The 54,877-nt window shown below is 44.2% G+C and overlaps 3 protein-coding genes and 1 long non-coding RNA gene across 4 annotated transcripts; 2 read left to right on the top strand and 2 right to left on the bottom strand.

The window, feature by feature from the left end:
- Positions 1-5,310: 5,310 nt before the first annotated feature.
- LOC111258180 lies at positions 5,311-8,542 on the bottom strand. Its single transcript, XR_002678785.1, has 3 exons — positions 8,313-8,542; positions 6,484-8,173; positions 5,311-5,698 (listed from the first exon to the last, which is right to left on the bottom strand). It is a non-coding gene; the product is annotated as an uncharacterized LOC111258180 (long non-coding RNA).
- A 6,391-nt stretch (positions 8,543-14,933) lies between these two features.
- LOC101760371 (HVA22-like protein a) lies at positions 14,934-19,097 on the bottom strand. The gene is made up of 6 exons (XM_004979579.3): positions 18,814-19,097; positions 17,305-17,331; positions 17,076-17,198; positions 16,273-16,516; positions 15,355-15,875; positions 14,934-15,272 (listed from the first exon to the last, which is right to left on the bottom strand). Coding segments are annotated over exons 1-6 (972 nt in total). The 5' UTR covers positions 18,870-19,097; the 3' UTR covers positions 14,934-15,271.
- A 4,961-nt stretch (positions 19,098-24,058) lies between these two features.
- LOC101759966 (transcription factor BHLH062) lies at positions 24,059-29,048 on the top strand. Its single transcript, XM_004979578.3, has 5 exons — positions 24,059-24,264; positions 25,167-25,256; positions 26,636-26,751; positions 27,689-27,816; positions 28,253-29,048. The coding sequence occupies exons 2-5, from the start codon at positions 25,183-25,185 to the stop codon at positions 28,742-28,744; spliced, it is 810 nt and encodes a 269-aa protein (XP_004979635.1). The 5' UTR covers positions 24,059-24,264; positions 25,167-25,182; the 3' UTR covers positions 28,745-29,048.
- An 835-nt stretch (positions 29,049-29,883) lies between these two features.
- On the top strand, positions 29,884-31,077 carry LOC101759561 (xylanase inhibitor protein 2-like). The gene has a single exon (XM_004979577.4). The coding sequence runs from the start codon at positions 30,034-30,036 to the stop codon at positions 30,916-30,918; it is 885 nt and encodes a 294-aa protein (XP_004979634.1). The 5' UTR covers positions 29,884-30,033; the 3' UTR covers positions 30,919-31,077.
- Positions 31,078-54,877: the final 23,800 nt, after the last annotated feature.

Here is a 54,877-nt window from a genome sequence, read left to right as displayed (position 1 = left end):
CAGCAGCAATGTAGGATCACTAGTGATGAGCATTAAACCATATTTATATTAAGGAAATTATTACTAGCATATGTTAGGTAGCAGATACACATTTTATAATTGATAAATTTAAGGTGAATTTATGGCCAAGTTCTCTTATCATGAATTGTCTATTTGTTTTGTTGAGGATCTATGCTTAAAATGGAGGTTTAACTTAGCTTCAGCTTCAGCTATTGCTGGCATTCAAGTTTACTCTACAACCAAACTGACTCGTATCTGAGCCTATTAATAATGTAAAAGTTCTCTTCTAGTAGAAGCTCCCTGATTAACCTTAATCTACTGTGAGGTATCTTCTGGGGCATATAAGCAGAACAACTTACAAGCTGTCCTATCATACAATTTGGTTTTCCTACAATGGGGTTTCCGTTAAGCATTTGATTCATGCTGATGGTAAGGGGCAGTTAGGTGAAATATAGATGATAGGTGCTAAAAAGAAATGAATTTTCTGTATGCATGAGTTTGCTTTCTTCAGTATACTGTTGTACATGTTCACATTTTGTTGATTATGTACACTTACAGTCTTTTATGTGCTTTGCTGTATGCTGTGCTTTATTTTGTTTTGGTCCCCTTTACATGTTTATGCTTAGTTATGTTATTCTTCCTGTATCAGTCAAGTCTGCTGTCCTGCAAACATGGTGTATTGTAGTCATTTAATATTGGATGAATACAGTGTTTAAATTATTCTATATGGACTTGATATTAGATACTTTAAGTGGTGAGCAGAAATGGCAATTTTTTACGGTAACCACTGCAGAAGTCTGCGCCTGTTTCTTCTATTGAGAATGATCTTATATTCCTCTGTCAATTAAAAAAGGGATGCTGATTGCTTTGCACTATCAATGAGTGGCAGCATATTTTGTATCTAAGCTGTAGGGGTGTCTTAATAGTCTGTCTTTGTAAGACCAAAGTTTCTTGGTGGATAGATGATCTTAGTGAAGCTTTTGGTTTTTTCTTCAGGATTACTCTGTTGAAGTAACCATCTGAATTGATAGTATTTGGCTATCTTTTTTCTTCCGTCCGTGCATACCTAATACCTCTGAAATGTTTTGGTAATATGGGGAGGGATTCCTTTTTCCAAACAAATTTCTAGGGAACAAATCCTTCATGCCTACATGGCTATTGTTATAGCTTTCCTTTATTTCCAGCGGTTTGTAAGAGAATTCATAATAACAATGATTATTTTTTAGCCTTTTACATTTGTGCATCACTCTGGTTAAATATAAGATGGCTCAATTCTTTTTCGTAGTGCATTTCATGCTTATTGAAGAACCTTTGTATAATGCTTAAAAGTATATATTCTTCCTCCTCCAACAGGTAAGCTATCTAGAAGGGCACAAGTAGGATGATACCCCACTATCCTCATGAGCTTATAGGCATGGTGACTAGTCGGGTATGTGTTTAGCATATGCTTGGTGGTTGGGTAGTCTAGTTTGTGTAATGGCCAATTCAATGATACTAAAATCGATAGGAGGATGTAGCAGAAGATTAATAACTCTCTTGAGAGGACATATATCAGACATGCCTATGTAAGTCCATTCGGTGGATGTCATGCATTTGCATGGTTTTCTGTCTGCTGAATTGAAGTTAATAGATATTACTCTTTTAAATCTGACCAATTTGGATAATACCTAGCCATTTTGTTGGTTCTGTGATGTGTGTGAGTTCAGGACATTATATCTTTCTTGAATTGTGAAGGTTTGCACTTAAAATTATGTAAACATGTAGGTCCATTAAACAGTTAGGCATCTCTAATTTTTTGAGCAACGTGTAAAACATTTCTGATCAATAAGTACCACTCATTGAGTAGTGCAGTGACATGGTTTATTGGAACCTTAAGTTCATTTTGACATAAACACGACATGTAAGTAGTCAATGGCTCAATGTGGTAGCTAATTATTGTGGCTGGTTCGCATTGCTGTTCTATACACTGTGGAACACTGGAATATAGCTAGTTGAGCGCAAAATATGGCTAAACTGAAGTGAAATAAGTTCATTATTCTAGCTCCTGTGGTGAAAGTACTAGAACATTTTTTTCAGTAGTATTTCCTTTATCATTTACATCCAAGGTAAACTGTGCTAATGTAGGATACTTTATGCGCACAAAAGTAAATGTGCCAAATATAAGTAGAGGTAAAATATCTTCTGTGTTTCAAAAACAAATCAATCTGGTCAGTTTACCTTTATTATTGTTTATCTGAACTTAGTTGTTTTTTGTTCATGCTATCATATAGGAGTTTAAGTGATTTACTAGAGCTATTAGTTATTAACAATTTATATTTGACAAATTGTCAAGACCCCATTAACAAAGCTGTGGCATTTGAGTTTGATGGCACGTTTGCTCCTTTTATTATTTTCCCCCTTTTGGTAACATAAATTGTATTTTTGTGGGTTTATATGGTGATGCAGACTTCAGTTTCTATTGGTTGACTTTGATATCGAATAGCATCTTTACAATTAATCTGTCCCCCATTCTCTGAACACAGTATTAACGAAGTGGTTGGCTTTGATCTGGTCAGCTCTACTTCCAAAGTAACTTCTAGAATGCCAAGCTGATGTTCATGTTCTTTGATTGGGACAAAATATTATGGTTTTTTTTTCTCATCCCGCTAATCAAGAGGAAGTACCTTCTTTTCTAGCGATAATTTCAGTGGAGAACAAACTAAAGCATGGAACGAGTATATGGCATTGTGCTTCGCCTGGAGAACCAAGAAAAGCAGAAGCAGAAAGGACAAGCAATCAAACAAATACTGTTACTCACAAGTGCGACAAGTCTCTGAAAAAGAATCGAATCCGTCCCTACATCTGATGGAGATGTTCTTTAAATTACACGCCGTTGATTTTTTTCCACTAATTGTTTAACCACAGGTTCCTCAATTCCTTCATATGTGCTGCAGGATTCAAGTTTGGTAGAATCTTTAACGTAACCGCTCCATTAGCTGCATCTGTCTTGGTGCTTCATTGTGGTGAAGTTTTCGATGGCAAGTATCGAAACTTAAGCACTATCAATAATCTATGCAGGGGAAATCAATGGTGAGTATGTAAAAGCTTCTTGTTTACACATCTGAAAGCCAATTTAGTCACAGTTGGTATGATGTAAATCTGCCGTTTGGGCATTTTAGAAATTCTCCTCCAAAGCAAGATGAGGCATAAAGTTATCGCTAAGGAATTTGTCCTGCGCTATATTGTTCTTGATGCATCTACTTTGGTGCATAAAGTTGCTAATGTCACTGCTTTATGGTCATGATGTGTCTATATTTTGTTGGCTTGTAGTCCAATGATGTGTTTCCCCCTATTAATTTGCTCAGGTCACAACCTCGAAGGTTAGATTAGATGCAACTCCTCAGGCTGAAGGATGTGTCAATTACTCAATTATTTTGTGGATGTTGCCCTTGTCCTTGAGAAGGCAAGTCATTACCAAACGCATTGAAAGGTCCAACTGAGCCAGACTCAAATTAAGGTGCCTCAGGACTCAGGCCAGTCTTGGTGTATCCTTCACTTGCCATTTGCTGTACGAGGGAAAAGGCGATGCTGATAGGGACTTCAAAATTTTTTCACGAGCTTATTAATCCGTCAGTGTTGTCCTGTCAGGAAATGGATGATTGCAGGTTACCGAACATTACATGTTGGAAAAATGTTGCCCTTGCATTGGTCGCAATTTCAAGTTGACAGGTATCTATGCCTTTAGTTCCCTTGTGGTCCATAACTGAGTGCTCATTGCATCTAAACTGGTAAAGTGCTATATGGTGCGGCTGTGGCATTCAGGTGCCCCTTATGCTTTTGCAGTTCTTCGGCCTTTTTTTTAAAAAAAAACTTTTCTTCATAGATTGCAACTCTGTGGTGTGTACATGGACAGTTGAGTGCCTTTATCATCACTCCAGTCATTTTGAATTAACTGTTCTCCCAACTGCTAGACTAAGGTTGCATATAAACATGGATCAAGATGTGCATTTTTCCCCCTCATCGAAGCTACACTCCAATTTCTCCAGCCTTCTCCACACATGTGAGAATTACTCCTGGATACCATTCCAAATCTGTTATTCCTTGTTTCTAAGTTTCTTTCTGTTTATGTCCATCCAACATTCCTAGGAAATTATTGGTCGTTAAATATTTGACAATTTGTAACCCAAAGGGCCCCGTGGTCTCCCCTTAACGAGACATTCTTGCCCTTTCTCTTAGTATCTTATTCATCCCATAGCCTAACATATTGCGCTATTGCCCTCTACACATCCTTGAGACATGCCAGCCTATTGTATATCCATTCAGATATCTTTTAGGAGCCTACAGGCTACAGGTCCATTGCCTACCCCTTTGATATCATTGATAGCCCTTTATTAGTTGATGGTGGTTGCAACACAATCATTCCTTGATCACCAAATCCTTCAACTGAATCCTACAAAACCTCAAAAAAACTTGTAGTTGATCTTAACAAAAGGCAAAGCTTCTTAAACCATCCCACACTTTTGCAGGGGAGGTTTTGTGTGGCTGTTGCATGGCACTAGGTGGAGAGCAGGACAAACCCTTCTCCTCTTACCTTATTTTTCTTTTTGACAGCCCGCAAAAGACAAACATTTCTCAATTGCGGTTAGTTCGCGCCAAAAGAAAAAAAAAACGGCTGGCACCGACGTTGACGTGAGTTCTGTGAGAGGTACAATCTCACTTGTCTTGTCTCAATTCAAAAAAGATGAAGTGGAAAAGGAGGAGGTAATGGACGATTGTGAAGAGAGGAGGCTGTCCATGTCATGAGGATCACACCAAGCCGGCTCACCGAATTTCCCCTGTTGGAAAACGATGCCTCTTCGGCAGCAACTGCTGCGGCAACTTGGCAAATTGTGGCCAGCTGGGTGGTGGCCTTTCTCGTGCTCTTGGAATGACATATTGTTCCAGCCTCTCTACATCTGAAGATGCACTCAGCCGTGATCTTCACGATAATTCAACATATGCGACAGGTAATTTTGTTTTTGCTTTTTACAGCAGACTGGTACTGGATAGGCTGATAGAACATCAATAATTGATCAGAATGTTCCCCTTGTTAGTTCAGCATCAGAGCACAGTATAAAGTCGAGAAGAGCTTTGACATTGCACCCATCATGTGACCGTGAAGGCAACCTGGTAATAGCAGCAGTAAGATGGGGGGAAAAATGATTTTTTATCCTTTCGAGCAGATAGCAAGAAGCCAAGCTATTTCACCTCTTTTAACGTGATATAATGCAATAGGCTTCTACTGAAAAAAGAACTATAAAGTATAGTGCAACTATATTCCTACTTCCAAAGTTCCAAGACATTAGACGTCTTCAAACATATCATAACTGGAGCTACTTACAACAGTGCGAAATAAACAAAGCCACCATCTACAGGACAGCCTGCTAAAATCTGAAACCCAACACAGGCCGTGCACTCGGGCTGGGCTACACATGCCACTCACATTATTAACATCTTAAGACGATTATGTAGCGTTAAACAACTAGGTTCTTTTATCTTCGCATTCCTTGTCTTCTTCCTCACCACCGACCCACTTGACTTCTTCAGTTCTTCTGGTTTCTCACCCTACCAGGGGGACCGCCACCGAATGGGCTTGTCAATAACAGGTCAATCGTCAATGTGCTTCTCAGACTCAACCCTCACCATAAACAAAGGGATGTTGACAATTTACCTGTCAACCCTGCACAGTGATCCAAAAGTTAACAATCAATGTTCACAAAAGATACTGACTTGACATGTAAATGATTAAAGGACCACCAAGAGTAACATCATGTCTGCATTATGGTATCAGCGGGTTAATCTTCCAAACAGACATTATTGGAGGTGAGCATCAGGAAACATTGTTGCATCACTAAGTTTTCAGGAGACCATCATGAGATATTGTAGGTGTTTCATCATCAGCCAACTTGACTCTTCAGTTCAATCTAACAAAATTTACTTGTTTGATAATCATCCAGTTTGGACTGTACAGACCAGTGTGTTTAAAGTTAAAAAAATGTGATCCTACACCCCCTAAACCACAAGGAACTTGGACACATGACAAGACAAGAAAGAAAAACGCCCCAAGGAAGAGGCATCTGAAGGCTGCTTTTAGCATAAAAGATTGTTCCGGTGGAACGTTATCCAACATCAACTAGAGTAATAGAGTTCAACACTCACCAAATGGAGACATTATGAACTAACATGGATACAAAGTGTAAAAAAGGCCGGCTGAAAAGCAAAAGCACACTTAGCCAATGGCCAGCCCAGAAGGGCCAATATGCTAACCACTTATACTAACCAACAAGGCAACAACTGCTAGAGATCATTTATTGTGCAGCTACAACAATAACAAACCAGAAATAAACATTTGACTAGATCAAGACAGAGAGTAACATTGTAAAGGATTAAGAGATAATCACAAATGTGACTAAGGTATGGATCACCACAAGAACTTCAGAGTATTGTGGACAGTGTTAGGCATACCTTGCCAGGAAGCACTCTGCAGAAGAGCAATGATGCAGTCTAGCTTGCTCTGCTCATCAGCAAAGGAGCCCATCACAGTTCACGCAGCAAAGCAGCACTTAACCCTTAAAGATATGGCAAGGGTTCTTCTCATCAAGAGTAAGCAGGCAAGCAGCAGATCCCTTGCTTTATGGATTTGGCTAAAAGCCACAACAGTTCCCTCGCTCTTGCACCTTAGTCCATACTGAATTACTCAGCCATTAACTTCAGCTTAACATCCACATGCTCCTTGTGCCTTTATGCTCCTACTATGGCTTGGAAATAAGATATCAAGGCCTCATCCTTGACTTGCATGCAAACCTCCCTCTCAATGAATGTAACCAGGCAATCGTACAATAATTGCTCCCCCACTCTATTTCTTAGTTTATTCATAACAAGATCCACTGCATAAAATACCCTCTCAAAACTAGCAGTTGCTATGGGAAGAACTAGCACCAATTTAAGAAGCTTGTAAACAATGGGATGTTTGAGGCTCTTCCTTGTTTCAACAAGCATAACTGAGAGCTCAACAAAACTTTTCACTTCTCTAAACCTTTCATCCTCACGCATATCAGCAAAAAAGCGTGTGAGATGGATGGGAAGATTTGACAAATCTTTCCTTGAGAAGTCTTTGGGATAAAACTGAGCAAGTTTAAGTAACTTATCCTTGTCATAAGGATAAAATGAATTAGCTGGATCAATTGATGCCATGCCAAGAAGAAAATCTGTGTTTACCTCATCAAACCTGTCATTTAACTCTTTAAGTTGCCTATCAACGACACTTGTGAAAATTTCAACATGGTAACGGTGGAGATTCTTGACTTTTCTGAAGCACCTCTTTGATCTTAAAACTGGCTCATAAATATCATCCATGCTAGGGACTTTGATGTCATGCTTCACACTAAAACTAGTGACATCTTTTAGAAATGTTTCCCATTGGTCATCCCCCCGCAACCCGCAATTGCCCCAAAAGTTCCTTTGAGGTATCAATGAGATGAATGCCATTAACCATAAACCGATCTCTCATCTGCAAAGATCTGCTTAAGGTAAAAGTTATTCCAAGCACCTTCATCAAGAAATGTGTCATGAAAACAAACTCAAATGACTCAATGTATACCGATATCGTTCGAGCATTTCCAGCCTCGACACCTTGAGTATGATCTTTTCCGACCATGATGAGAACACTTCGGATGGTGGGTTACAGTACCGCAAACAAACAGCCAACTGCTCCTTCTGGCAAGCATCACCAAATAAGCAAGCAAGTATTGCAAAGTTTTCACCACCAAGGTCTCGCACGACACACCTAGTGGTTTCTCTAGCACAAGCACTGACGAGACCTTTCAGCATTTCCGGAGAAGTCATTAGAGGATCGTTCATAGCATTCTGCAGAACCGCCTTGTCAGCTCCTTCCAAATTTTCCGCCAGCCATTTCAAGAGCTCAGGCAAATTTCCTCCTTCGTTCAGAGAGGCTTCAATTTCTTCATGCCATCCCTGGAAAGCCAGCCCTTGCTGCAGGAAAAACCTCAGGCACCCAAGCAAACTTGACGGAGGTGCCAGGCCTGCCGGCACTGGGGTGGGAGCGGTCTTCTGCACCTTCCCAGTCCTTTCCCACAGAGACTTCCAATCCACTGTCGCCTTCTTCTTCTTCATTTCCCAAGCCTTCAACTGATCTCTGCATTCAACCAAATAAATAAATAAAATGCGTCACTCTTTCCATTCACCACCGGATCGGGCATTCGCATTTCTGTTGAACTGAATCGAACGCGCATTTCCAAGTCGAGAGAGGGAGGGTTCGGGTGTTTGGTACTGACGTGCTTTACCGAGTGGTGCTTTGCCCTGCTCGCCGCCGCCGCTTGAGCTTCTTGCCCCTGCCGTAGGCCGGCTGCGTCGGGCCGGCACTCCGCCGACGACCCGCCGACGCATGAGGGAGGGAGGCGGGTCGATTGGGGAATGGGGGGTTAGGGTTCGCAGTCGCCGGCGGCGGAGTGGCTCTGCGCCTCTGCTCGCCGAGGCTTCCCTGCGGACTGGGAGGAGCTCGAGCGGTCGAGCCAGCCTCTCCACCAACGGAGAGATCCTGTTTTGGGCCGAGGAGAAGAGAATTCAGCCCACTGACTATATATGGTCCAATACTCTAATTTTTTCTGAATATTATGGCCCAGTAGCTTTATAGCCCAATACGCTAGCACCCACCACGCTGGGAAAATGAAAAAAAAAAAAAGACAATCCATATTTGAGGTTCATTCACAATGCAAATATTTTCCATTAGCAAAAAAAATGCAAGTATTTTCCCACAGTACAAAAACTAAGCTGTTTCTTCTCTTGGAATAAAATTAGAAATTTTGTAAGATTCTTATGATAATTTAAAAGGAGATTTTGTGGTTCGAATATGGCTTTGTGGTTTAGGGATCTGTTCAGCACGCTGAGACTTTTGGGCCACTTTGTAGACACAGGAAAATGCATCATATAGCAGCAGGCAACACATCCAGACACCAGATAAGTTTTTTTTCCCTTTAGCGCAGACACCAGATAAGATTAGAACACCCTGCTACTAGTAGTAGTACCATCTCAATTCTCCCACCTAAATAAGATTCACCACCTCAAACGCAGCATCATCCCAGTTAATCACCACCATCCACATTGCAGAATTCTACACTACTTATCTACTGGTATGTCGGACAGATATGACACATGGCAGGAAGTCAGCGCAAACGGCAGATGGAAGTCTGCCAAAGCAAAAGAGTGAGCTCCGTTTCTTTAGGCTGAAGACGAAAACTGACAGCCCCTTGTGTCTCCTGATGAACCAAAAAATGCCTGCTTCCGCACTGATCTGAACCTCACAAGAAACGTTATGATCAGAACATGGGCAATTTGGGACTTGTAGAATGCTTAAGAGTTCAAGGTTTAGTGGTTTACCAGTCGAGAGGGTCCTGGTTTCAGTAACTATTTTCATCCTCGAAGATCATGAAGCTGCTAGTCCAAGAGTTCTGCCCAGAGTTCGTGCTGTGGAAGTCTGAGGATGGGTGCCAGTCACTGTTGGAGGCCTTGAGTTTCTTCTCAGGCTCCACCTCGGCGAATGTCACTCGTTTCTTTGGTGTATAAACCCTTGGTTCTTTCAGTGATTCCTGTTTTTTTGAATCTTTCAGTGCTTTCTTCAGTTCTTTAGAATCATTCAGTGACACTTTCCTCGGGTCTTTTGGTGCTGCCTTCTTCTGTTCTTCGGAATGCTTGGGTGACTTCGGATCCTTTGATGGCTCCGACTTCTTTGAATCTTTTGATGGCGTGGGTTCTTTCAAATCCGTTGATGATTTTGGTTCTTTAGAGTGCTTTGCTGGTTTTGATTCTTCCGAATCTTTTGACAATTTACCAGACTTTAAATGACTTGCCAGCCTGCAAACATAACACAAGACATCAGAACGGCGACAGCCAGGTTATAATTTGGAACAAAAGAAGGGCATTCTCAGCTTAGTTTTCTCAAAAGTAATCAATGCACAGTCCACAGGAACTACACAAATTTAAGAAAAAGCATAGATTGACTAGTAGAGCTGAACTAGTGTGACAGATATCAATGAGTTAGCTGAGCGTACTAAGAATAACCATCAAACTTTAGCCTTCAGGCAACTAATTATCCCTTTTTTTAATTTGTCCTCATTTCGGCATTATGGTATCAGTGGGTTAATCCTCCAAGCAGATATTGAAGCTGGGCATCAGAAGACGTTGTTACATCGCTAATTGTTCAGGAGACCATCATGAGATAATTCTAGGCATTTCATCGTCTGTCCATTTGACTACTCGTTCAATCGAACAAAATACAGGTGTGTTTTATAATCATCCAGCATGGAGTGTACAAACCAGTGTGTTTAAAGTTTAAACAACATGATCCTAGACCCCTAAACCACAAGGTACTTGCATACATGACAAGGCAAGAAGGAAAAACCTTCCAAGGGAGAGCATCTGATGATGCTTGTAGCATAAATATTTCCCCGTAGAACATTGTCTGACATCAACTAGAGCAATAGATTCACAGTTCAACACTCATCAAATGGAGATAATATGAATTCACATGGATACAAAGTGTATAAAAGGGATGTGTGAAAAGCACATGCACACTTAGCCAATGGCCAGCCCAGAAGGGCCAATATGCTAACTGTAACCGCAAACACTAACCTTGCTATGCTAGAGATAATTTATTGTGCAACTACAACGATAACAAACCAGAAATAAACAATTGACTACGAAACTACTGACCAAGACAGGGAGTAACATCATAAAGGATTAGGACAGAAACATGCTGTCTCTACAACAGAAAACATCAAGAGATAAATGTGACTAAGGTGTCGATCACCACAAAAACTTCAGAGTATTGTGGACAGAGTCGGGCATACCTTGCATTTAATACAAGAGCAAAAGATGCCTTGCCAGGTAGCTCTCCGCAGAAAGGGCAATGGTGTAGTCCAGCTTGCTCTGATCATCAGCAAGCAGCCCATAGCAGTTCATGCAGCAAAGCAGCACTTCACCCTTGAAGATACAGCAAGGGCTCATGAAGAATAAGCAGCAGGTCCATTGCTTTAAGGATTTGGCATCAAGCATACTAAAACTCACAACAGCTCCCTCCCCCTTGCACCTCAGCCCATACTGACTTACCCAGCCATTAGCTTCAGCTCAACATCCAGATGCTCCTTGTGACATTACGCTCCTACTATGGCTTGGAAGCAAGATATCAAGGCATCATCCTTAACTTGCATGAAAACCTCCCTCTCAATAAATGTAATCAGGCAATCATAAAATAGTTGCTCCCCCACTCTATTTCTTAGCTTATTCTCAACAAGATTCATTGCAGAAAATACCCTCTCAATGCTAGCAGTTGCTATGGGAAGAATTAGCACAAATTTAAGAAGCTTGTAAACAATAGGATGTTTGAGGCTCTTCCTTGTTTTGACAAGCATAACTGAAAGCTCAACAAAACTTTTCACTTCTCTAAACCTTTCATCATTACGCATATCAGCAATAAAGCGTGCGAGATGGATGGGAAGATTTGACAAATCTTTCCTTGAGAAGTCTTTAGGATAAAACCAAGCAAGTTTAAGTAACTTATCCTTGTCATAATGATAAAATGACTTAGCTGGATTAAGTGCTGCCACACAAAGAAGAAAATCTGTATTCACCTTATCAAACCTGCCATTATACTCATGAAATTGCCCATCAAAGACACTTGTGAAAATTTCAACACGGTAATGGTGGAGATTCTTGACTTTTCTGAAGGACCCTTTTGATCTTAAAACTGGTTCATAAATATCATCCGTGCTAGGGACTTTGATGCCATGCTTCGCACAAAAACTAGTTACCACTTTAAGAAATGTTTCCCATCCATCATTCCCACACAATTTGTACAACAGAACCTTTGACAAACCAATGGAATCAATGCCATTCACCATAAAATCATCGCTAAAAATTCGCAAACATCTGCTTAGGTTAGAAGTGTATCCCATCACATTCAACAACAAGCGTGTCATGAAAACAAACTCAAATGAATGGAAGTAAGCCAATATCTTTCGAGCATTTAAAGCCTCAATGCCTTGAGTAAAGTCGTCTCCAACCATGAGGAGAACACTTCAGATGGTGGGATATGGTGTAAATTTGTACGATACTTTTATAGTGAAATCCATAACCAGCATCATCCTTTGAACTAAAGCTCTTCTCTGGATCCAAACCTTCTAGAACTTGTTGAGCTTCAGCTACTTGAAGCATTTGAGCCTTCCTGCAGGAAATTTCAAGAACACTCACCAAAAATCCAATTTGCTCAAAGAAATCAGCACAAGCATCATTCTCCTTAAGAACAGTAACAAGTGCCAACTACAGTTCCTGGGCAAAGCAATGAACATAGTGAGCAGCAGGAGACTCATCCGTGATTAGTTTCTTTAGACCCTTCAGGTGAGCCCTCATGTTGCCTACTCCATCATACCCCTGCCTGCGGACCATAGACCAGCTCCAAGAGTGATCCCGGAGTAAGGACTCAATCGCAGCTTTAACCGTTGAAGCGTCCGGATTCTCAACACTCACAATGCCAACCAACCTGTAAACCACCCTTCCTTTCCTATCGACATACCGCAAGCACCGACTTTTTTGTTTTTTAGTCTTTTTTTTAAAGATTCTCACAAATAGACCCCTGGCGGAACTAATTCCAAAAATGGACCCTTAGCTTGGCGCCATCCACGCTGGCGCCAAGCTACAACGTCTCGGCGCCAGCCACCCTGGCGCCAAGGTCTATACATAGCGGCTGACGCGGATGCCGACGTAGATCTTGGCGCCATGGTTTGGATAGCCTTGGCGCCATGGATCTTGGCGCCGAGCTTGGCGTCGTAGATCTTGGCGCCGAGCTATCTACCCCGTCCGTCTCCACGTTTCGAACTATACAAGTACAATTATTACGAGGAGTATGCAACAAACTAAAATGTGGTTCGACTGGTTAGGAGGTGTGCTTCTTATTCTGGAGACCAGAGTTCGAACCCCATGATTGAACCTTTTTTTCTACATTTTACCATATCGACCGGAAACGCGAGATTTTACAACCGACCGGTGCCACCGTCGAGATTTTTTTTTCCGTAAAAAGTTTACCTGTACAACAGAGAAAAAAATAAAGAAAAAAAATAAAATGTAGAAAAAAAGTTCAATAGTGGGGTTCGAACTCTGGTCTACAGGATAAAAAGCCTACCTCCTAACCAGTCGAACCACATGTTAGTTTGTTGCATACTTCTCGTAATAATTATACTTGTATAGTTCGAAACGTGTAGATGGACGAACAACCGACCGGTGCCACCGTCGAGATTTTTTTTTCCGTAAAAAGTTTACCTGTACAACAGAGAAAAAAATAAAGAAAAAAAATAAAATGTAGAAAAAAAGTTCAATAGTGGGGTTCGAACTCTGGTCTACAGGATAAAAAGCCTACCTCCTAACCAGTCGAACCACATGTTAGTTTGTTGCATACTTCTCGTAATAATTATACTTGTATAGTTCGAAACGTGTAGATGGACGGGGTAGATAGCTCGGCGCCAAGATCTACGGCGCCAAGCTCGGCGCCAAGATGCATGGCGCCAAGCCCCCGCCACGTCGGCATCCGCATCAGCCGCTATGTTTAGACCTTGGCGCCAGGCTGGCGCCAAGACGTTGTAGCTTGGCGCCAGCGTGGATGGCGCCAAGCTAAGGGTCCATTTTTGGAATTGGTTCCGCCAGGAGCTTATTTGTGAGAATCTTAAAAAAAAAAAGGCTAAAAAACAAAAAAGTCGGCCGCAAGCAAACCACCAGGTGCTCATCACACCACGCATCACTAAACATCCAAGCAAGTATCGCGAAATTCTCCTCGCCAAGGTTCCGCACGACACGCCTGGTGGTTTCCCTGGCACAAGCACTGACCAGATCCTTCAGCGTGTTAGGAGAAACAATTCGAGGATCATTCAAGGCATTCTGCAGGACCGCCTTGTCAGCCCCTTCAAGTGCTCTGCCAGCCATCTCAAGAGCTCGGAAAATTCCCCTCCAGCAGTGAGGCTTCAATTTCTTCGTGCCGCCCCTGGAAAGCCAACCCTTGCTGCAGGAAAAATCTCAGGCACTGAAGCAAACTCGACGGAGGTGCCGGCACCAAACTCGACGGAGGTGCCGGCGCCGAGGTGGGAGCGGTCTTCTGCACCTTCCCAGCCCTTTCCCACATAGACTTCAAATCCACTGTCGCCTTCTTCTTCTTCATTTTCCAAGCCTTCAACTAATCTCTGCAATCTGCATTACAACCGAATAAATAAATGCATCACTCTTTCCGTTCACATTTTCGTTGAACTGGATCAAACACGCATTTCCACGTTAAGAGAGGGAGGGTTCGGGTGCTTACCTGCTTTCCTGCCTGGGGCTTCCTCTGCTCGCCGCCGCCGCTTGGGCGCCCTGCCCCCTCCCCTGCCGTGTGCCGGCTGCGTCGGGCCGGGACTCGACGGCGGTCCCCCTCGAGACAGCGGGAGACGGATGAGGGATGGAGGCGAGTGGATTGGGGGCAAAGGAGGGATAGTGTTCCCAGGTGGCGCCGCCGGCAAGGCCTCGCTCGTCCTCGTGCTCGCGGCTGCTCGCCGAGGCCGCCCGGGGAGACTCCCTCCCTGGAAGCTGGAGAGCCTTTCCTCCTCCACACCCGTGGGCCGCTGAGAGATGGCGTATTGGGCCGGAGACAAGAGGCTTCGGTCCTTCGGCCCATCACTCTATGGTCCAATACTCTTGTGGTTTTTTTTTTCTGAAAATGACCTTTAAAAGACCTTGTTTGTTTTAAAAGACCTTGTTTATTTAAAAAAAATTGCTGGCAAAATTTGCTGGAAATTTTCAAATTTCAACTAGATCTCGTGGTTCAAATACGGCATTGATTACTACCAGATCACACGATTTAAGGATCTGTTCGCATGGTAAGATTTTTGGGGCATTTCGTCGATACTGGAAAATGCATCAAATGACAGCAGGCAACACATCCAGATACCAGAAAAATTAGAACACACTGCTACCACTACCATCTCAATTCTCCTAACTAAAGTCTCGCAGCCTCAAACTTAGCAGCATCCAGTTCACCACCACCATCCATCCACATTGCAGAATTCTACACTAATCTACTGGTATACGGCGGACAAATATGTTACATGACGGGAAGTCAGCACGAATGGCAGATGGAAGTCACCAAAGGCGAGATTGAGCTCCATTTCCTCAGCTGATGATGAACAGGGTGACCTCAAAAATGCCTGTCTTGATGCATCAATCTGAGCCTCACAAGAAACGTGACGATAAGAACATGGGCAGTTTTGGGACTTATGCAATGGTTAAGATGAGTTCGGTGTTTACCAGTCGAGAGGATCCCGGTTCCAGTAACTGTTTTCGTCCTCGAAGATCATGAAGCTGCTAGTCCAGGAGTTTTGCTCAGGGTACATGCTGTGGAAGTCAGAGGATGGGCGCCAGTCACTGTTGGAGGCCTTGAGCTCCTTCTCAGGCTCCACCTCAGCAAATGTCACCCGCTTCTTCGGTGTATATTCCTTTGGATCTTTCAGAGATTCCTGTTCTTTCGAATCCTTTAGTGCTTTCTTCAGTTCTTTAGAATCCTTCAGTGATGCTTTCTTTGGATCTTTCGGTGCTGCCTTCTTCTGTTCTTTGGAATCTTTGGGTGACTTTGAATCCTTTGATGGCTTCAGCTCCTTCGAATCCTTTGATGACTTGGATTGCTTTGCATCTTTTGATGGCTTGGGTTCTTTCGAATCCTTTGATGCTTTTGATTCTTTCGACTCCTTTGCTGGTTTTGATTCTTTCAACTCCTTCGCTGGTTTTGATTCTTTTGAAGATTTACCAGATTGTTTAAATGACTTGCCAGCCTGCAATACATAACACAAGACATCAGAACAACTATAGCCAACTTGTCATTAGGAACAAAGGAAGGGCATTCTCAGATTGGTTTTCTCAAAAGTAATCAATGCATATCAATAGGGACTGCTCAACTTTAAGGAAAAACATACATTGACTAGTAGAGCTGAACTAGTATGACTGGTATTGATGAGTTAGCTGAGTACTAAGAATAACAATCAAACTTTAGCCTTAAATACAAGGTGAGCATCATCAAAATGCTGTAAACAAAAGCATAGTGATGCTGATGATGATCATCACCAACTGCAACCAGAACAAACGAGGATGCACAACTGTGTCAAATTTAAATGATTTTGCAATAATATGCAGTGAACAAAGTGGGGATACATATATAAAAGGTGCATGTACCTTGTTTGCCAGTTTCTTCAAAGCTTCAGTCCCATTTTCTTCAACGAACTTATCAAGTGCTGTGAGGAAGTCATCAGATTTCCCAAAAAGGCCCTTTTTCTGAGGGACATACCAAATGTTGACCATCTGGTTCTTTATGAAGGCAGGCCTCACATAATTTTGGTACACATAGGCTGCACCATTGAAGTATGGCAGGACAAGCCAGCAAATAAAGATCAATTTCATTGAAGACCAGAAAGGAAGCCTGTCAAAATCAAGCATGGGAAAGACATAGAATATAGTGAGGAATGTGCCATTAAGAACTTTAGTACATTTTTGCAAGCTAAAACCAAAAATTCTGAGATCAGATGCAAAAACCCATGCAACTATGACAATTCCATGGATGCTTTGAAAACCAAAATATAATACTAAATCACCAAATCCAAGAACTTGACCAGCCGTGGTAAACCTTCCCACTTCCATCACAAAACATGGATGCTTTGAAAACCAAAGAACTGAAGATACATTACTAGCCCGTTCTTATTATTTGGTTCAAAATTAAAAATAAATATGTGAAGTTTATGATATTCATCTGTACTTTAATTTTACAAACAAATCACCAAAATCTAGCTTCAAGGATTAGCAGAGTAAGATGTACAAGGACTTCATAGTGTAAATGATTTGATGCTAATATACATGTCCTGTTTATGCACTAATCCTGAGATATAGCAACAACTAATAAGCCTTACTTGGATCTCCAACTTTCACACTGAATAGTGAACTGACACAAAAAAAAACAAGATAACAATCACAACAGTACTTACCACTGAATAATTGATGCAAATGTGAGTTCAAACAGTGTTATTAATGAGTACAACACCCAATATGTGAGCCATTGTTGATCATCCACAGGAGATTTGGTTTCTATTGCCTTAACTGAAGCATACCTATAAGTTGTAATAACACTGAATTACATTTGTGTTTTAGCATTCACAAACTACTATGACAAAAGTTGATTTTCTTGATGTAAAATACAAGCTATGAGCAACTTACAAAGGATAAGCCAGTGCAACCAAAGGCCTGCAGAGAAAAACAAGACAGACTGAAGTTAAAGCATGCATTTCAATTCATAAATTGCATATGAGTGAGAGGAAAGAACTTCCAGAAAGAGGAGTGGTAAATTCACAAAAGGCCAAAGTGGCACTAGCCTGCCTGTGTTAGTAACAGGAAGCTTATTCACCACTAAGGCACAACAGGAGAACAAATGAATAACTCGCAAGAAACTTATTCACCACCAAGATTGTACGCGTTTTGTTTCCAACAAATGAGGTGAATCGTTTCATAAATAAGTGTGTGCATGTTACCGCACAGTAACAACAAGAAACGTCAAAGCGTACTGGTCCAACTGGTCCAACAGAGCAACATGAATCACAGCATCAATACTGAATGTGGCAGTGGCACTAGCTTCATGAATAAATGAAGCTCAGTGTACCTTGGTACAACACACGTCGGTTCACACTAACATTTAATAAATCCTGGTCCCAAAACGAACACCAATTTCTTTAACGAACGCATCACAGTCCCTACAAGACATAACCCATGATCCACTAAACTATTAAGAAAACAGCACCAGATTGTGCTGGGCCATTCTTCACCATGTGACCTAACTTGCTGCATGGAAAGGAATGTGAAACAGCCAAAAAGATAAGACTGGACATTTTTTATATATAAAAAATAATTAGGAAAGTGGAATTGACGAACAAACCTACAATTACAGGCACTAGCAAAACTACAAATCTAAAAGCAAGCGCTTTTATAAAGGACTGAGCCACTAAGGGAAAAGTAGATAGTGAGTAGTGACAGAACAGCTGATCTAAGCTATCTCGTGCATCACATTTCACATCCTAACTTTTCGTTCCAGCAAGGGTTTGCATTCAGAAAAGCTGTGAATCAGATCAACAGAAAGAGACGTGCTGATGTAGGCTGAGGGAAACTAAAGACTTGAAAACGAACGCTGCAAACCATAAATACACCAAGAACGTCACAGAACCCCCCTAAAGCAAGTCTTTTTACCAATAAATTCCAAAAGAAAAAAAAATCAATTTCTCCAACAAACAAAAATTGCAGGCATTTTCTACACAACGGCGCTCCGGCGAATCAGTATACACCGAAATACGAAATCGATTCAGTTGCACGAGATCAAAACTGAACCATACCAAGGACTCCTTCCTTTTGTTCTCAAACGCAAGATTTTTTTTTCCCAAAACCTGACACCGGCTGAAAACTACGCCATTGCGCTGATTTCAAGCTTCGACCGATTCAACCTCCCGCTGCAAATCTCACGAACAGCGAACGAAGAAGCATTTGCATTCCAGGCTTCAAGCAATGCCGAACAGCGAAGAATCACCCACTCTCACGCCGCTACATACATTGCATCGCTCTCCGCTGCCGGAACCGTTCCAGGGACGAACAGAGGAGTAGAACTAGGAACGCGAAAGTTGGAACCCCAAAAGAAATCGAGGGAGGTGGATAAGAGAGCACTGACAGACAGACACGACTGACCCTGCGAGGACGTCGAAGTTCTTGGCGAGGACCTTGAGCAAAGATCCGGAGCCCATCGCCGCCTCCGCCCCCGAATCGGCGCGCTCTGGAGATTGGAGAGGTGGGAATGCGGGAGGATTGCGGTGGAATCCGGAGGGTCCCGGCGTTCTTGAACCCCGCCGCTTTTTCTTCCCTTCCACACTCCCCCCTTTCGGTGCTTTTGGGGTCTCGAGGGGAGCGAAGAGAACACGGGGGAGGAAAGTGCGGTGGGGAGTGGAGTGGAGCAGACGAGACGACGGGAGACCGGCGTGGAAGTGACGAGACCGGAGCAGAGCACCGGCACGGGTACAGAGGAGGTGTTATGCATGCAGGCCCCCAGAATCATAGTTTTTTACATTGTTGTTAACTTTATTAATTTATTAGTATAACATAACACGGGCACAAATATCTATTATATAGAGTATGGATCGTGGAATAGTATTATGTGAATCCGTTAGTGTAAACTTTTTACGACCGAGGCAAAAAGAGCACGAGCACATCTACAGAGATGCTATGTTTTCTTTTCTTAGATATTTGTTCAGTAATATTTTTCAAACTTTTGGTTATATTCATCAAGCTGTTTTTCTTTATAAAATAAGTTTACTAAATCTATCTTTTATCCCAATGTTCAACTTGCTCTCATTTTCACGAGTTGCTTATTATAGAGTTATTAACTTATTATGTCTATCCAGGTTTACCATTTGGACCCTCGATTTACCCACGTTCCTTGTGTTTACTCCCTCCATTCGCTTTTAATAGCTATATTTCCAAATCTTAAAAATTCTCTTTTAATAGGTTCAACTATCCATGTATTTAATGGTTATCTCGGGTCCGATGCATGACTCTTCATTCTTCCAACCGAGATTGACTACATAGGCATCAAAAAGTCTAGGCTTGAATGAATCACTCGTTTACAAGGACTAGTTAATCACATAATTAAATGGATGATAAGTAGGAAGTTGGGTAGGATTATTTTCGTTGATCATTGTGCCATAAGGAAATAGTACTATCAAAAGAGAATGGAGGGAGTAATATGATCAGAAATAACGGCTATATGAATATAGGTACAGTAGACAATAGTTTGATGATTAATGGGCATTAGCTACTACCTTGTAATGTAAATAGGATCACAAACAAACTGACGGTGTAATATTTTCGTGTATTTTTTAAGTGATATTGTCGTGTATTTCTAACCTGTAATATGGTTTATGGTACGAAAATTTCACCAACGGGGTGGTGCTTAAATAGTTTTTTAGCTAAATTTCAAATCAAATACTCAAAAGCTGTTTGAGGCGGTGGAAAAAAAAAGTATCTTTGTCAATCTTACCTATATATTTTAAGCTGCTTAAGATGTCGCAAAAAGAGGACCATAGTGCAATATCCATGTTAGCATGTGGCGAGAACTGAAAAGGACTTGTACACGAGAGGTAACTGATAATTGCACGGCTGGGATTCCGTTTCCTTTGTCCTGGCACACTGCACAGCGCACCAGCCGCCGAGGGGCTCGAGATGCAGGGCCCACAGCTCAGCCGGTGGATAATCCGCCGGTTTATTCGGATGCTCCTATATATATATTTATGGTATGTTTATATTTTTCATAGCATCTCCTAAGATCTGATCCGAGCTGGATTATTCCTGTTCCTTGTCATGGGTTTGATTATGGTGTAATTTGCTGTGTTATGGGGCATAATCATCACTGTCATGGGATGATAAATGCCAGATTTGGTGTTTGATTGTTATTTACTCTGTAGATCTTCCCATATCTCTAGTTGATTTTTGTAGTTTTTTTTTTGAATTTACTATCCATGTGGTTGTATTGTGTCTCATATTTACCACCTTTTGTATTCACCAAAGTGTGGCTACCATTAACAATTTCAGTAAATTAGAGAGGAGGAGGAGGAGGAAGGAAGAAAAGAGAGGAAGAAGGAAGAAGAGGAGGGAAAGAAGCACCCCTACACTTGAACCTTGGAGCCGCCCCTGCGAGCTAAGTAGGTTTTGTGAGCTGGTAGATTGAATTAAGGTTGGCCACTCATTGAGGCATAGAAAATTGATGTAAACTTGGAAAAAGGAGCGCAAATAGAGCATGTAGACGCAGAGGACGAGAAAGATTCATGTACTCCAGCCCCATTAGGTGCTCCCATGCACAAGATGGATGTGCATCTATGTTGGATTGCAGGTTGATTCGCGAAAAACACAAGGGCTAAAATGCAAAAGTACATGCATCTAGTGCGCCCGTCTTGCATCCAACTGATGCCATCCATCCGGTGCATGGGAGCACCTGATGGGGCTGGAGCACAGAAATCTTCCTTCGCAGAGGACTCTATAACCATCTAGAGAATTTATTTATGCTTTGAACTACACTTTATTCGTGTATATTGAATATATGCTTGAATTATACTATCTAACTACTACGCCCTCTATTTCTTCTATGATGCTCATTGATTATGAGATTCACACATCATGATCAACGGTGGAGCTGGAGGTCTTTAACTAAATCAATGGACCTTAAATATGTTTGGTAAATTCAGTGGAAATTCACTATTCCTGACACTTTAGAACCCATCCTCTTGTAGAGAAGACCTTGCCATTAGCTCAACTAGCTCTGCCCCTTTATGATCCAATTAGTTTCATGTGGTGTGAATTTTGTTATATGATTTTATTGGGCTCACATGAATATTTATATGGTTATGATTTTGTTTCTACAAACATTATATTGCCTCCCTGCACTATGTTTCTTCGTGTCCTAAGGAGAAATCCTTATCCCTTTTCCGGCCATTGAAAATAACAATATCTAAGTACTAAGATCTAGTTTTTTTTTGTTTTCAAACAAATTCTTCATGTTTTCTTTAAAAAAACAAAGGCAAAGAGTAGCTATCTATTAAGTGCATCACTAGCTTCTAAGGTCTATACGGGTCTTAAAAACATGGTGACATGGCTAAGGGCCGATAGATGTTTGGTGTATATAAAGGTTTAGTGAACTACAAGATGGTGCCTACTCCTACTTGAGAACCAAGCATAACTTGTATCTCATTAATAGTTGTTATTTATTCAATGGCAGAGGATATGCTCGCCATTATTAAGGTGCCTACGATGATTTCGCTAATATTAAGAATCGATAATGGCATAGTCTCTATATGTGTTTATAGGTGTGGGTGCGTGTATATTAGTGTCTATTTCAATACTATGTTTCTAAAAAACAAAGATAGAAGCCACTTGTGTATGCTTCCATTGCTCAAGATATTACCAATGCACCAGCATAGATGCCTGCCCTCGTTTACTCCTACGCTCTACCCACCATTTTCACTAGTTTCCCATCGCCTCCATCTAAAATGGGTGTGGTCGGATTCAATGTTTCTTAAAGTGGAGAAAGGAGCATCCTTGATATGAATAGAGGAAGAAAGTGAGCAAAAAGTGAGGAAAAGAAGAGGAAGGCTTCTAGATCTTCTTGGTGCCCTACATACCAAGGGCACAAAAGCAAAGTCTATCTCTCAAGAAGGTCCAAAAGATAATAATCTTTATTTTTAGGATTTAGAAGGATTAATTCCAAAAGTCCCTCCAAACACCTTGCCCAAAAATCCAGATATTCACAAGTTTGCATAATATCCAAATTGCTAGAATATTAATGCCATAAGGTGATACATTGTATTAGTTTATGTGTTAACTTATGAAATCACAAAGCTATACATGACACATAATAAAGGCAAGGTGTCCATGTGTCATCCTTCCACGACATGTAAATGCCACATAGCCCCCTTAGGTGTCGTTCCTATGATTTTCTAAAGCATGCAATTGCCAAAATAAATCAAAACTTCATCACAAAGGCATATATTTTTTGTTATAAATAGGGGGATGCTGCCTCAAAGGGCTAACCACTTGGCCATTGCAAGGTGGACTCACATTGTTCCTCTTTGCGTCTTCCTTGTGTATACTCACATTTCTTCTTAGCTTAATGAAAGGCCGCCGAAGGTGGTCACAGATGCAGGGTAAGGTAACACCACCACCACCGACCACAGGAGGTGGAGGACTACCGGTCCCATGGTGGGTAGCGACACAGGGTGAGGAGGCGGCGCTACCATTGGCCAACGGAGGTGGAGGACCATCGCTTCCATGGTGGCTAGCGCCGCAGGGTGGGATGGCACCACCACCGGCCTTAGGAGGCGGAGGACCGCCGTTTCCACGGTGGCTAGCGACGCAAGGTGAGGCGGCGCCGCTACCGGCTAAGGGAGATGGAAGACCACCGCTTCCACATTGGCTAGAAGAGGCACTACGAGTTAACAGGTTGGTGTTGCAGCAAAATTCAGCCATAAATTTACTCGGAGGCATGTAAGAACTAAGAAGGGTAGGACGAACGTAGGGTTGAGGGCATAGAGGACGGAGGAGTCAGGAAAAGAAGTAGTGGAACACGGGTGAAAACACGAGTTTACCAAAGTGCTCACCAATATTGGAGATACCGTAGGCAAGGTAGTGGTGACAGGGGTGGTCGGTGGAGAGGGTTAGAGTGTAGGTGTTCGAAATACGCTGCCATAAAAAAAATTACTCGATATTCAACAGGTACACATAAAATTGTGCTATCACGCAGTTAGCCTACGGGGTTTCTAAAATATCCTTAGGCCTTGTTTAGTTCCCAATTTGGAAGGGGTAAAATTGACATTTTGCCATAAATGCGCAACTGTAGCATTTCGTTTGTATTTGTGAATTATTGTCCAAACATTGACTAATTAGGCTCAAAAGATTCGTCTCACAAAGTACAACAAAACTGTGCAATTAGTTTTTGATTTCATCTACATTTAGTACTCCATGCATGTACCGCACGTTTGATGTGATGGGAAATCTTCTTTTTGCATAGTGTCGAAGTTGGGATTTTGGAGGGAAGTAAACAAGGCCTTAGTTTTAGATATACTCCTACTGGGTAGTGGAAAGCATATTTCTTATTTTTTGAGCTATATTAACAGTCTTAGTAATAATAATTCGTTTTTCCAGCAAAGTAAAGTTGATCTCCATGTCAACGTGGCAAAACAGTGTCACAGATCAATGAAGCGACCTGGATGGGACCAACTCAATCCCATCCCAATCCACCGGGAGCTTTCATTCATCGTCCAGTCCCGATCCAATCCTACCAGTACCAGAGCTTTTTCCTCATCCATATCTGCGTCGACCAGGGAATTCCCGTGGCCGGTGGGGCCGGCCGCGACGCCATGTGTCGCCGCGCTGCCGCCTGGGTCACCCAAGTGTGCGGGTGGGTGGCCGCCACACGCTCGCCGCGCCCGCGTGCGTGTGCTCGCCTCCCTCCCTCCATCCCCACTCCCCCAGGCAGCCGTCCCCTGCACTGCACCTGCCCGCGCGCATCCGGCCACCCTCCATCCCCGGTCGTCAGCCACCCCAGCCGGCCGCCGCGGATCGCCTGGCTGGGGATCAAGATCCGCCGAGGCCGAGGTACCCGAGCCGCAAAGATCGTTTCTTGTCTTGATCTGAATTTGGGTGGGCGTGGGGGACCAAAGCTTGGTTCGGTTCTTTGTGCGGGCATGGCTCAGTGGGTACGGAGCAGGAAGGGTAGTAGAAACTGGGTTAGTTTCAGATGGATTCATTGCGAAAGCTGGTGCTTTGATATGGGTGTTGGATTGGTTGCGCGGTTCTTAGTTTAGCTGCTGCGGAAGGAGAGAAAGACGATGGTTTCTTGAGGAGGGTTTTAGGGAGAAGGGGTCTGTTTGGTGTGTTACAGGGTTGCTTTGGTATGCTTTGAAGTGTCTGTATTGGATTCTTTGTGTGGATTGAATTCGGATAAAGTTAGTAGGATTGGATTGGCTTCAGCTTGGTGATGGATTGCATGAGCAGCTCATGGTTTTTGGTTGTTGCTGCAAAAGAAAGAGTAGATTGATTGATTTATCTTCTACTGTCCTGAGGATTCTTTCTGTTGTTGGATCGGTAAAGTTGGCCGTATTTGATAGGTTATTGGAGCAATTGGTAGTAATACAATACTAGCAATTAGCGATTGAGTTCTTGATGCAGTTTCAGATGGATTTTTGTGCTGTCGGTCTGATCCTTTGTCCCAAGCCCACACATAAACTTTATTTCTTGATGTGGTTATGTGCGGCTCATATAATTATTTGAGACATACAGTGCTTTTGGTTCATATTTCTTTTCTTAGGGGGTTAAAAGTTTAGTTCTTTGTGGTATTGTGAGCAATTGATAATGCCGTGGTATAGCTTCTCATCAAACCCCAGAGTTTTTAAGTGGATTGAATTTGGTGCTCTGATAGCTTGCAGCCTGTATTCGCTGGCCTTTTTATTGCACTTAGTTTCATCTTTTTAGTGCTTAAATATCCATTTATGATGCAGGAACATTAATCTGGGAATGGTGGCTGACACAGAAAGCTCAGATTTGCTACCTGGAAGTTCAAATGCTGCTGCTGAGACGCCTGTTCATGGGTTAGCCTCTAATTATAGGATAAGTAATACTTATTTCATAGCAGTAATCCTTGTTCTTTTTACAGTATGGCTGATTAGTCTAAAACGCACGTGACCGTATTTGTTCCTGTTTTAGATCATCTCCCGGCTCTAGTTGCATGTATCTTTCTGAAATTATGAATTTTGCTGTAGTGTCTAAAGTATATAGCTACAAAGGCATAGAAGAAAATGATCATGAACTACCATGAAGATGAACCTAAGTGCATTTACTACTGCATCAGCTGTTAGTCAACTACTTATCTTGGGCGATTGTTGTAGAGAAAAACACTTGCATACAAAATATTAATGTCCATCAGATAATTACAATATCCTCACATTCTTCATTTGATCTACTGCAAAGTACACTGATTAAAATGAGAATTGTTCATTCATGCACAATATAAGCTACACTGATCTGTGAATAGATGTTTCAAAGGCAAAAAAAAAGTATTTATGGTTAAATCTTGCATTCCTGTTCTACCTTCTAGTTTGACTTAGTTCTCTTCTTCACCTATTAAAGTTCTTTGGCTAGTCGCTCTGCTGCTTGCCATTTTCCATGTCAGATGGAGTTGTTTGTTTTTATAGCTTCATAAGTGAGCAGGCTCATCTGGTCCCATAGGCTTGTCACTCTCACCTGAATGCACATAAAAGCTAGACTAGTTAATGATTTAAGGTGTTTGAACTCACAGGAAGTTGTGTGTTTTATTTTTCTGCCTAGATTTTGTGATCCTTTTATCTGAAGTCACAACAAAATTTGATAGGGAAAGTTCCCTACATATAAGGAATAACTCACATGTATATTAAAGTGACCAGAAGAAATGTCATAGAACTAAAGAGTAAAGACTGTGTAGGAGTAGGACAAGATCTGTGCAGATGGGTTCCTGCTCCTTTAATCCTGTAGTAGGACCTCTAAGCTCTGGGACAGAGTCATAAAACAGGTTTACAGTTTAGCACCTCTAGTGAAATTTATAGGTCACTATTTGCCCCATTAGAATGAGATCTATATATGATAGTAGTTGTTGTCAGAATGCTATTGTTTTAAATCTCAATCAAGTTGGAAAATCAAAGAAACAAGTGTCAGTTTACAATTTTATATGATACTGACACTAAGAATATGTTTTGTTCGAAGTTGATATTCAGAGATCTCTTGGAGTTCAGATTTACCTAGTCTCTTAACTGATAATAACTCTAAATTGCCTATTTTTATATTTCAGCATTGGAATTATTCTGAAATATAATCCTGTCCATTCTTTTCTCATACTTATTTGCTCTAGTGTAGTAGTTAACCCCCTCACTCAGCCTACCCATTTTTATTGCTGCTGCACTTTTTCCCCTGTTTCCTGAAAAAAATTCTGCTCCAGGTCTCTTGATCAAAGATCTCAGGAAAAGACTCCAAAGAAAACTCATAAAGCTGAACGAGAGAAGCTCAAGCGTGATCAGTTAAATGAACTTTTTCTTGAGCTCGGCAGTATGCTAGGTTGGTACAGTATGCTACGTTATAGAATTAATTTACTCTCTTGAGAATATATCAGCATCAGCACTTAGATTCCATCATTCTGTTCTCCATTTGAGCCAGGATACATGCACTTTCAGTGAGGACTGTAATTATAAATTAAATTAGCTTATATTCTTCTTTCAAGAACCCATGTGCATAGTATATCTGCACCATTTGGTATATCAATGTGTCACCTTAGAGAACTCATGTCATTTTCCATTCCTGTCTAAAAGGTCCACTGACCCCATGTGAACATCTTGAGTGCTCCACCCCATGTTAATGTTACTCTGAGAACAAAATATTAAAGCCAGAAGTTGTCATCAACTTGTAATTTAGCCCCTACAAGTTTCCTTTTATTGATTCTGAAAACTATTTGCAATCCTTTGCTTCTGTTGTTTTCATTCTCCTTTTTCTATGGATCATCATACTATTGCGTCTTGAATAAGCCAAGCCATTAAGGATATCCTTGTGTCGTCTTGTACATCAGCATGCTAGCACCATCTGTACTGAGTACTTTTGTGATTGTTGCCATGCAAAGAACTGCTAATTTGGCTGCCAAAGTGCTACTTCTAAATTTTCTACTGCGGCACTTCTAAATTTGCTACTGCTTCAAAGTTAATGTATGTTTAATCTATTAATGTTATGCCGTGCTTTTGAATGGAACACCACTGTGGATAATCCTTGCTGATGTACCATGTGCTCGTGTATTCTGATGGGAGTGCCATCTGCTGAACTGCATACTTATGATGAAAATTGGCGCTTTCTGCTTTGCATCATGTGCCATAAAATATGATTGCATAATATCATGTCTTCCTGTTGCTTGCAGAACATTGCCTTTATTTTACAGTTCTCTGTGTTAGGGTTGTTGGTTTGGCTACAAATAACTAAGGCACATATCAACATAGTTCTGCTATTGCAGATCTTGATCGACAAAATACAGGAAAAGCCACGGTATTAGGTGATGCTGCGCGAGTACTGCGAGATCTGGTTACTCAAGTAGAATCTCTTAGAAAGGAACAATCTGCTCTTCTATCGGAACAACAATATGTGAGTTTCTGAATTCAAGCACTTTATATTCTTGATCAAAATTTTTGAAATGCTATATGCTGCATGAATTCTTGTGTTTGTCAAAGGATGGAGACAAATTATAGACCGAAAGGAAAAAGGGGTTTATTGCACACTTTTTAAAACCAATATCTTACAGTTATTACTTTCCTTGTTGAGAAGGATAAAAACATCTAGCTTGAGTCGTTCCTCTAAAAGTAGGACACATTATCTTTTGTGAGTCCAGCAAATGATTCATTGAAACTAACTGGAGATGCGAAACTGACTGACATATTCAATAGATTTTAGTTAATTATTCATCATTCTCATTTGAGGCTACTACACTAATTGCACCGCTTGTTTGATGTAACACTTTGGTAGATGTTTCAGATTACTATCTGTATTGCACCTGTTAAGCCTAAAGTATACTGATTGACAGGTCAGTTCAGAGAAGAACGAGCTGCAAGAGGAGAATACTACACTCAAATCCCAAATATCAGAACTAGCAAACGATCTCTGTGCAAGGATGGGGAGTAGCAGTCTCAGTCTAAGCAGTCCTGGGATGTCACATCCAGTGGCGAACGCTACAAGTCCTGATTTGGCGACTCACCCCATGCCACATCACATGTGGGGCAACATTCCTAATTTAAGCTCTGTAGCCATGGCGCATCAAACGACTACAGTATCACCAGTGCACAGTCAGCATCACTCTGCCAATGATGTTGAAGTTTATGCACCACCGCCTCAGGAGCTGCAGCTCTTTCCAGGGACATCCTCATCACCAGAGCATGAATGTTCAGGCATCAGAAGCGCAGCAACCAACTCTTCAAGCCTGACAGATTCTTTGCCAGGGCAGCTTTGCTTAAGCCTTACACAATCATCTCAAGAAGAAAGCAGCAGCGGTGTGTTGGGAAGAAGAAAAGAACGGTGAAATGCTTAGCAGATTGCTGATGCTGGAATCAGTATTTGGTGGTAGTGATTGCCCTGTAAATACTGAGAATCCCCTCCCTTCACTGATTCAGAACTAATGTTATAGGTGCCCTGTACTGAACTGTGACTCTGTAGCGCTTGTTCTACAAACTCAGTCTGCCTTTAGTTCTGATGCTGATCAAACTGATTCAGGAATGTTATAGTTACTCTGTACTGAACTGTGGCCAGCGCTTGTTCTGCAAATTCCCAGCCATATTTGGCGGGCCAGCTCATATATGTGCTCGGAAATAGTTGATTCAACAGCATTATTGTGCTATGTTATATGTTGTCAAGAAATATCTGCTTTATTTTTGTTCAAAAAGACAATTAGAAAGATCTAAAATGTTAGAGCGCTTGGTAACTCCAAGCATAATTCAGGGGGCGAAACCAAAGCACATGCGATGATTTTTTTTTACTTGACAAAATGGATAGTGCATACCTGCCAAATAAAAGGCTGTTGCTAACTGGGCTGTGCTCTTTTAATTAAATAAGCTTGGGCCAGTACAACTAGTAAATTCAAAGCCCATACGCCCTCGGCCCTTCATTATTCTAGTTCTAGTATAGAAAAAGGAGTATAGTTCTCTTTAGAGTATCACATAGAACTATACTTACTCTAATCTAAGCCAAAAAACGAGTGTATGGACATACAAAAGTTGGTGTACAAATACGAGAGTAGCCAGCTACACGCGCACAAAATAAAAAACTACAATGACCAAACTACTAATACATATTTTCTACAAGAAATTTCTATCACATTTATTGCTCCAACAATTTTTTGTCTAATCTAACTAAATTTTGTTACTAACTTTTCTAACTTACTGTTTCGAACTAAATTTTGGAAAAAAAACCCCCCGGTAAACGTACTCGGTGGGCCCTGAAGCGAAGTGACCCTTCCACAGAGCCTCTCTCTCCGCATGCTTCGTTGTCGGCTCCAGCGGCGCGCGGTCAACGCCAACCTCGCCGGCTATCTGGCGCAGCCGCCGCGGTCAGCGTCGTTGACCACCGACACGCCCCCACACATGTTCAGCGTGTGCAAGCTCGTCTAGCGCTGCCCCCCACTCTCTCTCTCTCTCTCTCTCAGTGATGAACTGATGATGCATGCTTCCGCGTCTTATCTTCTGCAACGTGATAACATGTGGGTTAGGTAACAAATCATATGCTCATCTTCTTCCCCACCCGATCTCCTCGCATATAAATCCTCGTGCTCCGCGTTTCCATCTCGATCGCAACCGGACCACCACGCACACCACCATGGCGTCCCTGCGGTGCAGCCTCCTCCTAGCTCCCGTCCTCCTCCTCTCCATGCTGGCGGTGGGGTCACTCGCTGCCGGCCCGGGCAACATCGCCGTGTTCTGGGGCCGGAATAAGGACGAGGGCACGCTGCGGGAGGCCTGCGACACTGGCACCTACAACACCATCCTCATCTCCTTCCTCACCGGCTTCGGCGGGCACGTCGCCCCCTCGCTCGACCTCTCCGGCCACCCGCTCGCCGGCGTCGGCGACGACGTCAAGCACTGCCAGTCCAAGGGCATCCTCGTCCTCATCTCCATCGGCGGGCCCGCCGGCGGCGCCAACTACTCCCTCCCTTCCCATCAGTCGGCCGCGGACCTCGCCGACCACCTCTGGGACGCCTACCTCGGCGGCTCCCGCGCCGGCGTGCTCCGCCCCTTCGGCGACGCGGCGCTCGACGGCGTCGACTTCTACGTCGACCATGGCGGCGCCGCCGCCGCCGACCACTACGCTGATCTCGCCAGGCGCCTCCACGGCAGGAGCCGCGGCGGCTACCGCGGCGTGACGCTGACGGCGACGGTGCGGTGCGCGTACCCGGACCCGGACCTGACGGCGGCGCTGGCGACGGGTCTGTTCAGCCGCATCCACGTCCGGCTCTACGGCGGCGACCTGAAGTGCGAGTGGGGCCAGTTCGATTCGTGGAACAAGTGGGCGGCGGCGTACCCGGGGAGCCGGGTGTTCGTCGGCGTCGTGGCGTCGCCAGAGGCGGACAAGGACGCGTACCTATTCCAGAAGGACCTCTACTACGGCATCCTGCAGTTCGCACAGAAGGTGCCCAACTATGGAGGGCTCATGATCTGGGACAGGTACTACGACAAGATGAACCACTACATCAGCAGCAGCTAAATTATTAAACCTTCGGTCCACATGGAACTTAATGTTAAAAGTTTGTTATCCGCATATAAAAATGGAGGAACTCGTGTTATAAGATCGGACACTGAGAGAGATTGTCTTTGATGTAATAAAGAAGAGAGACTCCATCTACATTATATGTTCAGAGTTTTCTTTGGTTAATTGTGCGAGAGGCGAGCGAGAGGACGAGTTCGGTGTTTTATTTTAAGTCAAAGAGGGGTATTATAGCCTCCATTATTAATTACTACGCAGAAATACCCGTACATTGCTACGGGTCCTTACTTACTCTCACGTTATTATTCGATTGTTCCAATATGCTGGCTTCGCTTCACAATGCGTTGGTGCGTCTCTTTGCAAGTATAGTAGTAGAAGATATTTGTGGGTATTTTGATGTCATCTGTTTATTATGTGGGACCCACATATGGAAATAAAAAAATTCACCGCTTAACCTCCGCTCTATCCATTCATTCGATTTCCCTCGTACTCATCGTCATCCAACCAATTGTTGCATCTTCGTCCATCGGCACCACCCGCATCTTGCCCCATGCCATTGCCCAGGCGTTGCGCATCTTGCCGTCCTCGCCGTCGCCTAGGCAAGCACTCGTCCTCCCCGTGCCTAGCCTCATTCCTGTTCGAGCGCTAAGCCACAACGCCTCTGGCCACCATGAGCAGGAGTGCGTCCTCCTCTTCTTTCGTTTCCATCCACCTTCCTTCTATAATCCACTTCAAATCGTTCCAATCAAGTGCAAAATCGAGCCTTCAATTGCTTGATGCCCCCCTCCCTAGCGCCATGCCCTCGATAGCACATGGCTCTACTTGGTTGACTGCAAGGAGAACTTGGCTCCTTGTTTTCTTTCCCTTCCTCCTCTCTCCTTCACACCTAAGGTCCAGGTGGGGGATAGAGCGTTCAGCTCGAGGGAGCAGCGCTAGCGCGAGTGGCAGTAGTGCGTGTTGAGCGCGGGGAGGATTGGCCACGTAAGCGACGGAGGGGTGGCGCGCGTCCCGCGCTGCCGCCGGCGAGTGCGCTGTGTGGGCGGGACAAAAGAACAGGAGCAAAGTTTGGACTTTGGGTCAATTGCAGTAAAGTTTGGGAACCTTTTCGTAAAATCATCAAGAACTATTCCAAGGACTGCGGGTTGATTATGAAAAAGTTGAGAATTTTTTTTGAAAAAACTGTGACGGTTGGAAGAAACTGCTGCACTTTAATATTAGATAGAGATTACAGAAGATAAGTATTTAATGGCGTGTGTGCGTGCTACTATAGGTTTAGTGGTAATGCCCAACAATGATACAATGAAAATGACTGAACGAGATGGTTCCCAGCACTATCCCAAGCTTCAGGATCAGCAACAGTACTGCAACAGCAAGAATCTGCTTCCGACCTGCTTCTGATTATCACAACATAAGCTTGTGCATGCGCACATGCAGTTGACCGTGTATGACTGAAGCCAGCTGGCATGGCTACGAATTTCTTTAGTCGGCCTGTTCGCTTCAGCTTATTCGACTGGCTTATCAGCCACCAAATAGTGTTTTCCTCTCACAACAAATCAGCCATTTCAGTTTTTCAGCCAGCTTATAAGCTCAAGCGAACAGGCTCAGTGTTGCACGCTCACGTCATGTCTCCTCATGGGTCTCGACCTCGACTCTCGAGCAAAAACTCAACCAAGTAGATCCGATCCTGAGTCATGCACAGTAGTAAACATGTACCGCTGGACAGTGTAGCAGCCAGCAGGAGCCAAGGGAGTGTGGGCTGATTTACAGATTTAGAAGCTGTTTGATAGGAGGGGCTAAACTTCAGCAGGATCACATCGAATGTTTGAATGCTAATTAGAAGGACTAAATATGAGGTAATAACAAAACTAATTGCACATATGGAGTCTAATTCGCGAGACGAATTTATTAAGGCTAATTAATCCATCATTAGCAAATGGTTACTGTAGCACCACATTGTCAAATCATGAACTAATTAGGCTTAATAGATTCATCTCGCGAACTAGACTCCATCTGTGCAATTAGTTTTATAATTAGACTATATTTAATACTCTTAATTAGGAGCCAAACATTCGATGCGATATGTGCTAAAGTTTAGGACGGTGTTCCCAAACACCCCCTTAGGCCGATTGCAATTCCCTCCATCCTAAAATATAGCTACGTTTAGAATTTTTCAAAGTTAATTATTTTCTTCAATTATGATATGAATAACGAAATAATCATAGAGATTAATAATATAAAAATGATGTTAGTAATATTTTTTTTCTTTTTAAAATAAATTACTTTTAGAGATATTGTTGGTCAAAGTAAAAAAAGTTTAACTTTGGAAAAACCTAAACATAGCTATACTCACCTCAAGTCAAAGTAAAAAAAAAAGGTTTAACTTGAAATGCTTTGTTCACTCTGCTGTCAAAGTGTTCACTCTGCATAGTCTGCACGAAGGTTGAAAGACCGGCAAAATGGGAGGAACGATACGTGGGGAAGCAGAGAGCACAAGGGTCAGGAGAATTGTTTTTTGTTTAGTTGCCTGCAGCCTGCTTTGGAATTGCTATTAACATTATCCAGGTCACATGCAAGAACCCTAAAGAGTATGGATCCCGTAAACTTAATAGTCATTTTTGCGGGTCTTATCGATCAGTCATTTCTGCGGAGTATATGTCTCAAAAGTTACTATTACAGCGTGGTGGTACGGGCATAATTGGAATGGGCCATGAAATTCAATGGCAGCATGTACTTTCTCCCAGATCACACAAAAGTTGGTCGACTCCGAGGAGAAATGCATGACGAAACGGCAAAAAGGTAATGATAGGCCACGCATATGTGAAATCTCAGTAAACATGTTTACCCTTTTCACTTTTTCAGGGGTATCACCACTACCTCTGGGTTCTAGCCGGTATGAGCATCATTTGGCCTCACTCTAGTTCGCCCATGAGATTTCGGAGAAAGCCAAATGGAGGCTCGCTTTCAGAAACCAGTACTTTTTGATTTGTCAGGTAGGAAGGCGGTCAGGTTTGTTCACATGGATCAAAGCAGATTTTTCAATGCACTACAAGAAAGCAATTTGCGCTGGCGGGTAGAACACATTTGTGCTATCAGGTATCGCACCCGCCAACAACCTTGAGCCAGCCTAAATACCGTTTGTGCTGGCGGGCGTTCGCCAACACAGACCGCTCTCTGCTGGCGGGCGACATTAGCCACCCGCCAGAACAGATGGTTTCTGTGCTGGCGGGTACTTATGCTGCTTGTCAGGAATATGTATTTTCCCATTCAATATATTATTTTCCGTGAGTTATTTATAATTTTTATTTTCCGCTAGTTTTTAGCCAAACTGTCAAATTGAAACATGTATCTCCAACCATGTAACAACAAACTTAAATAATAAATAATTCACATTATTAAAAACTGCATTGTACATAATATATAATTCACATTATTAAAAATCTAACATTTGGAATAGAGCTTATTTGCCACGCTAATATTAAAACTACTACGCCCATCTACGAAGATTTGTGCACTCGTCCGCCATCAACATGCCATCTTTATCAAAGAATGCTCCATCCTCATGACAAATCTCGCGTAGGATGAACCTCGCCATGTCCGTACAGATATTGTTAATTTGTTTGTCTTCGATCTTGTTATACTTATTGTCGATGGTAGGCATCTGCAGGTACACAGTAAATGAAGATTAGGATGTATTACCATTAGGAAATTAGCACATGGCAGTATATAAGAGACTTACGTCTTCAGGGTTCGTCCGGTACCTCCTATTATTTACCATTAGGAAATTTGGCTCACAAGGAACGATACTATGTTTAACAATGGTAAAAAACTTGTTTGCAGGTGCTATTTAGGGGGACACATTGGCTTCAGTTCTGGGCATTGTTGCAGCACACTGATGATCAAAAGGAGGGGATCGTCAAGGCTTGCTAGTTTTTAGAGTCAAGAGCTATGTATTTTTTTTACATCCCATGGACGGTCTTTCACTCTACGTATTGGTTAATAATGTTAAACCCAGTGTGATGTGAACTCTAGTATGTCTGTAATAATCGCGATCTGATGCCCCTCTCATGAGGGTCTGAAGCCGGAACTTCTCCATTATCTTAATTAAAAAAAGGTCGGGAAGCTATTGTAATTGTACTTCTGGCAGTACTCGAAGCACGTCGTCTCATCGCACGGCACGATGGCGTGGCAGTGGTCTGACGGCACACCCAAATGAACATACAAATCATTGTCATCAGCGGCATACGTCATTGAAACCTAAATGAGCATACATATCATTGTCATCAGAGCATTACCTGCGGCGCGACAAGATGAGAAGAAGGCCATGGCCATCCCCATGAGAAGCGCTAGCGACGGGGAGCTATAGCTAGTAGTGCCCTTCTTGACAAGCGCCATGGGGATCGATGTGTTTGGGTCTGTCTAGTTCCAGTACGTGCGGTTGTTCATGGCTAATAACCTTGGACCGTGGGGTATATAATGGTGCAAGGGAGGCATGAAAACGAAGAAGCAGATCGTGATTTGGCCATCTTAGGATGCAAATTGGATGTCACTTATTTGTTGCCACTTTTTCCAAGATTGAGTTTCGGCAGATACTTTTATGGAATTTTGGCCCCTAACGAAAAAAGATTTTATGTTTGGACCGGCCAGTAACTGAGCTTTACATTGCTATAACTTTGTGGTACTGGGCATTAAAGGAATGGGCTGAAACATAATTTCTACCAGGCCGTATTTGGCTAAAAGAAAACTAGCTAGCAGGCCTGTTTATTAATGGGCCTGGCCCAGCTATATAGTTTTTAAGGATATTTGCACAAATAAAGAAAAATGCAGCGTTAATAAATCATATGTTTTCATAGGACAAATATGCTATCCAGACTACTCCAGTCTACTGAATCTGCCAGCACACATATATGCTGCTTGATGATTACAGCAAGTGCATTATCAAAGGCAGCGAACGTCATCACATCACCAACATCCGATCCATGGATCATGGATACCTAGTAGCGTTCGCTTCAGCTTATTCAGTCGGCTTATCAACCACCAAACAGTATTTTCTTCTCACAACAAATCAGTCGTTTCAGCTTTTCAGCCGGCTGAAGCGAACATGTCTAATCCTCTCTATGCCGTCGTTACATAATAAATCATACAGCTCGATAACAATTAGTTTCTCCCGGCGGCGGATGCTGTTCATGCATCCGGCACTCGGCAGCAGCAGTTGGGGTAGTACTGGCCCGGCGTGCAGAACGTCTGGAAGTTCTTGTAGTTGTTCTTCTGGCAGTAGTTACTGCACGTCTCGCCCGAGCACGGGAAGATCGCGTGGCAGTAGTCTGTCACCAAATAATCACTGTTATTATTAGCAGTGCACGCAGGACAAAAGAATTATATAGTAACCTGCTGCATGAACTGCACAGTATTAATTACCTGCTGCTTTGCAAGGTAAGATGACCATGGCCACGAGGAGAGCTGCGAGCAGAACAAAACCTGTGCCCTGCTTCTTGACATGTGCCATGGTTGGGATCGAGTGTGTGGTATGGAGTATGGGCTGTGGAGAAGAAGCTAGCTCTCTTGTTATTCTGCTTAATTGGATCTTGCTAGATGTGTTGTTGATCGTGCTTTGCTCCTTCAGTTCTGAGGCCAAGCAAGAAGGCTAATTTTATAGAGGCACAGGGGAGGTACGAAATCGAACCAGATGTCTCGTTTACTATGACACCTTCTTAACCTTCCATGAGAAGTAAATCGATACCTTAACTTAACCCCATATATGTTCGGATGTGATTTATTTTTTTATCACGGGCTTTTGCTTTTTTTTTGGAGTCAAATTTGTCTGCCGAAAGCAGAGATAGATTTCATGTATAGTATTATAATGAAAAGATGCCAAGTATATGATATCTTGAACATAGAGTACATGCCAACTTTTGACAGATTATTAATTCTTGTGATGCTCCCTAGTCTAGACGACTAAAAAGCCCATACAGAGCAGCGAGGCACACGATCGAGTTGATGGCTGCCCAGCAAAAGCCAAGAGCAACCCGTCGCCGCCGCCCGCTGCCGCCGCCGCCGCCGCCACTATTTATTCCATGGCCGCCGGCGGGGGTGAGAAAGCGAAGGTGCAGCAGCACTGGTGAGGTGTGACATGGTTTTCGCATGTGCCGCGGAAATATTTGTACCCTTGCTTCATGGCCTCGCGGGCGCACATGACAGAGCGCAAGACGTGATCATGATTAAGAGCAATGCAAATAGCAGCTAGCAGCAGCTGCTGCTGTGTCCATCATCTTCAACGGAGCTGCGCCATGGCGATCTCGATCAGTCGGAGAAGAAGAAGAAGCTAACAGCAATGAGCTAGCCTCTCCTGTATCCATCTTGCCTGCCACATCCCATCAAGTATCAATATACATTCTTTGGCTCCCAGATTTGAATGAAATACATATGATATCCGATAGAATAGATTTTGGATGCATTATAAATATCACAATGCGAATTGAATGAAATATGATGATATCCTGTAGAATAGATTGAGCCAAATAAATAAATGACACCATCTTCTATTATCTCTCCCATGTATCATCTACGTACGTATTCACCTCAATCTCTTTCTTGGGTGTGGTATGCTACTTCAATGCATGGTTCGATATCTCTCGTCTGGTCATGAATGCCTCCTCTGCCTAATTAATGATTTGGCATCCCAATTCTGAGATTGCTTTCAAAAGCCAGTAGCACTACAGCGAACTCGAAAGTGTTACTAGAGTTGCTCTTGGACTACAGATGAAAACCAGTTGCTAGAGCTGACAGAGAAATGGCCTACAGTACTGCTGATCAGCTCAACTTGCAGCGGTGGCATTTGGATTGCGCATGACAATCTCTCAGCAGTGTCGTTCTTTCTGTAGGTACGTACCTGCCTGTAACAGCTTCATTGTGGCAATATGTTGACCAATCGGCAAGCACACTCCAACAATGAACGAACAAGAATTAAGTTCCATATATGCATGCATGATTTTTAGATAAAGGAATAGTTGAATATTCTAGCCTCTACATCATAGTGCGAAATATCCAGCCATTAGTACAAAACAATCATGTATGATCTAAAAAGGATTGGATAAAGTAAATAACTTATATGCATAGCCTATTACTAAACGACCATCCATTCCTTGCAAAGATCTCCATATGTGGTCTTTGAAGATATATGCATGCATGATAACAAGATAGTATTCTTTTCTGTAAAGATATTGAAACGCATGTGCCCTCGTCGACATGTGCCATGCTAACCAAGCACAGCTGGGCCCTGTTTGGAACCGCGGCTGGGAGAACTGCTTCTCAGATAAGCTATATAAATATTGAAATAGCGCTTATTTGAGAAGCAGGTCTGAACTAGCTTCTGCGTTTTAGTACAAATGGAGGTGGTGGGAAGAAGCGCGGCGAAAAAAAAAAACGGTGAAAAAAAAGCTGCAAAAAAATACGCCACGCCGTTTGGCTTCTAACTTCAGCTTATTTTGGTCATAGGTTGGATTTAAACTGTTCCAAACAGGACCCTAGTGTGGTGTGGACTGTGGAGAAGAAGCTAGCTTTTCTCCTTGTGTGTTGTTGATCGTGCTTTGCTCCTTCAGTTCTTAGGCCAGGCAGGTTAATTTTATAGAGGCACAAGGGATGCACTGAAATCAAACCAGGAATCGATCTCTCGTGTGTTTACTTTGATACCTTCTTAACCTTCCGTGAGAAGTAAGTCGATACCTTAACCCATATGTTTGGATGTGATTTATTTATTACGGGCTTCTGCTTTTTTTTAACAGAGCCAAATTTTGCTGCCGAAAGAAGAGAGTTGACGTACTACATGTTTTATATAATGGAATGAGCTGCAGCAGCATCCGTTTAGTTTTATCATCCCTTCTCAAAACGTATACTGTCTGGGAAGATGAAAGGTGCTACTATTTTTGGGCCGGTGAGCACCCATTTTTCAATCCAGGCAAGGCTTATGGATCTAACATGCCATGTTTTTTCTTTTCTCTCGAATACGCAGGAGAGCTATGTATCATTATATTAACAAGAATAAATTAGTTGATTACAGAGCACGCAAGCGTGCAGTTCCATCAGTGGATTACTCACAAAATAGACGACCGAGTTTGCGTGCCCCGTCGACATCCCAAAGCACTACAGGCATGTTCTTCTACTGGGCCAACAAAATTACAAAACATTCAAGTGCGCTGTGCCAGCCAGCTTTCCATTTTTTCTGTCAACCCCTTATGCAAGAAGAACCAAACGTAAAAAGCTCCTGGGAACGAACACTATGAATAAAATTGCAAATTTATGAGAAGAGGACAAGTATATTATATCCCTTGAACATATTGTATATGCCAACTTTAACAGATTATTCTTCTGCTCCCTAGTCTAGACGACTAAAGAGCCCATAAATAGCTAGCTAGCTAGAGGCTAGAGCGAGGCACACGATCGAGTTGATGGCTGCCGAGCAAGCCAAGAGCAACCCATCGCCGTTGTCAGCCGCCATCCGCTGCCACCGCCCGGCGCTACATATATATATACCTAAAGATTTAGCTCTGGATATGAATGTTTGGAAAATAGCTATTCATGTGCCTGAACTCTGATTTGTGGTTCTTGTTGGGTTTCAACTCTAGCCTATCCCAACTTGCTTTGAACTGAAAGGCTATGCTGCTGCTGCTTTTTTTTTTAAACGATTGTTGTTGCTGCTACTAATTCCTCTATCAAATGGCCACAGGCTTCGCTTATTGACGTAATGACATGTTCGACACAAACTTTTTGACTTCAAAGTTTAGAGTTTGTACACTGTTTTTTTCATCAGTCAATATAACAGCAAGTACTGGATACCATCATACTGCTGTGATATACTGATATTGACATATAAAGAATTTAATTTGTGCCTGCAATCAAGTCAGGATAGCAACAATCAAAATGTATAATAGCGTGGACTATTGAGGCTTGCTAGTGTCTAGTACTACTGAGGCAGAATAGGAAAGAATATGCACACAAATCGAAATGTTCACATACCAATGGTAACACAAACTTGTCACGGTAGAAAAATGGCACAAGGAGCCCCCAAAATGTGACATCAGTCCACATTGTTGCACCTGCACTAGTCTGCATACAGGCAAAGAATATCAGGCAACAGCAATACACATGCTCAGTATGTGAGTGTTCATTAGCAGGCAGAAGCTTTCTGTTGAGGTGATGGGAAGTATTTGAAGAAAAGTTGGTAAACAAGGCCTCCTCTCTTTCGTTTCCATCCACCTTCCTTCTATAATCCACTTCAAATCGTTCCAATCAAATGCAAAATCGAGCCTTCAATTGCTTGATGCCCCTCTCCCTAGCGCCATGCCCTCGATAGCACATGGCTCTACTTGGTTGACTGCAAGAAGAACTTGGCTCCTTGTTTTCTTTCCCTTCCTCCTCTCTCCTTCACACCTAAGGTCCAGGTGGTGGGTAGAGCGTGCAGCTCGAGGGAGCAGCGCTAGCGCGAGTGGCAGTAGTGCGTGGTGAGCGCGGGGAGGATTGGCTACATAAGCGACGGAGCGGTGGCGCGCGTCCCGCGCTGCCGCCGGCGAGTGTGCTGTGTAGGCGGGACAAAAGAAGAGGAGCAAAGTTTGGACTTTGGGTCAATTGCAGTAAAGTTTGGGAACCTTTTCGTAAAATCATCAAGAACTATTCCAAGGACTGCGGGTTGATTATGAAAAAGTTGAATTTTTTTTTGAAAAAACTGCGACGGTTGGAAGAAACTGCTGCACTTTAATATTAGATAGAGATTACAGAAGATAAGTATTTAATGGCGTGTGTGCGTGCTACTGTAGGTTTAGTGGTAATGCCCAACAATGATACAATGAAAATGACTGAACGAGATGGTTCCCAGCACTATCCCAAGCTTCAGGATCAGCAACAGTACTGCAACAGCAAGAATCTGCTTCCGACCTGCTTCTGATTATCACAACATAAGCTTGTGCATGCGCACATGCAGTTGACCGTGTATGACTGAAACCAGCTGGCATGGCTACGAATTTCTTTAGTGTTGCACGCTCACGTCACGTCATGACTCTCGAGCAAAAACTCAACCAAGTAGATCCGATCCTCGCGACAAGAGTCATGCACAGTAGTAAACATGTACCGCTGGACAGTGTAGCAGCCCAGCAGGAGCCAAGGGAGTGTGGGCTGATTTACAGATTTAGAAGCTGTTTGGATAGGAGGAGCTAAACTTTAGCAGGATCACATCGAATGTTTGAATGCTAATTAGAAGAACTAAATATGAGGTAATTATAAAACTAATTGCGCAGATGGAGTCTAATTCGCGAGACGAATTTATTAAGGCTAATTAGTCCATCATTAGCAAATGGTTACTGTAGCACCACATTGTCAAATCATGGACTAATTAGGCTTAATAGATTCATCTCGCGAATTAGACTCCATCTGTGCAATTAGTTTTATAATTAGACTATATTTAATACTCTTAATTAGGAGCCAAACATTCGATGCGACATGTGCTAAAGTTTAGCACGGTGTTCCCAAACACCCCCTTAGGCCGATTGCAATTCCCTCCATCCTAAAATATAGCTAGGTTTAGAATTTTTCAAAGTTAATTATTTTTTTCAATTATGATATGAATAACGAAATAATCATAGAGATTAATAATATAAAAATGATGTTAGTAATATTTTTTTTCGTTTTGAAATAAATTACTTTTAGAGATATTGTTGGTCAAAGTAAAAAAAGTTTAACTTTGGAAAAACCTAAACATAGCTATACTCACCTCAAGTCAAAGTAAAAAAAAAGGTTTAACTTGAAATGCTTCTGCTGTCAAAGTGTTCACTCTGCACAGTCTGCACGAAGGTTGAAAGATCGGCAAAATGGGAGGAAAGATACGTGGGGAAGCAGAGAGCACAAGGGTCAGGAGAATTGTTTTTTGATTAGTTGCCTGCAGCCTGCTTTGGAATTGCTATTAACATTATCCAGGTCACATGCAAGAACCCTAAAGAGTATGGATCCCGTAAACTTAATAGTCATTTTTGCGGGTCTTATCGATCAGTCATTTCTGCGGAGTATATGTCTCAAAAGTTACTATTAAAGCGTGGTGGTACGGGCATAATTGGAATGGGCCATGAAATTCAATGGCAGCATGTACTTTCTCCCGATCACACAAAAGTTGGTCGACTCCGAGGAGAAATGCATGACGAAACGGCAAAAAGGTAATGATAGGCCACGCATATGTGAAATCTCAGTAAACATGTTTACCCTTTTCACTTTTTCAGGGGTATCACCACTACCTCTGGGTTCTAGCCGGTATGAGCATCATCTGGCCTCACTCTAGTTCGCCCATGAGATTTTGGAGAAAGCCAAATGGAGGCTCACTTTCAGAAACCAGTACTTTTTGATTTGTCAGGTAGGAAGGCGCGCGGTCAGGTTTGTTCACATGGATCAAAGCAGATTTTTCAATGCACTACAAAGAAAGCATTTGGGCTGGCGGCTAGAACAGATTTGTGCTATCAGTTATCGCACCTGCCAGCAACCTTGAGCCAGCAGAAATACCGTTTGTGCTGGCGGGCGTTCGCCAACACAGACCGCTCTCTGCTGGCGGGCGACATTAGCCACCCGACACAACAGATGGTTTCTGTGCTGGCGGGTACTTATGCTGCTTGTCAGGAATATGTATTTTCCCATTCAATATATTATTTTCCGTGAAACGGTAAGCAATCGAAAAGGGTGTATAGGGTGTACGCGCAGCTCGTCGGCACGCCCGTCGCTGGTGGTGCTGGCGGACTGGTGGCAGCGGGTTGCAGGAACGCCATCAGAGCCACGGCAATGGCGACGAAGGAGACGGTTGGAGACGCCGTTGCTGCTACCGGATTGATGCTGGCGATGGGCTGAGCTCTGTGAAGTGAAGTTTGATTGTCTGAACTTGTGAAGTGAACTCCTTTATATATATACCCATCGACCTTTTTACTGGGACTGAGCTTGGTCCTTGCCTTCTTTTCTTTTCTGAGTACAGTTGAGTAGAGCCACGTATCACACTCTTTCCCTGCAGGTTTCAGTCAGAACCGCGATTCAGTTCCAAACGCTGCTCATAGCTGCGTTCTTTTTCTCCACAAGAAGTCAAACCGCCATTCAGGCGGAGGCCAGACTGAATCGCTCCAACACAGCCCCCACCGGCCGGCCACCATCCTCACCGGGTAGCTTGGGCTATTTTGGAGGAGCAGACGGAGCGGAGGAGTGCAAGACGAACCAACCAGGACTGGTGGGAACTCTAGGCTCATACGGCCGCCTGGAAGCGGTTCGTTCGTAACTTTGGTGGGCCCTTGCTGCTGGGCCGGATCCGGTAGAGAGCGGGACGTTGGTTTTGTGGCGCCGAAGAAGATGCAAGATTGTTGGATGGGTTTCGTATGGACTTCTAGAAAAACGCACGATTGCATTCTCTGATTCTCACGCAGGTACTACGTGACTGCATGCGTTCCAAGTCTGGTATAGCTTAGATCACCTAGCACCGTATAGCACCGTCCTTACACGTCCTCAATCCAACTCACCCATACTTGAGCAAATGTCCAGAAACGTTCTCCTCTAGCGTACGATCGTACGTCCAGTGTTGACGCCATATGCCATGCCGTGTGTCCACTACTGGGCCATCCAAATTTGGGAAAGTGCGCACAAATCAAATATATCAATAGGGTCTTCGACCCTCTCACAGTCAACCTGTGTTGACCGGACCTGGGACGATGCGAAGGTCCTATTTCAGTATATCTGTTGCCCACCCGTAGCCCCTTGGGATGGATTTCTACGTTCAGCTAGCAAGGTGTGAATCAGGACCTCACATGAATAGGCACATCTGAAGATTGTACCTTTTAGCACGCATGCTCGTACGTTTCACACTTTCCCGTGAACCAGTCCGGTCTACAAACCGGTGACATATATATGATGGTGCATCATTCAATTCAATTAACTCACAGGTGACATTTATATGATGGTGCCAGTGCCACCAATACATTGCTAGCTAGCCGTCACTAGCCAATACATCACTAGCCGTCACCAATATACATGTATATGCATTCAAAAGAAGTAGAATTTTTTTAAATTTCAACCAGCAATTAGATAATCTCTAAGTATGCATATGTCAACTGCATAACAATTCTGCATCTTTTCTCTATCTCTACTAATACCAAAGTATTTAGGTCGGGCAGAACTTACCACAACTTGTAACACCCAAATTTTTGGAGAATTCAAATTCATTAAAAATTTGCTCAATTTAGGATGTCATTTAAATTCTAGGCATTTAATTTCATTTTCTTTAATTTAATTAATTCATCCTAGGAGTTTATTGTGCATTCATGCTGGAGCATAATTTTTGATTGCTTGAGTTTGAATCAAAATTTGAATTCCAAATTTAAATTCAATTTCCAAAATCTTTTTCCTTTTCCCTCTTCTTTTTCTTTTCTCTTTTACTCTCCTAGGCCGCATTCCCCTTTCTCCTCCTTCTTTTTCCTTCTTTCGGCCCAGCCGCGCACCAGCTCCTCTGGCCCGCTCCACCTTTCCGCCGGCCCGCGAAGCCTCCGCTTTCCCCGCTCGCCGGCCATCTTTCTTTCTCCCTCGCCGGCCCAGCTCTCCTCGCCCACGCGGCCCACCGCTTCGCCTCTTCCCCGCGGCCCGCGAAGCAGTGCCGGCCCCTTCCGTCCGCCGGCCTGACGGGTGGGACCCACCCGTCATCCCCGTCCTCCGGCCGTATCCGGCCAGGACTCCTCCCCCGACTGCACCGGACTCCGACGCCGCAACCGCCGCGCGTTTTCTCTGCGCGGGATCCGCCCTACCTCTATCCCGCCGCCAACCACCCCTATATAAACCGCCGCCCCCCAGCCTCGAGCACCCGCGCCAGCACCCTCCAAACCCTAGCCGCCGCAAGCTCCTGCGCCGCCGCCTCTCTCCGCCGCACGCCGCTGCCAAAAGGTGAGCGCCGCCGCGCCGTGGCTCCCGCCAAGGCCCTAAACGGGTTCGCCGTGTTCCCCGCTCTCTTCCCGTGCAATCCCCGCGCCAAACCGAGCCCCGGAGCGCTGTTTAGGCCTACTCCGGCGACCCCACTGCCGCTCGCCGCCGTCCGCCGCTCGCCGCCATCCGCCGCCGTCGCGATGTCATCGACGACCGCGACTGTCGGATCTAGATCCGACGGCTCGCAGCGGGTCAACCGAACCGCGTAACGGTCAACCGCGTCGCGCCGCGTCTCTTTTGCTCTTAAGCCCCCGCCTTTTGCGCAAATCAACCCGCACTCCAGATCGCGTTGAAAAATAATTACAGATCTGCCCTCGCACTTTTCGGTTTAAACCCTGATCTTTCTAAAAATCAACCCGCCGTCCGTTTTGGAGTTTTGCGTGTTAAACCTTCGGTTTATACGCGTAATTACGTATAAGCCCTCGATTTTCGCGGTTTGGCCCTAAAAGTTTTGTTTTTCTCACAGAAAAGCCCCTGGATCTTGTTTTAATCATATCTTTTGCATCTCAACTCCGTTTTTCGTGTTCTTTATATCCACGTGTTCGTTTTAAAGCGTAGATCAATTTTACAAGCTTATTTTCTCTGTTTAATTGTGATTGGTGTACTGTTTCTTACTTTTTGCCCATGTTTGCTTGTATGTGCTCGTGAGACGCGTGTAGACGTCCCGCAGTTCGAGGGATTTGAAGACCAAGCGGACAGGGACGCGTACCTGTTCCAGAAGGACCTCTACTATGGCATCCTGCAGTTCGCACAGAAGGTGCCGAACTATGGAGGGCTCATGATCTGGGACAGGTACTACGACAAGATGAACCACTACATCAGCAGCAGCTAAATTATTAAACCTTCGGTCCACATGGAACTTAATGTTAAAAGTTTGTTATCCGCATATAAAAATGGAGGAACTCGTGTTATAAGATCGGACACTGAGAGAGATTGTCTTTGATGTAATAAAGAAGAGAGACTCCATCTGCATTATATGTTCAGAGTTTTCTTTGGTTAATTGTGCGAGAGGCGAGCGAGAGGACGAGTTCGGTGTTTTATTTTAAGTCAAAGAGGGGTATTATAGCCTCCATTATTAATTACTACGTAGAAATACCCGTGCGTTGCTACGGATCCTTACTTACTCTCACGTTATTATTCGATTGTTCCAATATGCTGGCTTCGCTTCACAATGCGTTGGTGCGTTATCCCTAGTAGTCTTCTCTTTGCAAGTATAGTAGTAGAAGACATTTGTGGGTGGTTTGATGTCATCTGTTTATTATGTGGGACCCACATATGGAACTAAAAAAATTCACCGCTTAACCTCCACTCTATCCATTCATTCGATTTCCCTCATACTCATCGTCATCCAACCAGTTGTTGCATCTTCGTCCATTGGCACCACCCGCATCTTGCCCCATGCCATTGCCCAGGCGTTGCGCATCTTGCCGTCCTCGCCGTCGCCTAGACAAGCACTCGTCCTCCCCGTGCCTAGCCTCATTCCTGTTCGAGCGCTAGGCCACAATGCCTCTGGCCATCATGAGCAGGAGTGCGTCCTCCTCTCTTTCGTTTCCATCCACCTTCCTTCTATAATCCACTTCAAATCGTTCCAATCAAATGCAAAATCGAGCCTTCAATTGCTTGATGCCCTTCTCCCTAGCGCCATGCCCTCGATAGCACATGGCTCTACTTGGTTGACTGCAAGGAGAACTTGGCTCCTTGTTTTCTTTCCCTTCCTCCTCTCTCCTTCACACCTAAGATCCAGGTGGTGGGTAGAGCGTGCAGCTCGAGGGAGCAGCGCTAGCGCGAGTGGCAGTAGTGCGTGGTGAGCGCGGGGAGGATTGGCCACGTAAGCGACGGAGCGGTGGCGCGCGTCCCGCGCTGCCGCCGGCGAGTGCGCTGTGTGGGCGGGACAAAAGAACAGGAGCAAAGTTTGGACTTTGGGTCAATTGCAGTAAAGTTTGGGAATCTTTTCGTAAAATCATCAAGAACTATTCCAAGGACTGCGGGTTGATTATAAAAAAGTTGAGAATTTTTTTTGAAAAAACTGCGACGGTTGGAAGAAACTGCTGCACTTTAATATTAGATAGAGATTATAGAAGATAAGTATTTAATTGCGTGTGTGCGTGCTACTATAGGTTTAGTGGTAATGCCCAACAATGATAAAATGAAAATGACCGAACGAGATGGTTCCCAGCACTATCCCAAGCTTCAGGATCAGCAACAGTACTGCAACAGCAAGAATCTGCTTCCGACCTGCTTCTGATTATCACAACATAAGCTTGTGCATGCGCACATGCAGTTGACCGTGTATGACTGAAGCCAGCTGGCATGGCTACGAATTTCTTTAGTGTTGCACGCTCACGTCATGTCTCCTCATGGGTCTCGACCTCGACTCTCGAGCAAAAACTCAACCAAGTAGATCCGATCCTCGCGACAAGAGTCATGCACAGTAGTAAACATGTACCGCTGGACAGTGTAGCAGCCCAGCAGGAGCCAAGGGAGTGTGGGCTGATTTTCAGATTTAGAAGTTGTTTGGATAGGAGGGGCTAAACTTTAGCAGGATCACATCAAATGTTTGAATGCTAATTAGAAGGACTAAATATGAGGTAATTACAAAACTAATTGCACAGATGGAGTCTAATTCGCGAGACGAATTTATTAAGGCTAATTAATCCATCATTAGCAAATGGTTACTGTAGCACCACATTGTCAAATCATGGACTAATTAGGCTTAATAGATTCATCTCGCGAATTAGACTCCATCTGTACAATTAGTTTTATAATTAGACTATATTTAATACTCTTAATTAGGAGCCAAACATTCGATGCGACATGTGCTAAAGTTTAGCACGGTGTTCCAAACACCCCCTTAGTCCGATTGCAATTCCCTCCATCCTAAAATATAGCTACGTTTAGAATTTTTCAAAGTTAATTATTTTTTTCAATTATGATATGAATAACGAAATAATCATAGAGATTAATAATATAAAAATGATGTTAGTAATATTTTTTTCTTTTTGAAATAAATTACTTTTAGAGATATTGTTGGTCAAAGTAAAAAAAGTTTAACTTTGGAAAAACCTAAACATAGCTATACTCACCTCAAGTCAAAGTAAAAAAAAAAGGTTTAACTTGAAATGCTTTGTTCACTCTGCTGTCAAAGTGTTCACTCTGCACAGTCTGCACGAAGGTTGAAAGACCAGCAAAATGGGAGGAAAGATACGTGGGGAAGCAGAGAGCACAAGGGTCAGGAGAATTGTTTTTTGATTAGTTGCCTGCAGCCTGCTTTGGAATTGCTATTAACATTATCCAGGTCACATGCAAGAACCCTAAAGAGTATGGATCCCGTAAACTTAATAGTCATTTTTGCGGGTCTTATCGATCAGTCATTTCTGCGGAGTATATGTCTCAAAAGTTACTATTAAAGCGTGGTGGTACGGGCATAATTGGAATGGGCCATGAAATTCAATGGCAGCATGTACTTTCTGCCGATCACACAAAAGTTGGTCGACTCCGAGGAGAAATGCATGACGAAACGGCAAAAAGGTAATGATAGGCCACGCATATGTGAAATCTCAGTAAACATGTTTACCCTTTTCACTTTTTCAGGGGTATCACCACTATATACATGCCTCTGGGTTCTAGCCGGTATGAGCATCATTCGGCCTCACTCTAGTTCGCCCATGAGATTTTGGAGAAAGCCAAATGAAGGCTCACTTTCAGAAACCAGTAGTTTTTGATTTGTCAGGTAGGAAGGCGGTCAGGTTTGTTCACATGGATCAAAGCAGATTTTTCAATGCACTACCAGAAAGCATTTGGGCTGGCGGCTAGAACACATTTGTGCTATCAGTTATCGCACCCGCCAGCAACTTTGAGCCAGCATAAATACCGTTTGTGCTGGCGGGCGTTCGCCATCACAGACCGCTCTCTAATGATAGAGAAGGGAGTTACAGCTGACTAGCCGGTTAGAATACATGCAATTACATGATTACTCTATAGAAGAAAATAATACAAGACCAGTGCAAGCCGTGGCTAAGTTCCACAGAATGCATATATGCAACAACTCCTTGTTGTTTCTTTTCTTCTTTCTTTTTTAAGAAAAAAAACAACGAGGACTTTTGCATATATGCATTATGTGGAACCTAGCCACGGCTTGCACCAGCCTTGCATCTATCTTTGCCACACGGCTTTAATTGTGCGATGGAGGAGGGAGAGCAGCCGGCGAACTTGGTGGGACGGTACTGATCGGAGGCACAGGTCCAACTGTAACCCAAAACAAAAGGAATACAAGCAATCATCAGTAATACAAATGGCTTGATAGTCGATACTACTACGATTAGCAAGAAATTGAAATCCTTACCGAAGCACATAGCGGGCAATTGAGGTGGCACTATGGCCAAGCAGACAAAAGGGAGTAACGCCAGCCTGATGGGGTCAATGTTGCTGTTTGCGAAGTCATTGGCCTCGCCACTGATGAGGTGGCACAAGCAAATGGACTCCGGAGAGGCGAGAACAGACCTCAACTGAGTGCAGCAGGTCGCCGGCGGGCCGGAGAGCGAGGCTAGTGCTGAGAGAGAAACGGTAAGCAATCGAAAAGGGTGTATAGGGTGTACGCGCAGCTCGTCGGCACGCCCGTCGCTGGTGGTGCTGGCGGACTGGTGGCAGCGGGTTGCAGGAACGCCATCAGAGCCACGGCAATGGCGACGAAGGAGACGGTTGAAGACGCCATTGCTGCTACCGGATTGATGCTGGCGATGGGCTGAGCTCTGTGAAGTGAAGTTTGATTGTCTGAACTTGTGAAGTGAAGTTTGATTGTCTGAACTTGGCGATGGTGCATCATTCAATTCAATTAACTCACAGGTGACATATATATGATGGTGCCAGTGCCACCAATACATTGCTAGCTAGCCGTCACTAGCCAATACATCACTAGCCGTCACCAATATACATGTATATGCATTCAAAAGAAGTAGAATTTTTTTAAATTTCAACCAGCAATTAGATAATCTCTAAGTATGCACATGTCAACTGCATAACAATTCTGCATCTTTTCTCTATCTCTACTAATACCAAAGAATTTAGGTGGGGCAGAACTTACCACAACTTGTAACACCCAAATTTTTGGAGAATTCAAATTCATTAAAAATTTGCTCAATTTAGGATGTCATTTAAATTCTAGGCATTTAATTTCATTTTCTTTAATTTAATTAATTCATCATAGGATTTTATTGTGCATTCATGCTGGAGCATAATTTTTGATTGCTTGAGTTTGAATCAAAATTTGAATTCCAAATTTAAATTCAATTTTCAAAACCTTTTTCCTTTTCCCTCTTCTTTGTCTTTTCTCTTTTACTCTCCTAGGCCGCATTCCCCTTTCTCCTCCTTCTTTTTCCTTCTTTCGGCCCAGCCGCGCACCAGCTCCTGCGGCCCGCTCCACCTTTCCGCCGGCCCGCGAAGCCTCCGCTTTCCCCGCTCGCCGGCCGTCCTCCTTTCTCCCTCACCGGCCTAGCTCTCCTCGCCCACGCGGCCCACCGCTTTGCCTCTTCCCCGCGGCCCGCGAAGCAGCGCCGGCCCGTTCTGTCCGCCGGCCTGACAGGTGGGACCCACCCGTCATCCCCGTCCTCCGGCCGTATCCGGCCGGGACTCCTCCCCCGACCACGCCGGACTCCGACGCCACAACCGCCGTGCGTTTTCTCTGCGCGGGATCCGCCCTACCTCTATCCCGCCGCCAACCGCCCCTATATAAACCGCCGCCCCCCGGCCTCGAGCACCCGCGCCAACACCCTCCAAACCCTAGCCGCCACAAGCTCCTGCGCCATCGCCTCTCTCCACCGTACGCCGCTGCCAAAAGGTGAGTGCCGCCGCGCCGTGGCTCCCGCCAAGGCCCTAAACGGGTTCGCCGTGTTCCCCGCTCTCTTCCCGTGGAATCCCCGCGCCAAACCGAGCCCCGGAGCGCCGTTTAGGCCTACTCCGGCGACCCTGCCGCCGCTCGCCGCCGTCTGTTGCCGCCGTCGCGATGTCATCGACGACCGCGACCGTCGGATCTAGATCCGACGGCTCGCAGCGGATCAACCGAACCGCGTAACAGTCAACCGCGCCGCGCCGCATCTCTTTTGCTCTTAAGCCCCTACCTTTTCCGCAAATCAACCCGCGGTCCAGATCGCGTTGAAAAATAATTACAGATCTGCCCTCGCACTTTTCGGTTTAAACCCTGATCTTTCTAAAAATCAACCCGCCATCCGTTTTGGAGTTTTGCACGTTAAACCTTCAGTTTATACGCGTAATTACGTATAAGCCCTCAGTTTTCGCGGTTTGACCCTAAAAGTTTTGTTTTTTTCACAGAAAAGCCCCTGGATCTTGTTTTAATCATATCTTTTGCATCTCAACTCCGTTTTTCGCGTTCTTTATATCCACGTGTTCGTTTTAAAGTGTAGATCAATTTTACAAGCTTGTTTTTTCTATTTAATTGTGATTGGTGTACTGTTTCTTACTTTTTGCCCATGTTTGCTTGTATGTGCTCGTGTGACGCGTGTAGACGTCCCGCAGTTCGAGGGATTTGAAGACCAAGCCTTCGAGGAGTACGAACAGCAGGAGCGAGGCCAAGAAGGCAAGTCATGTCCTTATCACTACTTTTCATCCTATACACCTTTACTTTCTCGTACTCAACATTTATGCTATGCACATGTTAAGATTAAATTGATGGGTCCCAATTAAGGTTCGCCTAGATTGAAATTACCTTTGCCGTGACCAACTGGGTTTACTTTTATGTTGGGTAGCTCATGCTTAGTGCTTACTTGGTATATGGTGGTTTAACTGAACATAATGTTTAATCTTGCTTTATTTCTGTTATACCTTTCATTAATACAAGATCACCTATGTTAATCGGAACATGGAGCGATGACCCAGGAAAACAGTGCTACCACAAGACTAAATGGCTCTGATCTTAGCTGAATAATTAGAAACTCTAGTTTGGGATAATCTTACCGAAAGGGCAAGAGGGGAGGCGTTGATGGGATATAGCACTCGCTCTCGGGGGAAGTGAGCTTGGCTAAGACACTATACCCACTAGGGGACTGCTATGTTGTGCTTCGACCTGAAACCTTAGGGTTACCACATTGCTAGCGAATCTTTGTAAAGGCCTCGTAGCGTCCCTATGCAATCACACCTCGGAAGTGTGGTATAGTGCCTTGCAAACACCGCATGGTTGGGTCCAAAGTTCTTTTGAACTTTTACGCGACTTGTGGGTAAAGATGTGCCACCTCTGCAGAGTGTAAAACTGATAGATCAGCCGTGCTCACGGTTAAGAGCGGCCTAGACCCTCACATGATAATATTATCGGAAGATGGATTTAAATTGTTGTCATTTCATGCATATGTTGTTTACTTCATTTATGCTCATGTTTAATTTCGGGTGGTATAAACTTAAATTTGGTTAATTGCTAATAAAACTTGACCAGCTTAATTAAAAGCTGATGCTAATTAAGCCTTAGCCACACCTTGATTTGCCTTACACTACACTATTCCCCACGACTTGTTGAGTACCAACCATAAGTGTACTCACCCTTGCAAAACCGCTGTTCAGACCAAGCTAATTTGGAGGAGTATCTGCACGACTTTGAGGAGTTCTAGGCGTACGGTTCTTCAGTCAGCTGCCTGTGGTGTCTTCGTCATCTTTGGAGTTCCGCTGCGTAATAATTTAGGCTTTTGTTTTATTGAGACTTTCAGTCATGTAATAATGTTTAATACTCCCTTTATTCGTTTTAGCACTGTCTTTGTTATTCACTATTGTCGTACATGTGTGTAACTTGATCCTGGCGCACATGTATTTAAAGCACTCAGTTTTGTCCTTAAAATTGGGTGTGACACAACTATAGAAAGAATTTCTAGGATCAGGTAAAATGGTATTTCCAGGGGTGGGCTCCTGCTTTTTGTAGCTGAAAATAGCGATTTGTACGGTTGGATGGTCACCCACCCTACAAATCAAATAAAAAGTTAAAAAAAGGAAAAAGCAGCCAGATCCATCGGCTGCCGCTGCATCCCGGTCACCGCCCTGCTAGCCACCCGGCACCCCCGGCCGCTACCCCGGCCACCGCTGCACGCCTGGCCACCACTGCCTCCCTGGTCAATGCCCCAGCCGCCACCCTCCTAGCCACGTGTGGAGGCCGTGCTGGCCCCCTACTAGCAACTAGCCACCATGCTACCGTAGCCCATTGAGGATGTGTTGGGGACCAGCCAGCGGTTGCCGCCCCACCCCCAGCTGCACCCACTGGTGAGCTGGGTCGCCGCTCCGCCAGCCCACCCCTAGCTGTGCTGGGCCCACCGGCCACTGGCCTCCGCGCTCGGGTTGGGTCCATGGTGCTCGGATCTTCCCGGCCAGCCACGCTGAGGCGGGATGGGGATGCCTGAAATTCTCAAGGACTCGGGGTGTAGGAGCAAGACTAAGCCAGGCACCAGTGTTCCGTCTTTGAAGTCTCAAAGTAGACCATAGTGCGACCGGAGTGAGCTTTCCGCTGAAGTAGGCCACCAGCGTGGGGTTGGAGCGACTTGAGTCAGCTTTCCACTGGAGCAGGTCCCCGCAGTGGGCTTTTGTGCAACCGGAGTTGGCTTTCCCTGGAGCAGGTCGCCGGAGTGGGCTTTTGTGCGACTGGAGTCGGCTTCCCACCGGAATGGACCACCGGAGTGGGCTTTTGTGTGATCGGAGTCGGCTCTCCACGTGCGACTAGAGTCGGCTTTGCGCCGGAGTGGGCCACTGGAGTGGACTTTAGTGCGATCGTAACGGGACAGCCGGCATTGGTGCACTCATGATGAGATGGGCAGCTTTCATGCAATCGTACAAGACAGTCGGCTTTGGTTAGGAAATTACTGAATTGAATCTGGGCTTATACCGTAACTTATAGTGCACTGTTGTTCAGTGAGAGATAGATGACGGTCTGACCACGCATGTGTCAAGATGTCGCATTCATGAACCCCCGAACCGCCTCCCACGCGAACCCGAGGAGCCCCCGAGTCACCTTGCGTGTGTGTGCGAAGAGCCACTAGGCGCACCCGGTGTGAAGTAGCTGTGTTCCCGATGCCATGCACGGTCATGGTGCCGTTGTCACGTCACTAGGCGCAGCTGTCACCATCGCGTCACCTTTGGGGTTGCTGTTGTCTAGCCCCCAGTGTCGTTTGCTGTGCAATTGGTGGAGTCAGCGTTGCCCCCGTGCCTTTGCCAAGCCCCATGCGGTGATGTTCCTGTAGCTTGGCGTTTATGTTGCTGACGGTTAGGCACCGCCATTGTCATTGTCGTGCCATTGCGAGGCCGCGACCATGACGGTGAAGTTGCGGGAATTCAACGTCGCTGCAGCGTCGCTTACAGTTCACGCTGTGCAAGCTCATAAGCCCACGGGGCTGACGAGATGGAGCCTGATCACTGAGCATGCGTAGCTGTGCGGCTCGGAAGGCTTCACTAGTGGATAACACACCTTGTAGACCTAGTTGGTTAGGGTCATAAAACCCAAAAATCCAACCGGACTCGGGACTAAAGAACCTCTTTAGTCCCGGTTGGTAAAACCAACCGGGACTAAAACATTTGAAAAAAATAAAAAAAAGGCTAGCTGCACCCGCCCTCACTTGCGTCCGCTCCACCTCCGCTCGCACCGCTCGTCTCGGCCTGCCACCGCTCCACCTACCTCTGCTCCGTTCTCACCTGCCACCGCGTGCCTCCGCCCGCCCTCACCTGCCTCCGCTCCACCGCCGCTGTCCACGCCCGCCCGCCGCCGCCCACCTCTGCCCACACCGGCTGCCACCCACCTCCTCCTGCGCCCGCTGTCGCTCGGCTGCCCACCACCCAGCCGTGCCATTGCCCTGCCCTTGCCTCACTGTCGATCCTCACTGCTATTGAGGGACGAGCAGAGGGGGAAGGGGAGGGGCAGCAGAGGGGAGGGGTAGGAGAGGAAGGCAAAGAAGAGAGGGAGGGGGGTGGCGGAGAGAGGGGTGAGAGGAGGAGAGGGAGGTGGGGAGGT

Source organism: Setaria italica, chromosome VIII, assembly GCF_000263155.2.
Source record: "Setaria italica strain Yugu1 chromosome VIII, Setaria_italica_v2.0, whole genome shotgun sequence".
Lineage (NCBI taxonomy): Eukaryota > Viridiplantae > Streptophyta > Magnoliopsida > Poales > Poaceae > Setaria > Setaria italica.
This window is presented reverse-complemented; position numbering and strand designations above follow the sequence as displayed.

Excerpts from the sequence above, each read along its gene's own strand:
- LOC101760371 (XM_004979579.3), bottom strand. The coding sequence starts at position 18,869 with ATGGGCTCCGGATCTTTGCTCAAGGTCCTCGCCAAGAACTTCGACGTC. Across the intron at positions 17,199-17,304 it reads GTTGCACTGGCTTATCCTTT|GTATGCTTCAGTTAAGGCAA; the intron begins GTAAGTTGCTCA and ends TACAACTTATAG. Across the intron at positions 15,876-16,272 it reads TGAAGAAACTGGCAAACAAG|GCTGGCAAGTCATTTAAACA; the intron begins GTACATGCACCT and ends TATGTATTGCAG.
- LOC101759561 (XM_004979577.4), top strand. The coding sequence starts at position 30,034 with ATGGCGTCCCTGCGGTGCAGCCTCCTCCTAGCTCCCGTCCTCCTCCTC.
- LOC101759966 (XM_004979578.3), top strand. The coding sequence starts at position 25,183 with ATGGTGGCTGACACAGAAAGCTCAGATTTGCTACCTGGAAGTTCAAAT. Across the intron at positions 26,752-27,688 it reads TGAGCTCGGCAGTATGCTAG|ATCTTGATCGACAAAATACA; the intron begins GTTGGTACAGTA and ends CTGCTATTGCAG. Across the intron at positions 27,817-28,252 it reads TTCTATCGGAACAACAATAT|GTCAGTTCAGAGAAGAACGA; the intron begins GTGAGTTTCTGA and ends ACTGATTGACAG.